The 57,211-nt window shown below is 37.9% G+C and overlaps 2 protein-coding genes and 1 pseudogene across 2 annotated transcripts; 1 reads left to right on the top strand and 2 right to left on the bottom strand.

The window, feature by feature from the left end:
- Nucleotides 1–13,176: 13,176 nt before the first annotated feature.
- LOC118840193 (olfactory receptor 14C36-like) lies at nt 13,177–14,118 on the bottom strand. The gene has a single exon (XM_036747690.1). It carries the CDS (start codon nt 14,113–14,115, stop codon nt 13,177–13,179), a length of 939 nt encoding a protein of 312 aa, XP_036603585.1. The 5' UTR covers nt 14,116–14,118.
- Nucleotides 14,119–21,665: 7,547 nt separating this feature from the next.
- On the top strand, nt 21,666–33,755 carry LOC118836211 (annotated as a pseudogene).
- Nucleotides 33,756–38,912: 5,157 nt separating this feature from the next.
- LOC118839928 (olfactory receptor 14C36-like) lies at nt 38,913–39,851 on the bottom strand. The gene has a single exon (XM_036747426.1). It carries the CDS (start codon nt 39,849–39,851, stop codon nt 38,913–38,915), a length of 939 nt encoding a protein of 312 aa, XP_036603321.1.
- Nucleotides 39,852–57,211: the final 17,360 nt, after the last annotated feature.

Raw genomic sequence — 57,211 nt, 5'->3', positions numbered from 1 at the left:
TTGCAGAGCAGATTCTGCTGAAGAAAGGAGGGTAAGGAAGAAAAAGGAAAGGGAAGGAAAGGGAAGGGAAGGGAAGGGAAGGGAAGGGAAAGGAAGGGAAGGGAAGGGCCAGATCACTCTATGAACACTTACTTATTCTTTTCCCATGTAAATTAACAGAGATCCTTGTTCTTAGCTTCTCTGATGACTCCTGGTGCTCCAAATTCGTAAACTCCTCCTACTCACTGGAGGCACAATGACTCAGGAATTTCTTAGGAGAGGAAGGACATATTAAGAGCTCCTATGCTATCTCAGCACAATCAAGATAATCTGATTTGGCTGGAAGTCAGTTCTTGGAACACTGCCTATTATAGTCCTGGCACTGCCTTCAGAGACATTATCCCTGGTGTCCAGACTTAAGAAAACCCAGAAATAATTTCAATGAGGCAATTGTCTCTGGATGGAAAGAAACATAACAAAGTCAAATCATGAGACTTAGCTTTAGGTGTCTAGAAATAGAAATGTATGTTACTGTCCAGTCTTTTCAGTCATGTCCAACTCTTCATGACACCATTTTGTGTTTTCCTGGTAAAGACATTGGAGTGATCTGTCATTTCCTTCTCCAGCTGATTTTACAGATAAGGGAATGGAGGCAAATAGGATAAAGTGACTTCCCTAAAATCACATAGCCAATAAGAGGTGGAGGCTAAATTTGAACTCAGGAATATGAATCTTCCTGATTTCAGGCCCAACACTCAATGCACTGCATGACTTAGGTGCCCATTAATGCATGTCAGCAGATATTAATGATAATGATTCTGAATCCTACTAATCTCTTAATTATATTTAAAAAGACTAAAAATAAAATTGATTTTTCATTTATTCAGGAGGGAAATATGAGTTATCTAAGGTCTTTATAATCATATGAACAAAAAATGTGTAATTGGTTATCTCAGTTGTCATGAACATACTATGACTAATATCATGGGTGTAATCTGTATATTGGTAGATCAGCTTCATGTACAGAATCACTTTATTTCAAATATTTCATCAATACATTTCAAATTTCATAGCAAATTTAGGTTTGAATAACCATCTTAAAATAATTCTGTCTTTAAAAGTAGCTAATAAAATCAGCAAATAAAATGACCACATTTGATGGAGTATATAATACCATGATCCACCACCTCCTTACTAGGAGAAAGATCATGCACCAGCATGATTCATCTGGAAACGCTATTGTCCATTTCATTTAATGTAAGTTGTCTTCGTTGTTAGGTTTTTCTGTATATTTACATCATGATCCTTCCTTCATTCTTTGACTGGTTGCTGCTGTTCTACTCTCTTAATTGGGCCACTGAATATCATGCTAGGAGGACTGAACCAATTCTGCTTGAACTCTCTAGATGGTATGCCCTATCATCACCCTGGCCATGCTGTAGGGCTCTTTGCTTAACCTCCCTCCCTACTGTGTGCTATAGAAACTTATCAGAGGTTTAGAACCCTCTAGATGATAAGAAACGAGTCAGAAATTTCTGGACAAGCTACACTTTTGCTTCTTTCTAGGCTTCACTCCAAATTTTCCTGTGGGATTTTCTGTACAATGTCCCAGAAACTTCCTCAGCACTGTGCCTAGACTCTGGAAGACCTGAGTTCAAATTTGACTGCATGACGCTAGACAAGCCACTTATGCTCTTTTTCCTTTAGGTACTTCAGCTGTAAAATGGTATGAATAATAGCCCCCACCTCTCAGGATGTTGCTGAGAATCAAAAGAGATGATATTTGTAAAACACTTAGCCTACTGTCTGGCAGTAAAAGCAGCAATAGAAATGTTTATTCCCTTCCCCCTCTTAATGCTTCACACTAAGTGTCTGATGGAGTAAAGAAAGTATTCAAGGAGGCCTAGCACCTCTGGTGAGAGAGCTGCTGAGCCCTTCTCAGGGATGTTCATCCACCTTGGTGTCTATCTAGCACTAAACTCTCAGCTATGGCTCTAAGAAGCTGTAGCATGTACAGCAGCCACAGCCCAATAAACCTTCTTGGCAAATGAGGTAAATCAGTTTGAGGGCAAGAGATAAGCTCAACAATCAGTGCCCATTAGACAGAAGGGGGAGGGTGTCTACCCAAAGTATTCGAAGACTTCTCCCAGCAAAACAGGTACATGAGAACAATGTTCCAAAGGCTATGAAGGCAGCTGAAGCAGGCACAGTGAAGGGCTTAGAGCTTGGTCATACATCAAAGACACCAAGACCATTCATTGCATCCTGGGATGTCACTGTCATTTTGATTTTTGTCTTTCCACTGGACTTCAGTGACTCTTGGAGTGTGAAAGTGCTAACTTTGTGCAACTCAGCCTCCCAAATCCAATCAATGCAGAAGTCAAGACATGACCGATGATTTCATTGGTGCTCTTCAAAAATGAAGGGCAACGAGCAACAAGTATCTGGCACATAGTAAATACTTAACAAATCTTTTGACATGATTTGAATATAACTTTGCTTTGAAAATATGATGAAATTCAATAGAGATAAATGTAAAGCCTCCATTTGGGTGTAAAAAAAATAAACCAGATATGGGAGGTGTGGATAGATAGCAATTGTTCTGAAAAAGCCCTGAGGATTTTAGTCAACTGCTAGCTCAATATATATATAAACAGTGTGATGCAGCAGCCAAAAAAGGTGTATCAAGAAGAGAATACCTTCCAGGACTACAAAGGTGAGGGTCCCATTGTACACAGCCATCATCAGACCTTATCTGGATTTTGTGCTCAGCTTTGGGCATCATGTTTTAATGAGGATGATAAACTGGAGAAGGTTCAGAGAAGGGACACCAGGATTGAGGAGGGCTCAAGTTATCCTATGAGAATCAGTTGAAAGGCCTGTGCATGTGGAGTCCAGAGTCATGAGGACTCAGGAGTGGGGAATAGGTACATGAATACTGTCTTCAGGTATATACAAGACTGCCATGTGGAAGAGAGATTAGACTGTGAACTGGGAGGAATGTGTAAATATCATAAAGATCCATATTTAGGCTGGATATCTGGAAGAAATTCCAGACTGCTTTATCTTACAAAAAGGGAAAGGGCTCTCTTCAGAGATGATTGTTTCTCCTTACATGAAAATTTTTGACCCAAGGTTCCTGTTCAGTTGCTGAGTTGTGTCCAATTCTTTGTGATCCCATGGACCAGTCCCTTCTATCCTCCACTATCTCTCAAAGTCTGTATGTGGACACGAAGCCTTCAGGGTCCTAAGGTGAGTTGTTAAGACCAGAGCCAAAACAGGAGCTTGAGTTCTGGTTGCTCAGATGACGTTTGATAATGGCTAAAGAGTGTATCAAAAGAGTGAACAGAGCTTTTGCTTGGAGCTCTTGATCTTGGAGGTGTGTTGATGTGGAGACTCTGGGCAGCTGTAGTTAAGAGCCCTCCAGCTTGTAAATCTGAATGTTGGGACTTTGTTAAACCCTGGTAACTATGCTTTGAGATTTGAATCAGACAAGGTCTGTCTGTTGATGTTTGTAATTTGTTTGTATTTGATCTGAAGTTCAGGGTGCTGGATTTTTCCCCTGAACTAAGTGAAGGGTATTTGTATGTTGGATTGAAATAAGATTGTTAACCCCCTTAACACTACATTTCTTAGTAAAGCAGATGAAAAGAACCTGTGATTGCAGCCTTCCTGTTCTTGGGATTGTGTTGGTTTTTCACCCCCACAGCAGCTGCTAGCCAGATTGTTGCAACAGCATATCAATGGATTCATCACATTCTTCGCTCCTTGTAATACAATATTGCATTGCCCGTTTACTGAGGTGGTGTGGTAAGGACAGGTCAGTGACATCCACTCCAACCAGAGGTTTACCCTCCCCTCTTTATACTCACTTGGCTCTCAGAGAGAATGGATTAGGTTTCGATCACTAGAAAAAAATTACCCAGCACTCACCTGAATAAGGGTACATTCTGGCCCTGGTAGTCAGTTTTCTCCCTTCTTGAAGTCCCTACAAATTTCATTGGCATAGTTGTCCTGGGTCTCCACACTCCACTTTAGAGAACTCCAGCTCTGATGAGCCCCCAAATTATTATGGTTAATGAAATGTGCAAAATAAACAAAATAATTTTTAATAACTCCTGACACCTATTGGCTGTTACCTTACTTACACAGGATATGTTTTATGAGGTATGGAGACATCAGAATATACCCAAAGTAAAACAACCACTTGAAAGAGACAGGAGAGTTCCAGATTCTGGTAGCCTCATATGGTGAAGAGCCCTAGAAAATGCTATCCTTGTATCCAGCCTGCCCCACCTGCCCTGCATTTTCATCAAAGAGCTTCAGTGCTCAAACATGTATTACTCATTGTTAAATGTCCTGAGTCACTTGAAAGTACAAAGTATTCTTTTGACTGAATACATTGTCTCAGATGATAAATTTAATGATACCATAAATAGTATAAACACTATCTAGAATGATACAATATTTCTAACATTGCTTATCATAGTACCTGCACAGACACAACATGTAAATGTATGTACTTATTCCCTTCCCCTTCCCTCCAAATACACTCTAATATGTGCAGCAATGATGCCTGGGTAAGAACGTTGTGCATCTTTACACGATATGTATAAGACAAATGGAGAGTGATTACTATTGTTATGCTAGCCACCTGCCGAAGCGTGCTGCACAGACACCATTTATGGTAATATTCCAGTACTCTACTTAAACATTCTGTGTGCTTGACCAAAATTCTTAATAATTCACAAAGTAAGCCATTCTTTCTTCAAATTTGTTTTTAAAATGAATAGTCTCACTTCATCTAATTGTCACTGTAGTTGGACACTAGATATCCTGATCTTATCACTTCAGTTTTCTTCTGTTCAGAGCCATCATGCAACGAAAAATAAGTTGCCTACCACCCCACTCCCAACTCTACCCTTATCTCATATGGAATGGCATCCAAGGGAACAGAATGTCCTGAGACTCCATCCCCCTTTCTCTTAAACCCACTATTTCCCTAAAGAAATCATTCAAGGTTAAAGATCCAGGATTGGAGACAATTGGCAGGCACACATTTCTTGGCCATTAATTCTCCATGATAACATTTTTAGTTGAGTAGTAATCAATTCCTGGTAGAGGAGCTACATTTTTGTTATGTTAAGGACATGCGTACACACATATACATACATATACATATGCATATATTTGTAATCACATATATGTATATTTGATTTTTTTTCTCATTTTCTGTTCTGAATTCTGTTCCACATTCCTCATCCTTCCTCACACATTAAAAATTCGACAAAAATAGAATACACATATTAGTTATCACTAAAAAAACAGAAAGAGAGAGAGAGAGAAGGAAGGAAGGAAGGAAGGAAGGAAGGAAGGAAGGAAGGAAAGAAAGAAGGAAAGAAGGAAGGAGGGAAGGAAGGAAGGGGTGAAGGAGGAAGTAAAAGACAAGATAATCTGCTTTAATATCTATCCTGGGTCCCTTGCCTCTCTATCTGAATGAAGATTGACGGCTTCATCATGAGTGTGTTGGATCTGTGGTTTATTATTTTGTTCATTAGAATTACTAAGTTTTTCAAAGTTCATTATATTTAAAATATTGTTCTTAGTATAAATTATTATTTTGTTTCTGCTTACTTCATGTTGCATCATTTTATACATATCTTTCCAAGTTCTTCTTAAATTTTCCATTTTATTTCATGTTTACAGACCACAATTGGCTTAGCCATTCCCCAATTGAAGCTCATCCCCTCAGTTTCCAATTTTTTGCAACCACGAAATAAAATTTATAAATATATTCATACGTATGGATTCCTTCCCTCTTTCTTTAATCTCTTTGGAATAAGTTGTATCACTTGGTAAAGGAGTATTATTCACAATTCAATTCCCTTTAGCCATTGTTCCAAATTGCTTTGCATAATGGTTGGACCAGTTCAAAACTCCACCAATAATGGTCCTTCGGTTTTGCTACAGAGGGACTATATTTTATTTTTAAAAAATCTGTTTTGCAAATGAATGCTCATGAAGGTGAATTTGAGAGAAATATTAATCAATCAATGAGATGCAAAAAGGAAGAAAAGCACCAATTGAATGTAAAGTAATACATGACAAATCTCAGCTACCAGTTTTTCAGTGTTAAAGCATCAAGATACCAGAACATAGGAACAAAAGTTCCTGCAAGTCCAGCATAAAACTACTTTCCAAATGCGTGTCATATGTAAGAACTTAAACCTGAATCTCTTCACACTATTGGTACCTCAATTGGGCAAATGAGATTTTCCGCTCTATATGAGGTTATAATTGGCAGTGAAGTACTAACTATTGGGCAAAACTTTTAGGACTCCTGCTTCCTATATGTCCGTATTGCCAAGTGGTGTCTGATTTTACATGCAGTATTTTAATATTTCAAAGAATGAACGTGAAAGACTGAGTTTTGTTTAAAAATTTATATCTACTAACCCATTTGTTCTAGTTTCACTCAGGGAAGTGGTAAGATCTATGGTTTGGCAGGAATAGAGAGTGTTCCAATACCAGAAACTTGGCAGCCAGGTAAGTGAGTGGGAAACAGGATAATTTTAGAGATTGAAATAGGGTAATAATATGAAATTCACAAATATTTAAAGGAGATCAGAGAGATGGAAACTCTCTGGGTTTGAAGATATAAGGCATCACTTTCAGGTGACAAATGACCAGATTTACTTGGTTTCTCTTAACCCCTTTGTTCACATTTCAAAATTTGTGTTCAGCTTTTGAAAAGTTTGAAACCTCTGTGCTCAGCATTTGAAGTAGTAAGCTTTGATAATACAGCTAGAGAAAAGAACGATTTTCCTTTGAACATTAATGCTCCTTAGTGTTGCTGGCACCAGGCCTGTCTACCATGGGTGACTGAAGAAAATGTATTTTTACTAGAGGGACTGCTTGGTTCAGTGATGGGATCTTTTTTACTGTGTATAGAGAATTACATTGGCTTTGGAATCAGCAGACATGATTTCACATTTGAGTTAAACCACTTCCAAAGGTACAATCTTGGAAGAAATAATTTTCCTCTCTGTGCATTTTTTCTCACCCCTAAAATGAAATTACTGGACTGAATGGTCACTACTATCCATTCTAGTTCTACATCAATGAAAAAAAACCTACACACCCACCCAGTCACTTGTATATGAATATCTGTATCTCCACTAAACTGAAATGCTTGGCTTCTTTTCTGCTGTTCAGTAGACTGAGTCACTTTTCATTCTAACCAGGCTTCCACTTAGATTTCCTTTTCCTAAGATGTGACTTCCCTTTTTCATGAGAGAATGAAAATAGGGAAATATTTGAAAATAAGGGATATGTAGGAGACTATGGAAAGAAAGAAAAAGAGAGAAAGAAAGAAAGAAGGAAGGAAGGAAGGAAGGAAAGAAGGAAGGAATGAAGAGGAAAACAAATAAAAGGGCAAAATTGAAGTGGAGGAAGCATTAGATTCAAATTAATTTTTATCATACCTGAAAAAAGCAACAATTCTCCTTGCTGTTAGCTTCTCCAGTCTGAACCGGTCAGAAAATTGTAAAGTTTCCATTTTCGTCTAGCTATCATAATTCTGTTTTCCTTGATTGGGAAGTATGTTTTCCCTCAAATTTCCCAAATATATTTGTCGATGAAGTTGTAGACCATGTTTGATAGATTGGCTCCTTAGGCCAATTTAATCCTTGCTGCAAATTCCTTGCATTTCCTTGGGGACAGTTTCACTGCTCTTTAGCCAAATACAGAGAGGCAGAGATCATTGCACTGACGCAATTATCTCTGGGTAGCAAAAGTACAGGTGCCAAATAAAGTTCCCGCCAAAAGCAATGAGATGGTGTTCAAGAAATATTAGTTAATGTGCATGTGTGAGAGTACTTATTATGGCTGTAGGATTCATTATCTCTCAGGTACCCTCAAAAGAACCTAATAATCCTCCTTCACCCAGTCTTGAAAATACAGAAGAGGGGACCTACGGGGGGTGGAGCCAAGATGATGGCTAGAAAGCAGGGACTTATGTGAGCTCCCCACCACATTCCTCCAAAAAACTATAAAAAATGGCTCTGAACAAATTCTAGAACTGCAGAACCCACAAAATAGCAGAGAGAAGCAGCGATCCAGCCCAGGACAGCCTGGATGGTCGCTGGATGAGGTCTATCACGCACGGAGTGGAGGGGAGCAGAGCTCAGCGTGGGAGGCAGCAGGAGCAGCCAGACCAGAAGCCAGGGAGAACAGGCCCCAGCACCCTGAATCAGTGAGCTGTGGCAGTTTGCAGACTTCTCCACCCACAAACACCAAAGACAACAGAGAAGGTTAGTGGGAAAATCTGCAGGGGACAGAGTTTGAGGTTCGGCCACCCCCCCAGGGGCAGCGGAGGTGGGGCAGCTACAGAACTACGGCTGCAATTTCTTCCAGCCTCAGGCCCACCTGGTAGGAGGAATTAAGTGGCAGATCAGAGCAGGAATGAAGAGCCTGCTGAAGATTTGCCTCAGGTCCAGGTTGGTGGCTCTTGAGGAAGGAGGAGTGCTGGGATGAATGAGCTGGCTATGTAGAAATAGCTCTGAAATCAATGGTGCATCCCCTCAAACTTGGAAGAAAGTACTGTTTGCTCTACAAGCAGTCATACCCCGATGAAAAACTCAAGGGTCAAGTAAGTTGGCTGGGAACATGGCCAGGCAGCAAAAAAACACCCAGATTCAGTCTCAGACTTTGGAATCTTTCTTTGGTGACAAAGAAGACCAAAATATACAGCCTGAAGAAGTCAACAAAGTGCAAGAGCCTACATCAAAAGCCTCCAAGAAAAACATGAACTGGTCTCAGGCTATAGAACAGCTCAAAAAGGATTAGGAAAAGCAAGTTGGAGAAGTACAGGAAAAATTGGGAAGAGAAATGCAAGAAGAAGGATGCAAGAAAACCATGAAAAACAAGTCAATGACTTGCTAAAGGAGAACCAAAAAAATACAGAAAAGAATACTGAAGGAAACAACACCTTAAAAAAAAGACTAACTCAAATGGCAAAAGAGCTCCAAAAAGCCAATGAGGAGAAGAATGCCTTGAAAGGCAGAATTAGCAAAATGGAAATGGAGGTACAAAAAACCAATGAAGAAAATACTACCTTAAAAATGAGATTGGAGCAAGTGGAAGCTAGTGACTTGATGAGAAATTAAGATGTTATAAAACAGAACCAAAGGAATGAAAAAGTAGAAGACAATGTGTAATATCTCATTAGAAAAAAATACTGACCTGGAAAATAGATCCAGGGGAGATAATTTTTAAAATTATTGGACTACCTGAAATCCATGATCAAAAGAAGAGCCTAGATATCATCTTTCAAGAAATTATCAAGGAGAACTTCCCTGATATTCTAGAACCAGATGGTAAAATAGAAATTGATGGAATCCACCGATAACCTCCTCAAATAGATCCCAAAAAGAAAACTCCTAGGAATATTGTCGCCAAATTCGAGAGCTCCCAGATCAAGGAGAAAACCTTGTAAGCAGACAGAAAGAAACAATTTGAGTATTATGGAAACCCAATCAGAATAATACAAGATATAGCAGCTTCTACATTAAGAGATCAAAGGGCTTAGAATACGATATTCTGGAGGTCAGAGGAGCTAGGATTAAAACCAAGAATCACCTACCCAACAAAACTGAGTATCATGCTCCAAGGGAAAATATGGATTTTCAATAAAATGGAGGACTTTCAAGCTTTCTCAGTGAAAAGACCAGAACTGAATAGAAAATTTGACTTTCAAACACAAAAATCAAGAGAAGTATGAAAAGGTAAACAAGAAAAAGAACAAGAAAAAGAAATCACAATGGACTTACTACAGTTGAACTGTATAGAAAGATGATGTGTATGACTCATGAGACCTCAGTATGTATGTATATATGAGTGTGTATGTATGTATATATATATATATATGTGTGTATGAATATATATATGTATATATATATATATATATATATATATATATATATATATATATATGGAGAGAGGGGGGGTACAGAGTAAGTTGAATATGAAGGAATGATATGTAAAAAAAATCAAATTAAGGGATGAGAGAGGAATATATTGAGAGAGGGAGAAAGGAAGAGATAGAATGGGGTAAATTACCTCACATAAAAGTGGCAAGAAAAAGCAGTTCTGTAGAAAGCAAAGGGGGTGCATTTGAGGGGGAATGAGTGAATCTTGCTCTCATCAGATTTGACCTGAGGAGGGAATACCATGCACAGTCAATTGGGTATCTTACCCCACAGGGAAGAAGGAGGAAGAAGATGAAAAAGTGGGATGATAGAAAGGAGGGCAGATATGGGGAGGAGATAATTAAAAGCAAACACTTTCAAAAACGGACAGGGTCAAGGGAGAAAATTCAATAAAGGGGGATAGGTTAGGAAGGAGCAAAATATAGTCAGTCTTTCAAAACATGAGTATTGTGGAAGGGTTTTACATAGTGATATGTATGTGGCCTGTGTTGAATTTCTTAGGGAGGGTTGGTGGGGAAGGAAGAGGGGAGAGAATTTGGAACTCAAAGTTTTAAAAACAGATGTTTAAAAACAAAAAAAATGTTTTTGCATGCAACTGGGAAATAAGATACACAGGCAATGGGGCATAGAAATTTATCTTGCCCTACAAGAAAGGAAGGAAAATGGGGATGGGAGAGGAGTGGGGTCACAGAAGGCAGGGCTGACTGGGAAATGGGCCAACCAAAATATACACCATCTTGTAGTGGGTGGGAGGGTGGAAATGGGGAGAAAATTTATAATTCAAACTCTTGTGAAAATCAATGGTGAAAACTAAATATATTAAATAAATTAAATTAAAACAAACAATTTTTACCAAATAATGAATTGTTATCCCAAAATCCTAACTCTTTACATATGTCAAACACAATATTACTACATGTATTTGCTTCTGTGAATTGTATGTCTACTTTGTTCCATTGATCTACCTTTCTATTTTTTGGCCAGTACTAAACAGTTTTGATAATTACTGCCCTATAATACAGATTAAGTTTTGGTACTGCTAAACTTTGTTGCTTTATATATTTTTTCATTGCTTCCTTTGATATTCTTGAGTTTTTGCTCTTCCCAATGAATTTTGTTATTATATTTTTGTATTTCAGTAAAATATTTTGATAATTTGGAGTGGCATTGAATATATAAATTAGTTAAGGTATAATTGTCATTTTTAGTAGATTGGCCCTGCCTACCCATGATCAGTTCAGATTTTTCCTGCTTCCTTTTCTCTATTTGCATTCCCAGTGTGTGGCTCAGTGTTTTGCTTATTGTAATTGATTAAGAAGTAATTTTTTTCACTCATTCAAGCACTCCTTCTTGCATCTTATTCCTTTTGATTTTGACATATTTTTTCTTCTGCATTTGCTTCTGGTGTTTCAAATCTGTCTTTCTCTTTTCAAAAAACACACTACTAACATTTGTCCAAAATACCTATTGTGCCTTTTTTTATTTTTTCTCTGTATCCACCACTTATTATTCTAATATCTGTCATTATTTCTTTTTAAACTTTTAACTGTTTTATTGTTCTGCTGAGTATTTTGATGTTTTTCCACTGGTTGTTTCACATCTAGTCCTGAATAGCAAGTGGGAGCTGCACTATGAAAGACAATAATTTCTGCCTATTGTAGTTTTCATTTAATCCTAGAGACAACAGGGAGTTATTCCAGCTTTCTGAGTAGGAGAGTGACATGGCAAGGCATGTTCTTTACATATAGTAATTTTTTTAGATTTTCTACTTTTCTATTTTTTTATTTAATTTATTTAGGTGACTTCCGGGGGCGGAGTAAAGATGGCGGCTGGAAAGCAGGCACTTGTGTGAGCTCCCCACCAGGTCCCTCCAAAAACCTATAAAAAATGGCTCTGAACAAATTCTAGACCTGCAGAACCCATAAAATAGCAGAGGGAAGCAGGGATCCTGCCCAGTACAGCCTGTATGGTTGCTGGATGAGGTCTATCGCTCACAGAGTGGAGGTGAGGGGAGGTTAGCATAGGCCACAGCAGGACCAACCAGACAGGGAGCCAGGTGGAACAGGCCCTAGTGCCCTGAATCAGTGAGCTACGGCAGTTACCAGACTTCTCAACAGACACCAAAGACACATATAGTAATTTGACAGCTGTGTGATGAATGGAGGATGGATTCTTGAGGAGGGAAGCCTTGAGTCCTGAAAACCAATTAAGAAAGCATTAAAATAATACGGAAGTTTTGGTGAGAGTGTGAACTATTTAAATGGCCATTGAACGGAGAGAAGTTAAAAAAAATGTTTCTCTTTACAAAGAACATAGAGGTTATGTCTAAATGTGGATCTCTGTGTCATGTAGCTTGCTGCCAAGAAAAAAAAAAGCATAACTAATTTAGCAAGTTAGGTTTTTTTTAATTATTCATTTTTTAATTTATGGAGTAAAACAAGCATTTCTAGAACACAGGATATTTTTGAAAAGATGATTACACATGAAACTAAAACTCTATTATGTACAACTTCTTATTCCTTTTAAATGTATAATAAAATTATCATTTTTTCCCTTTTTTCTGCCCCCCACCCTACACATGGCTACCATTATACACAAATAAGTATATACACAAGACTTCCCATCTTTTTCTAATATTATTCAGTTTATCATTTCTTATAGCACAGTAGTATTCCATAATAATCATATACCAAAATTTTCTCTTACTTAAAAAAAAAAAAAGATATGTTATTAACCTCCAGGGATACCCCTAGAACCAATGCATTGAGATGAATTCTGCATAGCTCTAAGGGATCAACACCACCTGTGTGAATTAGAATGGGAAAAAGAACCCTCTTAACAATATGTGGTATACATTCCTTATTTATGTGTCTCAAGCAGTCCTTCCAAAAGCCACCTAAGAGCTAGGACGGTTATATTATTTTGAATTCTTGAATACTGAAAATGAATATGATAAAATTGCTACTGATATTGATAACATCAAAGTCAGTTTTAGGGACTTTGGACTCATTTACCAGCAGTGATTCATCTGCAACTATCGAAATACAAGTAGCAACCCACAACTAATAAATAAATAAATGAATATATATGTGTATATATATATATATATATATATATACATGTATGTGCATGTATGTATATATATGAGATTTTTCACTTATGAATGAACTAGTTGCAACAACATGATGAAAGAATTACAGATTATGACTCATTCCTTTAAAAAAAGCTTTCTCTTCATTACTATTCTTAAAGCCTCTTTGATCTGCTTATTCCGTAAACTGTATATAATAGGATTTAGAAAAGGAGGAATTATGGAATAGAATATAGAAAAGATTATATCCTTAATGGAACCAGAATCTGAAGGTGGTTGTAGGTACACATAAGAGACTGAAATAAGGAACAAAGAAACCACAATGATATGAGGGACACAAGTAGAGAAGGCTTTTCTTTGGTCTTCTTTCACTGGAAATCTGAGCACAGTGGAAAATATGCTAATGTAAGACGCAGTGATGAAGGTAAAGCAGACAATGCCAATCACTAGACCAGAGACAAGTAAGGATAATATATTGCTGAATGTCTCCGAGCAAGAGATCTTGAGCAGAGAGGGCATATCACAAAAGAACTGCTGGATCATATTGGACTGGCAGAAAGACAATCGAAATGTGTAACCAGTATGAAACCCTGCATACAAAAGGCCAGTGAAGAAGCAGGTTAAAGTCATCTGCATACAGACTCTGGGATTCATGACCACTGGATAGAGAAGTGGTTGGCATATGGCAACATAACGATCACGGGCCATGACAGTGAGCAAAGTTAACTCAACATATGCTATGAAAATCAGCAAGAATATCTGAGCTGCACATCCAGGAACTGAGATAGCTCTGTTGTTCACCAGGGAGTTAACAGATGCCTGGGGAAGAGTTATTGATATGAAGCAGGCATCCACAATGGACAGATTCCTAAGGAAAAAGTACATGGGGGTGTGGAGTCTCCTGTCAAAGGTGGTGACAATGACAATGAGGAGATTCCCCATCAAGCCTGCTGAGTAAATGAGAAAGAAAAGCAAAGAAAATAAGATCTGCAGCTCACGGGTGTCAGAAAACCCTAGGAGTAGAAATGCAGTCATGGTGGTGGTAAAGTTAGACATTTTCAGATTCTTTCACCCAGTGAGTGACCTAGGAAGCCAAGGAAAAATCAATCAGCCCCTCATTCCACAATTTTTCAGTGCACAGTATTTGCAAAGGCTGAAAGAAATTATTCCATTTTTTATTATTACTGCATAAGACCTTGACAGGCTGCATGGCCCCTCTCATGTAATGGTTATTGACCTTGGGCTAGTTCAGTTACCTCTCAAAAAAAAACTCTCTAAGATTTTAATGGGAGATGAAGATCTGCACTGGTAAAGGAAGCATTTGCACCTGGGAAATCCATTTACTAAATAATTTAATGGTTAAGGAAATAATGTAATGTTACCATTGACTCCACATTGACTTCCTTTTTTCTATGATGTACCAACTGTCTTTGAGTGAATACATCAATACAGGCAATCCGACCTAGGCTAGAACCCATCAATACAAATAACGATCTTTCATTTTTTAAACTCCTCTAAAATGTGGTCTTAGTCTTTCTTTCTATTCCTTTCCCGTGATTATCTCATCTTTACTAATAGCTGTGACAGCTTAGAAGAAAAAGTCAGAAATTTGAAAAGACATAGTTTCAAAAATGGTTGCTTGATTGGCTGGTTGTCCTTAGTTCTCAAAGACAGCCAAATGACATCAGTAGGTTAGAGTCAAGTTTCAATGTGTCCAACGGTGGCTGAGCAGAACAATATGCACTCATACTGTTCCAGCAAAGGTTGAGCACAAATAAACATTTGTAGTGGGTTTTCTAAATTTGTGCATCTTGTGTTTCTTTTGAGCAACTTAAGTTCTACTTTGCTTATAGATGATAGCCCCTTCTATGGTTAAGGCATGCCATACTGAGCAGTCCTCAACTATTGTCTTCCATGTCACGCAATCAATTCCAAAGTTCTTGAGAGAGACCTTGGCAGTGTTCTTCTATTGCTTTTTCTGACCAGATGTCAGCACTTGCCCTGTGTGAGTTCTCCATAAAACAGTCTTAGACTTCTTCATCTCATCTTTATTAAAAGCTGTTAACAGCTTAGAAGAAAAAGTCAGAAATGTAAAAGGACATAGTTTCAAAAATACTGGCTGGTTTTGTTGGCAGTGGAGATAGGGACTATAATCTTTTCTCCTACCACCGCCCTCAACACACTTCCCCACTGATTGAAAGAAGAAAGTGCAGGTGAATGGGGGAAATATACAACAATATATTTTCCCTATCCAGGCCCAGAAGCATGGTGAAGTCTGCTGACCTGTCCTGTTATTCTCTCTGCTCCTCTGAATAGTCTCCCTTCATCTAATTGTCACTGTAGCTGGTAACTGGTTTTCCTGATCTTACCACTTCAATTTTCTTCCATTCACAGGCATCAGACGATGAAACATAAGTGGCCTGCCACCCCTCAGGTCTATACTTGTCTCACGTGGAATGGCATACAAGGGACCAGAAAGTCCTGATATTCTGTCCCCCTTTCTCTTATGCTTACTACTTCCCTAAAGAAATCTTTCAAGGTAAAAATCTGGGTTTGGGGGATAGCTGGTAGGCAGATATTTCTTGGTCATTAATTCCTCATGATAACATTTTTAGAGGAATAGTAATCAGGTCCTGGCAGAGGACCTACATTTTTGTTATATTAAAAAGTATGGAGGAGGTGTGGAGTAGTGGGTGGGTGTAATCACACCCACAGACACACCCACCCATGCACACACATATATGTACCCTATATATGTGTTTATATATATCATTTTTCATTTTCAGTTCTGAAATCTCTTTCACTTTCCTCATTTTCCCCCAGCCATTGAAAAGGTGACCAAAATACTATACATACATATATTCAGGAATAACAAATGAACACATTACGTATCACTAAAAGATAGAAAGAGAGAGAGAGGAAAGACAGAAAGAAAAAAAAGAAAGAAAGAAAGAAAAAGAAAGGAAGAAAGTAAGGAAGGTAGGAAGGAAAGAAGGAAGGAAGAAAGGAAGGAAGGAAGGAAGGAAGGAAGGAAGGAAGGAAGGAAGGAAGGAAGGAAGGAAGGAAAGAAGGAAGGAAAGAGGGAAGAAAAGAAAATCTGCTTTAATATGAATCCTAAGTCCATCAGCTCTCTATCTGAATACAGATTGCATGTTTCATCATTACTCCTTTAGAACTGTGGTTTGCCATTGTGTTGATTAGAATTACTATGTCTTTCAAGCTATTTAAATTTACAACATTGTTATTATTATATAATTGTTCTCGTGTTTCTACTTACTTGACTTTGTATCATTTTACACAGATGTTCCCAGTTTTTTTCTGAAATTATCCACTTCATTTCTTAAATTGCAATAGTACTCCATCCTCTTTGTGGACCATAATTTGTTTAGCCATTTGCCAATTGAAGCTCATCCACTCAGTTTCCAATTCTTTGTCACCACAAAAAGAGTTTCTATAAATATATTTACACATATAGGTCCTTTCCCTCTTTCTTCAATCTCTTTGAAATAAGTGATAACCATGGGTAAAAGGGTGTTATTCACAATTCAGTTGCTCGTTTGGCATTGCTCCAAATTGCTTTCAATAAGAGATGGACCAGTTCAAAGCCAAACTAACAGTGGTCCTTTAGTTATCATTTTACAAATGAATGATCATAAGGGTGATCAATGAGGGAAGTAGTAATCAATCAATGTGATATAAAAAGGAAGAAAGGCACAAACTAAAAATAAAATTATGAATAAGAGACCCCAGGTACAAGTTTTCCAGGTTGATAGCATCAAAATGCTACAACACAGAGACAAAACTTCCTGCAACCCCAGCATAAAACTACTTTCCAAACACCTGTGATACGAGAGAACTTAAAACAGAGTTTCTTCTAACTGTTGGTACCTGGATTGGTCAAAAAAGGTTTCACCACTGTATCTGTTACTATCATTGGGGGTAATATACTTATTGGGGAAAACCATGGGGACTCCTGCTTCCTATATGACCATATTGCCAAATGGTGTTCAATTTTACATATATTTTATTAATATTTCAGAAGATTGAACATGAAAGACTGGGTTTTGTTTAAAACATTTATATGTATTAATCCATTTGTTCTAGTTCCACTCATGGAAGTGGTGAGACCTAGGGCTGGGCAGGTAGCCAGATAAATGAGTGGGAAAGGGTATAATTTTAGAGATAAAAACAGTGTGCAAAAATATGAAATTCACAAAATTATAAAGGAGGTTAGAGAGATGGAAGCTCTCTGGGTTTGATGATATAAGATACCACTTTCAGGTGACAAATGATCAGATTTACATGATTTCTTTTAACCGCTGTGTTTGCAATATCCAAATTTGTATTCAACATTTTTGAAAAATTTGAAACCTCTCCATTCAACATCTAAGGCAGTATACTTTGGATACTACAGACAAGTGTCATATTTTTTTTTCCTTTCACTTACCGGTGGTTAGCATTGCTGGCATGAGTCATGTCTGCCATGGGTGACTGCACAATTTTTTTTTTAACCAGGGTAACTACTTGGTTCAGTGACGGAAGTTTCTTTTGTTTTGTTTTTCTTTTTTTTTTTTTTTTTTACTATGTGTGGGGAAATACACTGGCTTTAGAAACAGCAGACCTGGCTTCATATGTAAGTTAAGCTTTCTTCCCAAAGTGCAGCCTTGAAAGAAACATTTTTCCTCTGTGTGCACTTTTTCTCATCCCTAAAATCAAATGACTTTGCTCGGTGATCTCTACTTTCTATTCCATTCCTGTACTTATGAAACAAACCTACACCCCCACACAATCACTTGTGTATCCACTTCCCCTCTGTACCTCCACTGACCTTAGATTCTTGCCTGGTTTTTGCTGTTCTACAGGCTGGGTCGCTTTTCATTCTAATCAGGATTCCAGTTAAATTTCCCTTTCCTAAGATGGGATTTCACTTTTCCAGAAAAGAATAAAAGTAGGGAAATGTTTGAAAAGAAGGGATATTTAGAAGGATTGGGAAAGAAAGAGGCAGACAGGAAGGAGGGAAGGAAGGAAGGAAGGAAGGAAGGAAGGAAGGAAGGAAGGAAGGAAGGAAGGAAAGAAGGAAAGAAGGAAAGAAAGGAGGGAGGGAAGGAAGGAGGGAGGGAGGGAGAAAGGGAAGAAGGAAGGAAGGAACAAATGAATGAAGGAGTGAAGGAATGAAAGGAAAAACAAGAAGGGTACAAGGGTGGGGGAAATACTTCTATTCAAATTCACTATCTTACCTGAACAAGACAACAATTCTTGCTGTTAGCTTCTCCAATCTAAACTGCTCAAAAATGATATCACTGAATTCCTATGCCAAAGAAAAGACATCCAGAATTCCCCCAACTCAGGATGGACTGACAGAAAATTAAAGTTTCCATTCTCATCTGACCGTTATAATTCCATTCTCCTTGCTTGGAAAGCATGTTTTCCCTCAATTTTCCCCATTAAATTAGTAGATGAAGTTGGACAGAACGTTTGATGGGATGGCCCCAAAGACCAATTTCACCTTTTGCTACAAATTCCTTGAATCTCCTTGGGGACATTTTCCCTACTCTTCAGCTAAATACAGACAGGTAAAGATCATTTCACTGAGGTAATTATCTCTGGGTAGCAAAAGACAAGGTACCAAATAAAGTCCTCTCAGGAGCACTGGGATGGAGTTGAAGAAATATTAATTAATGTGCATGTGTGTGAATCTGTGTTATGGCTATAGAATTCATTATTTCTCAGGTTCCCTCAAAAAAAGAAGCCCCTTTCACCCATTCTTGAAAAGGCAGAAGAGAAGAGATCTGTGTCCTGAGGACATGTTTGGCATGTTAACTCAGTTAATACAGATATACTGTGCCTATGGCTATGGCTTTGACTGACATATAGTTAAGAGATCTTTACAAAGTGAAAAATGTTATAAAATATATTTTACTTTTCATATCACATTCAGTTCCAAAGAACCCCTCATCATATTTTTACCTTTCTTTACAAGAGATAAGCTAGTTAAGAAAATGTACCCATAAAGTAATGACATCTGACATATTAGAAAACATTTGAAACCCACAGCTCCCCATCCTTCTACTGAGAGGAAAGTGGTGTGCTCTACCCTGTTCACTTTGTGTTCTCTGGTCTCTTACTCTCACCCCCTTTGACATTTGTCATTTGATCTTAGAGTAAAATATATTTCTTTACATTAACGTAACAGTTGTTCTCCTGTTTTGTTATTGTTATGACAAAAAGGTGGCTATGAATATTCTCATGTCTATGTTACCTTCATTTCTGTAATTGATGTGTTTGAAGTATATGCCCATTAATGTTACTCAGTACTAAAAGTTGCACATAATCCAGTGAGTTTTCTTGAAAATTCTCTGTTGATTTCCAAAAGGTTGTTTATATTTGTAGATTCACCAAAGGTGAATAAATGTGTCTGTCTATGCCCAGCCTTCTTAATTTTGACTCATATCATCTTTTATCAACCTTCAGGGATTTAATATCCCATCTGTGATCCTCATACTGTATGTGACCCCGGGTAATTCACTTAAACTCTCAGTGCCCTTGGAAGCTCTTTAAGAATATAAGTGGGGGAGAGGGGTGAGCCAAGATGGCAGCTGGAAAGCAGGGACTTGTGTGAGCTCCCTGCCAGGTCCCTCAAAAAACCTATACAAAATGGCTCTGAACAAATTCTAGAACTGCAGAACCCACAAGATAGCAGAGGGAAGCAGGGTTCCAGCCCAGGACAGCCTGGATGGTTGCTGGGTGAGGTCTATTGCACAAGACGCTGGGAGCAGAGGGGAGCAGAGCCCAGGGTGAGCCGTGTGGACCAACCAGCCCAGGAGCCGGGTGGAACAGGCCCTAGTGCCCTGAATCAGTGAGCTGTGGCAGTCACCAGACTTCTCAACCCACAAACACGAAAGATGACAGAGAAGGTTAGTGGGAAAAGCTGCAGGGAGTGAAAGGAGTTTGCGGTTTGGTCACCATCCATGGGGCAGAGGAGGTGGTGCAGCTACAGAACTATAGCTGCAGTTGATTCTGGCCCCAGGCACCCTGGTGGGAGAAATTAAGTGGCGGCTCAGAGCAGGAGTGCAGAGCCTGCTTAAGATCTGAATCAGGTCCAGGTAGGCAGTTCTTGGGGAAGGAGGAGTGCTGGTGGGGCACAGCTGGCTGTATAGAAATACCTCCGAAAACAACAGCACATCCCCTCAAGCTTGGAACGAAGTACTCTTTATTCTACAAGCAGTCATACCCCGACGAAAAACTCAAGGGTCAAGTGAGTTGGCTGGGAACATGGCCAGGCAGTGAAAACGGACTCAGATTCAGTCTCAGACTTTGGAATCTTTCTTTGGTGTCAAAGAAGTGCAAAACATACCACCAGAAAAAGTCAACAAAGTCAAAGAACCTACATCAAAAGCCTCTAAGAAATACATGAACTTGTCTCAGGCCAAGGAAGAGCTCAAAAAGGGTTTGGAAAAGCAAGTTAGAGAAGTAGAGAAAAATTTGGGAAGAGAAATGAGAATGATGTGAGAAAACCATGAAAAACAAGTCAATGACTTCCTAAAGTAGACCCCCAAAATACAGAAAAAAATACTGAAGAAAATAACACCTTAAAAAATAGACTGTCAAATGGAAAAAAAAATGTTTTTGCATGCAGCTAGAAAATAAGATACACAGGCAATGGGGCATAGAAATTTATCTTGCCCTTCAGGAAAGGAAGGGAAAGGGGGATGGGAGGGGAGTGGGGCAAGAGAAGGGAGGGCTGACTGGAGAACGGGGCAATCAGAATATATGCCATCTTGGAGCGAGGGGAGGGTAGAAATGCAGAGAAAATTCATAATTCAAACTCTTGTTAAAATCAATGCTGAAAACAAAATATATTAAATAAATTAAATAAATAAATTTTAAAAATATGTAAGTGGGGGCAGCTAGGTGGCACAATGAGTAGAGCATTGTCCCTGGATTGAAGAGGACCTGAGTTCAAAAGTAGCCTCAGACACTTGACACGTGTACTAGCTGTTTGACTTTGGCAAGTCAGTTAACCCCAATTGCCCCCCTCCAAAAAATGTAAGTGGTACCTGTCAGATTGGCTACCATGACAAAACAGGAAAATCCTAAATTCCAGAGATGATGTGGAAAAATTGGAACACTGCCACATTGTTGGTGGAGTTGTGAATTGATCCACCCATTCTGGAGAGCAATTTGGAACTATGCCCAAAGGGTTGTGAAAAATGTGTGTACACTTTGACCTAGCCATACCACTTCTAGGGCTGTATCTCAAAGAGATCTCACAGGTTGGAACTTGACTGGTATGTACAAAAATATTTATAACAGCTCTTTTTGTGGTAGCAAAGAATTGGAAATCAAGGGGATGCCCATCAATCGGGGAATGGCAAAACAAGTTGTGGTATATACATGTCATGGAATACTGTTGTACTATAAGAAATTGGGAACATAGGGACTTCATAATAACCTGGAAGGACCTGCATGATATGATGCTGAGTGAGTGGAGCAGAGCCAAGAGAACACTGGACAGAACCACAGACATATTGATTCTCTGATGACTACCTTGGATAGACTTGGCTATTCTCAGACATACAAGGTTCAAGGACAGTTCCAAAGGACCCATGGTGGAAGGTACTGTATACATCCAGAGAAAGAATTACAGAGTGTGAATGCAGATTGAAGCCAACTAGTTGCTCTCTCTTTTTCTTCCTCTTCTTTTTTGGGTTTGTTTCTTCTTTCTCATGATTCATAACATTGGTCATAATTCTTCTTTACAACTTGACTATTGTGTAAATAAGTTTAACACAAAGATATATGTAGAACGTATCTCAGATTCCATGCCATCTGCGGGGGGAAAGGGAGGGGAAGAAAACTCAACAACTTCTGGAACTGAATGTGGTAAACCAAAACTAAAAAATCTAAAAATGTTTTTAAAAGAATTTAAGTGGTAGAGAAGGGGCTGATAAAATACAGTGGGGTTAGGGACCCCTGTATTTCCTTGAACTGGAGTGCCTTTAACCAGTGAAATTGTAGGTCCGTTCGTAATACCTATCCTTATCATTAACAACTTTGCCAATTTTAGAGTGTATTGTAATACTTGATGTTATGTGCTTTATTTAGTTTTTATGTAACTATTGATGGGTGACATGAAATGCATCTCATAACCTCTGATTTCAAGTAAATGGTAAGTAAAACATATTAGGAATACTATGTTCCTTTCTAGGTTGTTGCTATTCATTCTTTGCCATAGAGTGATGTCTTGATTTGCTAGCTTTCTCTCAACCTCCAACTCTCTACTCTTCAAAAAAAGGAAAAAGTCAAATCTTTGTAACAAATAAATATGCTCAAGGAAAGCAAAAATTCTGCATGATCAAAAATGTATGTCACTTCTGCACCTTGGGTCCATCACTTCTCTGTCAGAAGTGAGTAGCATGAAATATCCATCACTGGTCCTCTGAAGAAGCAATTGGTCATTGCACTGATGAGAATTCTTAAGTTTTTCAAAATTGTTTTAACCATAAAGTTGTTGTTACTATATGAATTGCTCTCCAGACCCGCTCATTTTCTCTACATTAGCTTATATACGTCTTCTCCAGTCTCTCTATAACTGTTCCATTGTCATTTTTCATGGTGCACTAATATTCCATTGCATTCATATACCTTAGACAGATATATACTTTAGGCAGACTTATGCCTTAGATAGACACCTATGAACTGATGGGCACTACCTTGGTTTCCATTCCATTACAGTCTACCACAAATATTTATGTATTTGGCTTCTATGTAAAATGGGCCCTCTTTTTTATCCTTTTGAGATATGGGCCTAGAACTGGTATTGTTGGTTCAAAGTCACCTTTTGGGCATGGCACCAAAATGGTTTCTAGAATAGCTGAACTAACTCACAGCATAACCAACAGGGTGGTCATGTTCCTGCCTTCCCACAGTCCCTCCAGCATTTGTCAATCTCCGTTTTTGGCGACTTTGACAATCTGAAGGTCAAAAGGTAGTACCTTAGAGTTATCTATAAGTTTCATTTCTTTAATATTGATTTAGAATTTTTATATGGCTGTGGTTTGCTTATATATCTTCCTTTGAGCAAATCTATACATTCCTTAATGAGTACATTTATGATATAGGTTAACATCTGATAATACAAGGAATCCTTAGTAGTTATTTTATTCACTTTTCATCCTAAATACATCATTTTTATTATCTCCAAGTGAACTTTAATATTTGTTTACATATTTCTTTAAAGTAAAATTTTAAAATAGTCATTCATACTACAGAAATCTCTAGGTTAGTTTAGGTAGGGTTGACATGTTTATTGCATTGATATAGATCTGCTATAATTTTTTTTCTGTTGGATTATATTTTTATTTGTTTTACTAATCATTTCCCACTTACATTTTAACATACTTTATTTCATGAAATATTTCACAATTACATGTAAAAACACTTTTAACATTTTTTAAAATTTTTATTCAAAATCACTCCCACCACTTTCCCACCCCTTGGGGAAGGGCAATACGATATCAAATATACATGTGAAGTCATTCAATTTATTTCCATATTAACAATATTGCAAAATAAAAGACACATACACAAAACAAGAAAAATAAAGAAAGGGAAGAAATATGCTTCAATCTGCATTCAGAATTCATCAGTTCTCTCTCTGGAGGTGGATAGCATTTTTCATAATGGGTCCTTTGAATTGTCTTGGATCATTGACTTGATTGGAGGAGCTAAATGTTTTACAGTTGATCAACATTACTACATTGCTCTTACTGTGTACAGAGTTCTCCTGGTTCTACTCACTTTGCATATGAACTTTTTGCAGTTCATATAAGTCTTGCCGGTTTTTCTGAAACCATCCTGTTGGTAATTTCTTACACCATAAAAATATTCCATCATAATCATAAAACACAATTTGTTCAGCTATTCCCCAATTGATGGGAATCCCCTCAATTTCTAATTTTTTTGCCAACACACACACAAAACCTGATATAAATATGGTTGTATAAATAGGTAATTTTACCTTTTCCTTGATCTATTTGGGATATAGGCCTAATAGTTGTATTGCTGGATCAAAGGGTGTAAGCAATGTTATAGGCCTTTTGGCATAGTTCCAAATTGTTCTCTAGAATAGTTGTATCAGTTCACAAATACATCAACAATGCATTCTTGGAGGGTTAATTTATGGCTTTTTTGATTTCTTTTTCTTAGATAGAGTTATTTAAATACAATATTTCCTCTTCTGTTAATCTGGGCAATTTATATTTTTGTTAATATGCATCCATTTCATTTAGAGTAATGGTTTTACTGGAATATAACTGGGCAAAGTGACACCTTCCAATTGCTTTAATTTCTTTTTTGTTGGTGTTGCATTCACCCTTTTCATTTATGATACGGATAACTTGGTTTTCTTTCTTTTTTTAATGAAAAATCAACTCTACATAAAAGGCATCCTGAAAAGAGGTATGAATATGCAATCTGCAGGTGTTTGGAATTGATATTGGAACAAAACTTAATCCATTTCATGATTCTCTTAAATATATGGATAACAGAAAACCTGCCAGTTGTATTTGGGATTGTGGAAAAGCCTTTGGCTGAGTAGAGTGCTAGTGTGCTGACAAGCTCCAAAGACATTTTTGTATACATCTTGCTGATTCATGTGAGAGTATTTATCCTGGCTCTATTTGCATCTGTCCTTATTCTTTTCTCCCAATACAATGAAGGACAATTCATCCACATGCTCCTGTTTACAGATTTCATTATACTGATTTCACTAAGCCTCCTAGAAGAGATCTGCAACTTCTTAAAAGAGCATTACCATCCACACAGGATACAGCAAATGGATGAAAAATATCTATTGCTCAGATTATACCATTCATTTTGATGGACAACATATATAGCTTATTTAACAGTATGTTTATATCTTGTATGGACAATATGTAGACAATGAATCAGATTTAGAGTTCAACAGAACAGTGGACTGGATGATCTTCAAAAAGTTGTAAAAGGCCTTTAATACACCAGAGCCACATGGGAGCAGAGCCAAGATGGCAGCTGGCAAGCAAGGACTTGTGTAAGCTCCCCCTGCCCCGGGTCCTTCCAAACACCTATAAAAATAAAATGACTCTGAACAAATTCTAGAGCTGCAGAACCCAGGAAGTAGCAGAGGGAAGCAGGGCTCCAGGCCAGGACAGCCTGGATGGTCGCTGGGTAAGGTATATCACATGGAGCTGGGAGCAGAGGGGAGCATAGCCCAGTGTGGTCTGTGCTTGGACCAACCAGAATGGGAGCCAGGCAGAACAAGCGCTAGCTCCTTGAATCAGTGAGCTGTGGCAGTTACCAGATTTCTCAACCCACAAACAGCAAAGACAACAGCGAAGTTTAGTGGGAAAAGTTATGGGGAGTGAAAGAAGTTTGCAGTTAGGCCACCACCCCGGGGCAGCAAAGGTGGAGCAGCTCTGAGGGCAGAACTGCCGCTGCAGTTGCTTCTGGCCCCAGGCCCACCTGGTAGGATGAATTCAGTGGCAGATCAGAGCAGGAATGCAGAGCCTGGTTAAGATATGAGCCTCTGTCAAGCTTGGCCAATCTTGGGGGAGGAGGAGTACTGGTGTGACAGACCTTGCTTTGTAGAAATAGTTATGAAAACAACAGCACAACTGCTCAAGCTTGAGACAAAGTACTCTCTATTCTACAAGCAGTCATACCCCAACAAAAAACTCAAGGGTCAAGTATCAGCTGGGAACATGGCCAGGCAGAGAAAATGAACTCAGATTCAGACTCAGACTCAGACTTTGGAATCTTTCTTTGGTGACAAAGAAGACCAAAATATATGGCCAGAAGAAGTCAACAAAGTCAAAGAGCCTACGTCAAAAGCTTCCAAGAAAAACATGAACTGGCCTCAGGCCATGGAAGAGCTCAAAAAGGATTTGGAAAAGCAAGTTAGAAAAGTAGAGGAAAAATTGGGAAGAGAAATGAGAATGATATGAGAAAACCATGAAAAACAAGTCAATGACTTGCTGAAGTAGACCCAAAAAATACAGAAAAAAATACTGAAGAAAATAACACCTTAAAAATAGACTAACTCAAATGGCAAAAGAGCTCCAAAAAGCCAATGAGGACAAGAATGCTTTGAAAGTTAGAATTAGCCAAATGGAAAAGGAGGTCCAAAAGACCACTGCAAAAAAATACAACCTTAAAAATTAGATTGGAGCAAGTGGAAGCTAGTGACTTTATGAGAATTCAAGATATTATAAAACAGAACCAAAGGAATGAAAAAATGGAAGACAATGTGAAATATCTCATTGGAAAAAGCACTGACCTGGAGAATAGATCCAGGAGAGATAATTTAAAAATTATTGGAGTACCTGAAAGCCATGATCCAAAAAAGAGTCTAGATATCATCTTTCAAGAAATTATCAAGGAGAACTGCCCTGATATTCTAGAGCCACAGGGCAAAATAGAAATTGAAAGAATCCACCGATAACCTCCTCAAATAGATCCCCAAAATAAAACTCCTAGGAATATTGTCACCAAATTCCAGAGCTCCCAGATCAAGGAGAAAAGACTACAAGCAGCCAGAAAGAAATAATTTGAATATTGTGGAAACACCATCAGAATAATCCAAGATCTAGCAGCTTCAACATTGAGAGGTCGAAGTGCTTGGAATATGATATTCTGAAGGTCAATGGAGCTAGGATTAAAACCAAGAATCACCTACCCAGAAAAACCGAGTATCATGCTCCAAGGTCAAATATGGATTTTCAATAAAATAGAGGACTTTCAAGCTTTCTCAGTGAAAAGACCAGACCTGAATAGAAAATTTGACTTTCAAACACAAGAATCAAGAGAAGCATGAAAAGGTAATTAAGAAAAAGAATAAGAAAAAGAAATTGCAAGGGATTTAATAAAGTTGAACTGTTTTGTTTACATTCCTACATGGAAAGATGATGTGTATGATTCATGAGACCTCAGTATTAGGGTAGCTTAAGGGAATATGTATATATATATATATATATATATATATATATATATATATATATATATATATATATATATATATATATATATATATATGTGTGTGTGTGTGTATACACATATATATATATGCGTGTGTGTATGTATATATATGTATATGTGAGTGTGTATGTATGTATATATATACATATTATATATATATATATTATATACATATATATACATACAGAGAGACAGAGAGAGACAGAGAGAGACAGAGAGAGAGAGAGAGAGAGAGAGAGGGAGGGAGGGCACAGAGTGAATTGAAGATGAAGGGAATATATCTAAAAGAAATAAAATTAAATTAAGGGATGAGAGAGGAATATATTGAGAGAGGGAGAGCTAGAATGGGGTAAATTATCTCACATAAAAGTGGCAAGAAAAAGCAGTTCTGTAGGAAGAGAAGAGAAGGCAGGTAAGGGGGAATGAGTGAATTTCGCTCTCATCAGATTTGACCTGAGAAGGGAATATCATACATACTCAGTTGGGTATCTTACCCCACAGGAAAAAAAGGAGGAAGAAGATAAAAAAGGGGGGGTGATAGAAGGGAGGGCAGATGGGGGTGGAGGTAATAAAAAACAAACACTTTCAAAAGGGGACAGGATCAAGGGAGAAAATTCAATAAAGGGGGATAGGTTAGGGAGGAGCAAAATATAATGATTCTTTCACAACATGAGTATTGTGGAAGGGTTTTACATAATGATACGCATGTGACCCTATGTTGAATTGCTTGATTTCTTAGGGAGGGTGGGTGGGAAGGGAAGAGGGGAGAGAATTTGGAACTCAAAATTTTAAAAACAAATGTTCAAAAACAATAAAAATGAGTTCTTGCATGCAGCTAGAAAATAAGATACACAGGCAATGGGGCGTAGAAATTTATCTTGCCCTACAAGAAAGGAAGGGAAAAGGGGATGGGAGGGGAGTGGGATGACAGAAGGGAGGGCTGACTGGGGAACAGGGCAACCAGAATATACGCCATCTTGGAGTGGGGGGGAGCAAAGAAATGGGGAGAAAATTTGTAATTCAAACTCTTGTGAAAATCGATGCTGAAAACTAAATATATTAAATAAAAAACAAAAACAAAAACAAATAGTGAGTTGTTATCCCTGAATCTAGAGTCTTTGGTTTCATTGAACAGTCAATTTATATAATCATTGACTACTGTGTCTTGTGTATCTAACCTATTTCACTGATCTACCCCTGTGCTGCTTGGACAGTACCAAGTAGTTTTGATGATTGCTGCTTTATAAAAAAAAAAATTAAGATCCAGTATGACTAGGCATTTCTTTTCATTAGTTCCTTTCATATTCTGGGATTTTTGCACTTCCAGAAGAATTTTGATAATATTTTTTCTAGCCCAATAAAATAATTTTTGTTGATTTGTTTGGTATGGTCCTAAATAAGTAAATTATTTTAGGGTGGAGTTGTCATTTTTATTATATTGGCTCAGCCTACCCACAAGAAACTCTTGTTTTTCCAATTATTTAGGTCTGACTTCATTTGTGTGAAAAGTGTTTCGTAATTGTGTTTATATAGTTCATGGTTTTGTTTTGGCAGGTAGAATACCAAATATTTTACAATGTCAATGGTAATATAAAATGGAATTTCTCTTTCTATCTCTTGCTCTTGGGCTTTTTTAGTAATATTTAGAAATGGCTATGATTTATGTGGGTTTATTTTATATCCTGCAAATTTGCTAAAGATTATAATTATTTCAAGTAGTTTTTTTTTTACTTGATTCTCTAGGATGCTCTAAGTGTATCATCATATCATCAGCAAAGTGTGACAATTTAATTTCCTCTTAGCCTGTTCTAATTCCTTCAATTTCTTTTTCTTTTCTCATTGCTAACATTGCTGACATATCTAGTACCATATTGAATAACAGTGGTAACAGTAGACATCATTGTTTTACCCCTGATCTTATTGGACGTGCATCCAGCTGTTTCAACAATTTGGCTAGCAGTTGTTGTGGGTGTGAAAGACCAACACAAGTCCAACAACCAGAATGCTGCCAAAGCCCAGGTTCTTTTGATCTGCATTACTAAGGAAAGCAACCTTAAGGGGTTAACAAGCTTACTTTAATTCAGCATATGAATACCTTTCACTTAGTTCAGGGGAAGAAGCCAGCACTCTGAACTTCGGAGCAAATACAAACAAATTACAAACATTGACAGACCGATCAAACACAATTCATAGTTACCAACATCTAAGTTCAGCCCGGGAGCTCAGAACAAGGGTTGGCCCAGAGTCATGCATGCCAGCACGGCTGTGGGTAAGAGCTCCAAAAGATAGAAAGCCAACCCCTGATTTTATATCTTTTTCAGGGTCAAGGGTGAGTCACACATGTGACTCACCCATGTGACCTGAAATCGTCACAAAGAGGTGACTTAAACCCACGTGGTCTAAAAGCCTCTGTTGCCCCAAACATGTCACTCAAACCCATGTAAACTAGGCCCTCCCCTGAGGGAAGGAGGTCACCAAGGACTCCCAATCTAATCAAGGAAACAAAGGCCAAACACTTTAAGGGCACTTGGTTGAACTGAGTCCTAAGAGCCCATTTTGATTGCCAACCCTGATCTTAATGGACATAAATACAGCTTATCCCCCTTACATATAACGCTTGCTGATTGTTTTAGGTGGATGCTTCTTATCATTTTAAGGAAGACTCCATTTATTCATATGCTTTCTAGTGTTTTTAATAGGAACGGTGCTGTATTTTGTCAAAAGTATTTTTCTTCATCTACTGAGATAATCATAGGGTTTCTGTTAGATTAATTGTTAATATGATCAGTTATGGTAATAGTTTTACTAATATTGAACCAGCCCTGCATTCCTGGTATGAATCCTACCTGATTAAAGTGTATTATTCTCATGATAAGTGGCTCTAATCTGTTTCATAATATTTTATTTAAAATTTTTTGCATCTATATCCGTTAGGGTAATTGGTCTATAATGTTCGTTCTCTGTTTTGGCTCTTCATGGTTTAGGTATCAGTATCATATTTGTATTGCAAAATGAATTTGGTAGGACTCCTTCTTTGCCAATTTTCCCAAATAATACGATATTAAAATTAATTGTTCTTTAAATGGTTCATAGATTTCACTTGCAAATCTATCTGGCCCTGGACATTATTTCGTAGAGCCATCATCGATGGCTTGTTCATTTTTTTTTTTTCTGACATGGGGTTATTTAAGTATTTTGCTTCCTCTTCTGTTTATCTGTGTAATTTACATTTTTGTAAGCATTCATTTTGCTAAGATTGACAAATTTATAGACATACAATTAGGCATAATAATTTGTAATTATTGTTTTAATTTCCCCTTCATTGGAGGTGATTTCACCCTTTTCAATTTTGATACTGGTACTTTGGTTTTCTTTTTTTTAAGCACATGAACCAAAGCTTTACCTATTTTCGTTTTCTTTTTCTTTTTCCATAATTCCAGCTCTCAGTTTTATTTATTAGTTCAATAGTTTTCTTAATTTAAATTTGAATATTTCTTCTCTAGTTTTCAGTGTTTCTAATTTGGTATTTAATTGGGGATTTGTAATTTGTTCTTTTTCTAGCTTTTGCAGTTGCATTCCCACTTCATTGATCTCCTCTTTCTCTATTTTATTCATATAAGCATTCAGAGATATAAAAATTTCCCTAAGAAGCACTTTTGCTGCATCCCATATGTTTTGGTATGTTGTCTCATTATTGTCATTTTCTTGATTGAAGTTATTGATTCTTCCTATCATTTTTTGTTTGACCCACTCATCCTTTAGGATTGGATTATGTAGTTTCCAATTACTTTTTAGTCTAGCTTTTCAAGGCTCTTTATTACATATGATTTTTGTTGCATGATTATCTGAAAATGATGCATTTAATATATCTGCCTTTCTGGACTGGATTATAAGGTTTTTATACCCTAGAACATGGTCAGTTTTTGTGTATGTGCCATCTACCACTAAGAAAAAGGTAAATTCCTATCTATCCCCATTCGATTTTCTCCAGACGTCTACCATATCTATCTTTTCTAAAATTTTATTCGTCTCTTTAACTTTTTTTCTTGTTAATTTTGAGGATATATTTGTCAAGTTCAGAGAGGGGGAGGTTCTTTTAACTCCTATAAATCATGTAAGAAGAGTGTAGTTTCAGATTAAGCACCGAAGGCAATGTTGGATAACCAAAGGTGACCAAACTGAGGAAAATAGTATGTTTTTCTAAATCAGTGGAGCTCAAAATATTTAGTGACCAGGTTCCTACTAAAAGTGTGTAGAATTTTAAATAATTTAAAGAATAAAGGACTAACAACAAAAAAGAAATAAGCTCTTATGGAAAATAAAAAAAAGAAGAAAGTGGTGTGTTCCACCCTCTTCACTTTGTTCTCTTACTCTCATCTACTTTGGCATTTGGCATTTAATATTAGAGTTAAATATAATTTATTACACTAATGTTACTGTTGTTCACCCATTTTATTTTTGATATGATAAAAAGAGCTGCTATGAATATTTTCCTATCTATGGTACCTTCATTTCTGTAATTGATGTGTTTGAGGTATATGCCCCTTAATATCTCTCAGCATTAAAAGTTACACACAGTCTATTAGTCTTTCTTGAAAATTCTCAATTGATGAAATAGGGCTAGAGGTCTGCTTCTGCTTTAATCAACTCAGTCATGTTTTCCATGCTCCAGCTCTCTGAGTTTATTTGAATGCAGACCATGGCTACCTGAAGGATCATCTGATCCAAGGGAATAAAGCCTACCTCCTGACCCAAAAAGACTACAATAACTTGTTGCAGGGTGTAACTCTGGAAGACCTGAAAATTCACAGTCAGACTACAGATTATGGCAACTTTATGAATGAAGAAATTCTCCCACTTACAGATTCTACCACTGACAACAAAATGAGGGGGAAAATTACGTGAGGGTTTTGAGCATTTCAGAAACAACCTATATGACACGCAGGTATTTGATTAATAATGTGATTCCACCAATCAATGGTTTGCTACAAAAGAAATCTCTCAAGGAAATTCTTAAGTGTCACCTCGTGGGCAGTTTTATGGAAATGGAAGCTGTGAACATTGTAGAGACACTCTCAGATCTACTAGATGCTGTTCTGGTTGAAACAGCTTTGGCTCCTTTCTTTCAAGACTGCAGGGCTGAAAATATCCTTAATGAAGTGAATATTGAAATAATGCATAATAAACTCTACAAGTCATATCTCGAGGCTTTCTACAAATTCTGCAAAGAACATGCTGATATCACAGCAGAAATAATGTGCCCTATTCTTGAGTTTGAGGCTTACAAATGTGCTTTTATCATCATACTTAATTCCTTTGGCATGGAGTTGAGCAAAGAAGACACTGTAGCCAACCTGTGATAAACTGTATCCAGAAGGATTGTACCAGCTGACACAAGAAGAAGACTGTGAGCAGATGAAGAATGTGGCTGAAAACTATACACAGTACTAAGCCCTTCTTCAAAGATCTTGGTGATGTCCCTGAAGCAAAGTTGTTGGAAGATGTATTTTATGAACATGAGGCAAAACTGAATGGACTGACATTTAACAGGCAGTTCCAACATGGAGTGTTTTATGCTTACATAAAACTGAAGGAACGAGAAATGAGAAAAATGCGGATTGCTGAGTGTATTTCACAGAGACACCAAACAAATATTAACAGTTATATTCCTATTTTATTATTCAGTGGTAAAAGCAAGGTTAGAAAATCAAGAAAGACCAGTCTGCTCTTGTGGAAGATGATAAAGGATATTTTGTTATATACTGTGGCATACAAAAAAATAAACAAAGCTTCATCTACAAAAAAGAAAATTCTCAATTGATTTCTAAAAGTTTGGTTAGATTTGTAGCCCCACTAAAGGTGGATATGTGTTTATCTACCTTCCTTTCCAATACTGACTTTTGTCATCTTTTATCAACCTTAATTGATTTCATTTTTATCTATAATCCATATGTTGATATGTGTTACCCTGTGTAAATCATTTAACTCCCAAAACTCTAGAAAGTGAGCAGTTGGGTGTGTTCAAGAAAAGCTATTATCTCTGTTGTGAGGACAGCCAAGCCCTTCACAGGGCTGCTTTCTATCTTTGCTGTCTACCTGATCTTCCTAACTCTCACCAGTGGCTCCAAGAAGCTGTTGCATACACAGTGGCCACATCCTGCTAAAACATTTAAGCAGATGAGCTAAACAAAGTTGAGAGTTACTGAGAGGTCTGAGACTTGTCAATGAGTTAGGAAGGTGTGTACCCCAAGCATGTGGTAGAATTGGCAGATGAGAATAGTGTGCTTGAATGGCCAACACAGCAGCTCAAGCAGATGCTATTTGTTCACTTAGTTCATGGTAGATATTGAATATTCCAATGTCATGCACTGTATTTTGAGCCATCACCAGTCATCTTGACTCTGACCTGACACCACACTGTGATGACTTTGGAAGAGAGAGTGAGGCCAATGATTTCATGCTACTCTGCCACATTTAAATTCAATTTACTCACAAATCAAAAGACATGACCTATACCATTTTACCATTTTTATGTCTTTCAGAGTTCTCTGGCAAGTGATGAAGCAGCAGGTGTGGATACACTGGGAACTGTAGTCACAACCTTGCACGCAGGCAGCCCAGGCCATAGGGTCATCTTCCCACTTGAAGCAGCAGTGGCATTTAGCAGCTCCCTGGCTGTCTGAGAAGCCTTTTAAGGATCACACTGCACACCTCCTGGTGTGATGGAAGGGCTAGAAAAGGTGCCCTAAAATTGTCTGCTTATCCAATCCTGGCCTGATTACTACAGCAGGAAAGGATCCTACCCCACAGTTGGGAATTCAGCAGGTATCCCACTCAAATGGAGGCCCTAAGTGAAGCAAGGCTGGCAGATGAAGGCCAGGTTAGGAAAATCAAAGCTGAACATACACTTCTAAAATCAATGCAGTGCAGGGGAACACCATGAAGCTGGAGTAGGTTTTCAAACCTAATCTTGTCAACAAGCTTGTATGCTTACCAAAAGGAGTGAATGATAGTAACATGACAATGTGATTACCACTTGCAGGAAAATGCCACACCACCATCATCAGGGCCTATGCTCCCACCATGAATAACCCTGATGAAGACAAATACAAATTTTATGAAGACCTGGAGACCCTAATCATTAATGTGTCAAAAGAAGACAAGATTATAATTCTGGGTGAGTCTAACACTAGATAAATTTCAGTCTAGCAGACATGGCAGGGACTTGTTGGGAGGAATGGAGTTGGAAACAGCAACTGCAATGGCCATTCCCTCCTGAAGATTTGTGCATCTCACGACTAATACTGTCGTCTTCCATTTTCGTAAAACCTTTTTGGATGCACCCTCACACAAAATCAGCATTTAATAGACTATGTGATTGTAAGAAGAGACAGAAAGGATTTGAGATTGATGAAGGCAATGTGTGGCATAAAGTGCTGTACTGATCATAGATTTATCTTCTCCAAGCTAAGTTTTGAAATTCAAGAAAAGCAGTGTCCCTAACACAAAATGACTTCAAGAAGAATCAATGTCAACAGATTAGACTACTTCTCTGATCAGCTTCAGTTTGTTTATAAGTTGGAAAGAATCTTGAGTCAATATACAATTGAAAATAATGGAGCAGAAAAGAGGAAAACTGCTTTCAGAGATTTGATGTGTAGCACTGCATTTCCTCATGTAGGTCAAACAACTTCCAAACATCAAGACTGGCTTAATGAAAATGACAGGGAAATTTAGAAGCTGCTAAAAGAAAAGGAGAACTGCCTATAATCTACCAGCAGCACATTTCTCATTCTCCAGGAAGTTCCATCAAAAGGAAAGTACAAGTGAAGCTTAGAGAGATGCAAGATTCTTGACTCAGTAAGAAGGCAGGTAAAATTCAGTTTTATGCTAATAGTAAGAATCCAAATTCCCTTTATGATGCCCTGAATGCTATTCATGGGCCTGAGCCCTATGTGTATGTCAACTACTCAGTGAATGATGGAGCCATATGGATTAGTGATAAGTACATGATCCTAGAAACATGGACTTAACACTTCCATAGGGTTCTCAATAGACCCTCATCCATCAATACTGAAGCCATTCACTGTTTACCCCAGGTTGAAATCAATCCCTCCCTAGTTGAAGTTCCAAGTGAAGAAGATGTATTGAATGCCTTTAGGCAATTTTTCTGTGGCAAAGGACCTGATGCTGATTCAATTACAGCTGAGATTTGCAAAGGGGAGGGTCCATTGCTCATAAAAATGCTGAATGAAATTTTCCAGGTTATATGGCAAGATGACCTACCAGGATGTCAAGGACACCTTCATTGTCTGTCTCCATAAAGCTAAAAGAAACAGATTGTCCTCTGACAATCAAAGTGGGGTCATTCTCTTAGTCATTTCTGACAAGATACTTACTGGAATCATCCTTAATATGCTGTTCCTTTGACTGGAAGATGGTCATCTGCATGAGAACAAGTGTGGCTTCAGAAAGAGTAAAGAAGTAGTTGATATGTTGTTTGCTGGCCAGTAACTCCAGGAGAAATACCAGAAGCATAACAGAGGCTTGTATACAATGTCTACAGATCAGACCAAGTCCTTTGATACTCTCAATCAGTAGGGATTATGGGAAATTATGGCAAAACTATGCTTCTGGAGAAGTTCATCAGCATTGTATGCCAATCTCATGATGGCATGCTTACCCAGGTTCTGGATAGATGAACAATGGTATCATCCTTTCTCAGTCACCAATTTGGTGAAACAAGGCTATACCCCTGATCTCCTGCTTTTTAGCATGATGTTTTCAGCCATATTGTCAAATGCCTTCACTGAGGACAGATACAGCATTAAGTTCAGCTATGTAACTGACGATAAATTCTTCAACTTGAAAAGGCTGCAAACTGAGACTAGAGTGGATGGAGTGCTGACACATGTTTTGTTTTGTTTTTTTGTGTGTGTGTGTGCCAATGATGTGCACTCAATGCCACTTTTGAAGCTGAGATATAACAAAGTATGCATCACTTTTCTGCTGCTTGCACGAATTATGGTCTAACAATTAACAGAAGAAAACACAGGTGCTGGACTCCTAGAAGTCAAGATGGTGGTATGAGCAGTAAATCACTATAACTGTCCCATGTTCACCTCCATCAACCATAAAATGGTAACCCAAAACAAATCCTGGAACAATGGAGCCAGCAGAAAGATGGAGTGGAGTAGTCTTTTATTTTAAGAGACCTGGAGGATTGGCAAGAAAGGTCCATCTCATTCAGTGAAAAGGGAAGTGCCATCTAGGAAAGGAAGCATCCCTGCAAGCCAGCACCAAGTCCTACCTCAGCAAGGCAGCTGGACATCTTGAGCCTCAATGTGGCGGAGCAGACAAAAGCCAGCTGCAGGACCTCCCACTTGCCTTAGCATTAAAAGAAAAACCAGCAGACTCCATCTCCCTGAACCACCGCATGCTTTAGCGCAGCCTGGGGAAAACCGGCAGACTCTAGCACCCAGATTTCCTTACACTGCAGCACAGCCCAAGGCAAACAGGCACCCTCTAGCAGCCAGATCTCAATGGGCTTCATTGTAGCCCAAGAGAAATACAGAAATGACCACAATGGGCCCCAGCACACACCAGACCCCACCACTAGGATCCCATCTCAGCACAAGGTAACCTGTCAGACCCATTCAGCCTACAGCAGCACTAGCCACCCCCTCAACATAACACCAGACACAAGGGTCCCTCTTAGGTTTCAGGGCAACATCAGCACATCACCAAGTAAATAGCCAGAGTCTGCAGCCACTGCAACATGAAGCCTGAGACAGAGGCCCTGCCAACCTGGCAGCATTGATCAAATTAAAAAATAAATAGAAAGGATAAAAAGTGAGCAAACAACAACAACAAAAAATAATAATCTGACCAGAGGGAGTTATTATGATGACAGAGAAGACCAAGACACAAATTTGGAAGAGGACAACAATATCAAAACACCTATGGACAAAACACCAAAGCAAAGTGGGAGGCATTTTCAAGACCAGAAAAAAAGAACTTATGGAAGTGCTTAAAAAGGAGCTTAAAATCATAAAAAAGAAGTAGAAGAAAAAGAGGGAAAAAATGAGAGAAGCAAGAGAATTATGAAAAAATAGTCAATAGCTTGGAAAACTCCTTTAAAAGTAGAATTGGACAAATGCAAAATTTGTCAAGATTCCACTGAAATACACTGAAAAAATACCTTAAAGAGTGCAATTAGCCAAATGGAAAATAAAGTACACAAACTATTTGAGGAACACAATAGCTTAAGATTAGAATTTGGCAAGTGGAAGCTGAAGCCTCTAAGAAACAAAAGAATCAAATAAGATCAAAAGAATAAAAACAATGGAAGAAAATGTGAACTACCTCATGGGAAAAACAGTGAACCTGAAAAATAGATCAAGAAGGGAAAATATCAGAATCATCTGAGCCTCCCATCTACCCTGTAGCTAAACTTTATTTTATGTTTTATTTACTCCACTTAGAGTATAATTTCCTCATGTGAATGAACTGTTTCCCACTTTCTATTTGTATTCCCAGGGTTTGGCTCAGCGTTTTTCTTATTGTAAGTGCTTAAAAATATGTTTGTTCATTCATTCAGTCACCCCTTCTGACAAATTATTCTTTTTGAGTCTATATACATAATTTCTCTTCTGTATTTGCTTCTCATATTCCAAATCAGTTACTCACTTTTTCAAATCCTCTACTAACATTTCCTTTAAACATTCTATTGTTTGCCTTTTTAATTTTGTCTCTGAAACTACAACTGGTTATTCTAAAATTTATCCCTATTTCTTTTTAAAATGTTTAATTATTTTCTTGCTCATTTGTTCATGTAGCGGTTCTTTGACTTGTTATTTCACATCTAGTCTTGAGTGGTGGATGGGATCTACACTGTAAAGAACATTGATTTCTATATGTTTTAGTTTGCAATTAATCCCAGAGCCAACAGGAAGCTATTAGAGCTTTCTGAGTAGGAGAGTGATATGGTTAAGCATGTTCAATTTGTATGTATAGATATATACGTATATATATATATATATATATATGTGTGTGTGTGTGTGTGTGTGTGTGTGTGTGTATACATGCATGTGCATATACGTATACATATATATGTATATGTATATATATATATATGTATATATATTTGACAGTTCATTAAAGAACAGAGTATGGATCCTAGAGGAGGGAATCCCTGAGTCCTAAAAACAAATGAGAAAATTAACACAACCCCGAAGTTATGGGGAGATTGTGAACTAAGTAAAAGATAATGTGAATGGAGAGAAGGATAAAAGAATAAAATACTCATATACAAAGAAAAACATAGAGGATATATCCACCAGTGGATCTCTATTCCATGAAGCAAGTTTTTTAAAAAGCTAATATATCCAGAATAATATTTAAAAAATAAATCCCACTGACTTTCAGGGATTGCCCTTGAACACTTACATTGCGATGAATTCTGCCTCATTATATGGGACCAGAATTATCTCTGTGAATTTGAATTGGAAAAAGAACACTCTGAATCATATAGGGTATACATTCCTGACTTATATGTCATAAGCAGTGCTGCTAAAGACCTCAGGTGAAAGAACTTACATTATTTTGAATTTTTAATATACCTATAAATGGGAAGAAAGTGCTACTGATATTGATTGTACTAAAGTCAAATCTAGGGGCTTTTTACTCACCGAGACTAGTGATTTATTTGTACCCATCAACATACAAATGGCAACATATAAACCCACAAAATCACAAAGAAAAATAAGTATCTTAATGGGATTCATCATTTACATATGAATTGGGTTCAACAACATTGGGAAATAATTGCAGTTTATAAATTATTCCTTTAAAGAAAGCTTTCTCTTAATTATTATTCTTAAAGCCTCTTTTATCTGCTTATTCCGTAGACTATATATAATAGGGTTCAGAAAGGGAGCTACTATACAATAGAATATGGAAAGGATTATATCTTTAGTGGATCCAGAATCTGAAGGTGGTTGTAGATGAACATAAGAGGATGAAATAAGGAACAAGGAAACCACAATGATGTGGGGAATACAAGTAGAGAAGGCTTTTCTTTGGTCTTCTTTCACTGGAAATTTGAGCACAGTGGAAAATATGTTAATATAAGATGCCGTGATGAAGACAAAGCAGCCACCCCCAATCGCCAAAGCAGAAGCAAGCAAAGATAACATATTGCTGAATGTCTCTGAGCAAGAGATCTTGAGTAGAGAGGGGATATCACAGAAGAACTGATGAATGACATTAGATTGGCAGAAAGACAATCGAAATGTGTAACCAGTATGGAACCCTGCAAACAAAAGCCCAGTGAATAAGCATGTTACAGTCATGTGCACACAGACTTGGGGACTCATGATCACTGGATAGAGAAGTGGGTGGCATATGGCAACATAACGATCACAGGCCATCACAGTGAGCAAAGTAAACTCAACATATGAAATAAATACCATGAGGAATACCTGAGTTGCACATCCAGTAACTGAGATAGCTCTGTTGTTCACCAGGCAGTTAACAGAAGCTTGGGGAATTGTTATTGATATGAAGCAGGCATCCACAATGGACAAATTCCTAAGGAAAAAGTACATGGGGGTATGAAGTCTCCTGTCAAAGGTGGTGACAATGACAATGAGGAGATTCCCCATCAAGCCTGCTGAGTAAATGAGAAAGAAAAGCAAAGAATATAGAATCTGCAGCTCACGGGTGTCAGAAAACCCCATAAGAAGAAATTCAGTCACAGTGGTGGTAAAGTTAGACATTTTCAGACTCCAAGGAGTGACCTAGGGAGCCAAAGAGAAATGAAACCATTGGTCAGTCATCAATTATTAAAGACACATTGTGTATAAGGATTAGAAGATCTTATTTCCTGTTAATTACTGTATGAGGCATGGCACCTGTCATGTACTTGCTATGTGACTCTGGACAAGTCAGGTTACCACTCAAGGAAAGACTGCCTAAGAGTTACATGAGAGGTGCAGAACTGCTCTGGTAAAGGAAATTTCTGTACCTGGGAATTCCATCTATTAAAATGTTTTGCTTAAGAAAGCAATGTAATGTTCCCAATAACCTTAGATTGACTTCCTTTTTTCTGTAATGTATTGATTATCTGTGAGTGAATACATCAGTACAGATCATTTGACCTAGACTGAAAGCCACCAATGAAAATGATGATCTTTAATTTTTAAAGTCCTCTGAGATGTAGTCTTAGCCTATCTTTGTATTCCTTTACTATGGCCTTCTCATCTTTATGAATAGCCATAAACAGTAAAGAAGAGAAAGTCAGAAATTTAAAAAGACATCGTTTCAAACATATTCATGGCTTTTGCTGGCAGTGGAGACAGGGGCTATAATATGTTCTCTTATCGCTACCCTCAAAACACTTTCCCACTAATAGAAAGGAGAAATTGCAGGTGAATGGGAGATGTATACAACAATATATTTTCCCGATCCAGGCCCAGGAGGATGGTGAAGTCTGCTAACCTGCCCTGCTATTCTCTCTGCTCCTCTGAATAGTCTCACTTCATATAATTGTCACCATAGCTGGTCACTGGCTCTCCTGATCTTATCACTTCAAATTTCTTCCATTCAGAAGCATCAGGAAAGGAAAATGAATGACCTATCATCCCCAGCTCTATGCTTGTCTCATATGGAATGGTATCTAAGGGAGTACACATCCCGATACTCCTCCCCTGTTCTTTTACGTCGACTACTTCCCTAAAGAAATCTTTCATGATTAAAGATCCAGGATTTGGGGAAATGTGTAGGTATGTCTTTCTTGGATATTAATTTTCCATGATAACATCTTTAAAGGAATAACAAGCAGGTCTGACATAGGAGGTACATTTTGGTTATGTTGAATACATAACTACATACATATATACATGTATACATACATATGTATATGCGATCACATCTCTATGTCTGTATCTTTTTTATTGTCATTTTAAAATTCTGTCCCATTTTACTCCTCCACTCCCACCCACTGAGGAAACAAAAAGGAAACCTATTACACACATGCATAGTGAAATAAAACAAATGACCACATTAGCTATCTAAGAAAAAGAAAAAAGAAAGAAAGGAAGAAGGAATCCACAGAGGAAGAGAGAGAGGAAAGAAGGGACAGAAAACACACAAATGGAAGGAGCTAAAAAAGGAAGGAAGGAAGCAGGGGTGGAAGGAAATAGGGAGAGAGGAGAGGAAGGAAGGAAGGAAAGGAAAGAAGGAAGGAAGGAGGAAAAAAGGATGGAAGAAGGTAAAGAAAAGAAAATATACTTTAATCTATACCACATGTCCACTACTTCTCTACCTGGAGACAAATGTTTCCTGCTTCATCCCAGGTCCTTTGGAGTTTGGCTTGTCATTATGTTAATTAGAATTACTGCCTTTTAAAGCTGACTGTCATTACAATCTTATTATATCAGTTATTCTCTTGTTTCTGCTAAATTCATTTTGTATCATTTTACAGAGATCTTCCCAAATTCTTCTGAAATTTTCCCTTTCATTTCACAGTTGCAGAACATAAATTGTTTATCCATTATCCAATGGAAGTTCATTCCATTGGTTTCCAATTCTTTGCAACCACAAAAAGAATTTCATTAAATATATTTATGTATATGGGTCCTTTTCCCCTTTCTTCACTCTCTTTGGAATAAAAGTTATAATGTGGTCAAAGTTTATTGTTCACAATTTAATTATTTGTAAGGCATTTCTCCAAATGGTTTTTCATAGTAGTTGGACCAGTTCAGAGCTCCACCAAAAATGGCCCCTCTGTTTCCCCAAAGAAGAACTTTATTTTTAAAAAATCTGTATTTACAGATGAATGCTCATGCATGCTATAGTGACAGAAATTTTAATCTATCAATGTGATATAAAGAGGAAGAAAGGGAACAAATAATTGTAAAATGATATATGAGAGATGTCAAGTACATGTATTCCAGGGTTATAACATCAAGGTACCAAAACACAGAGACGAAAGTTCCAGCAAGCCCAGCACAGAACTATTTTCCAAATACCTCTCATGTGAGAGAAGCAAAAGTTGGCTCTCTTCGAATTGCTGGCACCTGGATTGAGTAAAGGAGGTTTTCAGCCCTATACCTATGGGTGTCATTGGTAATAATGTACAAAGAAGCTATTGGAAAATCTGTGGGGACTCCTGCTTCCCATATGACCGCATTGCCAATTGGAGCTTTCTTTTATATGAAATTTATTAATAATTTGAAAAAATGTACAAGAAAGACTGGGATTTACTTTACAATTTTTTATGTACTAACCTATTTTGCAGTGCCAATAAGTTATGTGACAAGCCCTATGACTGGGCAGTGTCAGGGTGTGATCCAATATCAGCAGCCTGGCAGCCATGTAAATGGGTGGAAAAGATGAGGTAATTTTAAAGATAGAAATAGAATTTAAAAATATGAAAGTCACCAGTATTTGAAGTAGGTTAGAGAGATGGATGTTTTCTAAGTTTGAAGGTAGAAGACATCACCTTCAAGGGACAAAGGCAAAGGTTCTAGATTTCTCTTAACTCCTCTTGTTTGGATTCCAAGTTTGGTATTCATCTTGTTCCAAAATTTGGACATCTCTCTGCTCAACATTTTCTTGCACTTTAAATTGTGTACTTTGAAAATGTTGGCACCCCACTTTCACTTACTGCTCTTTATTCTTGCTGGCATAAATAATATCTGCCAGGGGTGACTGGACAAAATATTGTACCGGAGTGAATACATGGTTCAATGATGGAGACTTTCTTTGCTATATGTAGGGAATGACACTGGCTTTGGAATTAGGACTGAATTCACATATGAGTTAAGACTCTTTCAAAGGTGTAACCTTGAACTTGTCGTTTTTTCTAGCTGTGCTTTTTCAATTTCATCTCAAAAATTCAGTAGTTGGAATGGATGACCTCTACTACCCATTCCAGTTCTACATCTATGATAGAAACTTACACACACTCTCAGTCACCTGCATATGAACTGCCCCTCTGAACTAAGATGCATGTGCATCTGCAGAGGCAGTGGGGATCTGCATCCTCACTAAACTGAGATGTTTTACTTTTTTTGATTGTTCTACAGACTGGATCACATTTAATTCTAACCATTGTTCAACTTATACTTCCTTTTCCTAAAATATGATTTCCCTTTACCAAGAAGGAGTGAAAGTAGGGAAATGTTTGAAAAGAATGTATAGAGGGATAGGGGAAGGAAGGAAGGAAGGAAGGAAGGAAGGAAGGAAGGAAGGAAGGAAGGAAGAAAGAAAGAAAGAAAGAAAGAAAGAAAGAAAGAAAGAAAGGAAGAAAGAAAGAAAGAAGAAAAAAAGAAAGAAAGAAAGAAAGAAGAAAAAAAGAAAGGAAGAAAGATATGAGTAAACAATAGAAAGAAAGAAATAGAAAGAGTGAAAAAGAAAGGAGGGAGGAAGGAAGAAATGATAAAGAAAGGAATGAAGAGAAAAAAGAAATTAACAAGCATGGGAGGAAGAAGGAAAGCAAGAAAAGAGAAAGAAACAAAGAAGGAAGTGAGAGTGGTGAGGGAGAAAGAAACAAAAAAAAGATAGAAAAGAAAGAAAGAAAAAAGGAAGGAAAGAAATAAGGGAGGAGAAAAAAATTAAAAGGAATAATAGGAAAAAGCATTCCATTGAAACTCATCACATCTTACCTGAATAAAGCAACAAGTCTCCATGCTGTGATCTTCTCCAAACTGAACTGTTCAAGGATGATATCACTGAATTCCTATGCCAGAATTCCCCTACCTCATGTTGGACTGGCAGAAAATTATAAAGTTTCAATTGTGGTCTGGCCACCATAATTATTTTCTCCTTAGCTGGAAACAGGTTTTCCTTCACTTTCCCAATTATATTTGTAGCTAAAGTTGGAGAGCATGTTTGATAGGATGTCCCCATAGGCCAATTTCATTTTTGCTAAAAATTTCTTGCATCTCCTTTGGGGATACTGTCCCTACTCTTTAGCCAAATACAGAGAGGCAAAGATCATTGCACTGAGGCAATTGCCTCTGGGTAGCTAAAGACAAAGTGCCAAATAAAGTCCTCTCAGGAGCACTGCATTAGAGTTGAAGAAATATTAATTAATTTCCATATGTGTGAACACATATTATGGCTGTAGGATTCATTATCTATCAGGTTGCCTCAAAAGGGTAGAATAAGACTACTTAATTCATCCTTGAAAAGGGGAAACAGGAGAGATCTAAGTGTCCTGAGGATTTGTTTAGCTTGGTAGCTCAGTTGATACAAATATACTGTGGCTATAGTTATGGCTTTGATGGGCATATAGGCAAGAGAGCTTCACAGATTTTCTGTAAATGTTTTAAAATATATTTTACTTTTTACATCACATTCATTTCCAAAGAATACTCATGACATTTTTGGTTTCTTTACAAGAGAAATACCAGTTAAGGAAACCTACCCATAAAGTAATGATATCTGACAGATTAGAAAACATTTGAAACCCCCAGCTCCCCATCCTTCTACAGAGAGAAAAGTTGTGCGTTCCATGCTGTTTGCTTTGTGCTCTCTGGTCTCTTACTCTCATCTTCTTCGAAAATTGTCATTTTATCATAGAGTAAAATATATTTTCTTACATGAATTTAACAGCTGTTGGCCCACTTTATTTTAAATGTGATAAAAAGGGTTACTATGAATAATCTCATTTCTATATTACTTTCACTTCTGTAATTGATGCATTTGAGGTTTATGTCCCATAGTATCACTCAGCATTAAAAGTTACACCCAATCTAGTGACTTTTCTTGACAATTTTAAATTGAGTTCCAAAAATTTGGTTATATTTGTAGCCCCACTAAAGGTGGACAAATGTATCTTTCTACCCCATATCTAATATTGAATTTTTTCATCCTTTACCAGCCTTAAGTGATTTCATGTTCTATTTGTAATCCCTATGGTGGCATGTATGATCCTGGGCAAGTCAGTTAACTTTTAATACTCTAGAAAATGGTGTGTAGGGTGTGTTCAGGGTAAACTATTGTTGCTAGTGTTAGGGCTGCTGAGCAGTTTTCAGGGCTGCTTTCTACTTTTGGCATCCAACTGATCCACCTAACTCTCACCTGTGGCTCCAAGAATCTGTGGCATGCACAGTAGCCATATCCTGGCAAACCATTTCAGGAGATGGGCTAAATCAGGCTGAGAGTAAATGAGGGGTCTCACACTGCTTGGTGAGTTAGGAAGATGTGTACCCCAAGCATGTGTTAAAACGGCTGGATGAAAACAATTTCTTCAAATGGCCAAGAAGGCAGCTGAAGTAGGTGCTATGGAGCACTTAGAACTTGGTTAGACATGGAAGATGCGAAGGTCCTCCACTGTCTCTTGATCCATCAGCAGTCACTTTTAATTTCTCTCTGCCACTACACTGTGGTGATGTTGTTTTGGAGAGATTTGGGTTTTTTAATATTTTTAATAAAATATTTTATTCCCATGACTTTCTTTGGCCTTGAAAATTAATTTAAAAATGGAAAACAAAAGAAAATAATGCTCTATAATTGAAAAATTTTCAGACTGTTCCTGGATGTATCAAAAAATAAAACAACACCAGGGGCAGAGTCAAGATGGTCGCTGGAAAGCAAGGACTTGCATAAGCTACCCCCCACCAAGTCCCTCCAAAAACCTATAAAAATGGCTCTGAACAAATTCTAGAACTGCAGAACCCACAAAATAATAGAGAGAAGCAGTGCTACAGCCCAGGACAGCATGCATAGTGGCTGGGTGAGGTCTATCCTGCACTGAGCTGGGAGTAGAGGGGACAGAGCCCAGCAAGTGCAGCAGCAGGACCAACCAGACCAGGAGCTGGGCAGAACAGGCCCTAGTGCCCTGAATCAATGAGCTGTGGTAGTTACCAAACTTCTCAATCCACAAACACTAAGAACAACGGAGAAGGTTAGTGGGAAAAGCTGCGGGGAGTGAAATGAGTTCCTGGTTCAGCCACTGCCCTGGAGGCAGCAGAGGTGGTGCAGCTACAGAAATACAGTTGCAGTTGCTTCAGGCCCTAGGCCCACCTGGTGGGAGGAATTAAATGGTGGATCAGAGCAGGAGTGCAGAGCCTGCTTAAGATCTGAGTCAGGTTCCAGGTTGGCAGGTCTTGGGGAAGGAGGAGTGCTGGTGTGGCAGAGCTTGCTGTATAGAAATAGCTCTGAAAACTGCCCTGATATTCTAGAGACAGATGGTAAAATAGAAATTGAAAGACTCCACCAATCCCCTCCTCAAATAGATCCCCAAAAGAAAACCCCTAGGAATATTATAGCCAAATTCCAGAGCTCCCAGATCAAGGAGAAAATACTGCAAGCAGTCAGAAAGAAACAATTTAAGTATTGTGGAAACACTGTCAGAATAACGCAAGATCTAGCAGCTTCTACCTTAAGGGATCAAAGGGCTTGGAATATGATATTGCAGAAGTCAATGGAGCTAGGATTAAAACTAAGAATCACCTACCCAGCAAAACTGAGTATCATGCTCCAAGGCAAAATATGGATTTTCAATAAAATAGAGGACTTTCAAGCTTTCTCAGTTAAAAGACCAGAGTTGAATAGAAAATTTGACTTTCAAACACAAGAATCAAGAGAAGCATGAAAAGGTAAACAAGAAAAAGAAATCACAAGGGACTTACTAAAGTTGAACTCTTTTGTTTACATTCCTACATGGAAAGATGTTGTATATGATTCATGAGACCTCAGTATTAGGGTAGCTGAAGGGAATATGCATATATTTATACATATATATATATATATGCATAAGGGATGAGAGAAGAATATATTGAGAGAGGGAGAAAGGGAGAGATAGAATGGGGTAAACTATGTCACATAAATGTGGCAAGAAAAAGTGGTTCTGTAGGAAGGGAAGAAAGGGCAGTTGAGGGGGAATGAGTGAATCTTGCTCTCATCAGATTTGACCTGAGGAGGGAATACCATACACACTCAATTGTGTATCTTACCCCACAGGAAAGAAGGAGGAAGAAGATGAAAAAGTGGGATGATAGAAAGGAGGGCAGATATGGGGAGGAGGTAATTAAAAGCAAACACTTTCAAAAACGGACAGGGTCAAGGGAGAAAATTCAATAACGGGGGATAGGTTAGGGAGGAGCAAAATATAGTTAGTCTTTGACAACATGAGTATTGTGGAAGGATTTTACATAATGATACGCATGTGACCCTATGTTGAATTGCTCGACTTCTTAGGGAGGGTGGGTGGGAAGGGAAGAGGGGAGAGAATTTGGAAATCAAAGTTTTGAAAACAGATGTTCAAAAACAACAAAAATAAAGTTTTTGCATGCAACTAGGACATAAGATACACAGGCAATGGGGCATAGAAATTTATCTTGCCCTACAAGAAAGGAAGGGTAAAGGGGATGAGAGGGGAGTAGGGTGACAGAAGGGAGGGCTGACTGGGGAATGGGGCACCCAGAATATATGCCATCTTGGAGTGGGCAGGAGGGTAGATATGGGGAGAAAATTTGTAATTCAAACTCTTGTGAAAATCAATGCTGAAAACTAAATATATTAAATAAATTTAAATAAGAAGATGATTTCCAAAAAAAAAAGATATAGGACAAGTACCGGGGATAACAAGATTTAGTTTCATATAAGACTCTCTAGGTAAGGCAAGGACAATTTGGTGAGGAGGTTGACTGCCAAATGCCATGGATATGTCTGATTCATTGGTTAAAATTTTTAATATGAACACATATTTTTTGGAAGTAGTAAATAGCTTCTCCACCTTATACCATGATCATGATAGCTATTGATTCTCTTTACATGTGGAAAGATTGAGTTTCTGACTAGATCGGATAGTTTTAAAGAAGTTCGGGATATTTATTACTACTCCATGTTACCCTCTTGCTCCACATAGATGTTCCCTTTTAGTAAATTGGTGATGGCTAATTCCCTGGAGAGTGCCTTTGGTTAGAATCTCACGTAATCTTTATCTCATTGTCAACTGGATCCCATAAGACTACCCCGGTTGGGAAAACTGGAGCTCCTTGAATTTGACTTCCAGAGACTTGCCACTCTCCTAGGTATTTTCTATTTACCCTTTTGGTTTTGCTGTGGGTTTCGTCTCTGTGCTTTAGGATGTTTCCTTTCTGTGGGAAGTCTATTCCATTCCTGCTGTGAGTGAAGACAGCTCTGAGTGATAAATCCATAAATATTCCAATCAGTGGAAACTGAAATGTACCTGTGCAAGAAGAACTAACTCCCAGGACCTCTGAGAAATAGGAGGGGCCATGGGCTAGTAAGTTTGAAGAAAGGCCTCTTGTATAATGCTGTTGCCTTGCATCAACATTTGCACCTCACTCCGTAGACATGGATATGATATTTCACAAATACTAACTAGTATCCAATCATTCTGGAGGGCACTTTGGAACTATCCCCAAAGGGCTACAAAAATGTCCATGACCTTTGACCCAGAAATACTGCTTCTAAGTCTGTATCTCAAAGAGATCACAAAAATGGCAAAAGTGGGCCACATGTACAAAAATATTTGTAGCAGCTCTTTTTGTGGTGGTCAAGAACTGGAAATTGATGGGACGTCCATCAATTGGGGAATGGCTGAACAAGTTGTGGTATATGAATATAATGGAATACTATTTTGCTATAAGAAATGATGAAGAGGTGGACTTCAGAAAAACCTGGAAAGATATATGAACTGATGCTGAATGAAGTGAGGAGAAACAGGAGAGCATTATATACAGTAACAGCCACAGTCTGAGATGACTGATTTTGATAGACTTAGCTCTTCTCAGCAATGCAAAGACCTAAAACAATTCCAAAGGACTCCTCATGGAAAATGCCACCCACATCCAGAGAAAGAACTATGGAGTCAGAATGCAGAGCAAAGCAGATTATTTTCTTTTTTTTTGTTTTGTTTTTCTTTCTCATGGCTCCTCCTATTCATTCTAATTCTTCTATATAGCATGACTGATGTGAAAAATCTGTAGTAGGAATGTATATAGAGAGCCAAATCAGGTTGCATGCCATCTTGGGGATGGGGGAGAAGAAGGAGGGGGGAAATTTAAAACTTATGAAAGTGAATATCGAAAACTAAAAATAAATAAATTAACTAAAAAAACAACACAAAGATTTTCCCTTTTTGTTGAGTAGAGTGGCTAAAAAAGTGACTAAGATTTTCTACAGAGGTCAATTTTTAATTTAGCAGAAGTATTCTCATACAATTTTCAAGGATTTTTAAGTGATCACTAAGAAAGGCAGTAATTCAAATGGTTTCTATTGCCCTACTCTGACTGGAGATTTATTAGTTCACTGGACACACATACAGATCTAGACCAAATAACTGAACAACAAATGTATCAAACGAGGGAAGCTTATTAATGCCAAATGAATCCATTTATACATAGGTTCACACCAATATTTGAGCAAGAATTGTATTAAGTTCATCTACAACCTGCCAACACAAGGAAACCACTTTACATACTGAAATGTTTCACACATTTTGAACTCTACTTTGAAACTGACTGAATTTCAGATGAAAAAGGAAAATTTTAATATCCAGAATCATGAAAATTTCCTTTTTTACTTTCTCCCTAAAAACCAAACAAACTCTTTCAGAGTACACAAACTGCACTTTTATAATTTATTTTTTTGGAGAATTCTAGGGGGCAGAGCCAAGATTGCCACAAGAAAACAGTGTCTTACCAAAGGTCTCTCACAAGTTCTGCCAGATTCCTATTAAAAAAGGGCAAATTTGAGAGAGTTAGAAACCAGGAGCAGTCGGAGTGAGGCAAATTTCTGAGCCAGGAGAATCTGAAAGACTGATGGTATGAATCTGTAGGCTTAGAGGTGGCTTCAGCTGCTCCAGACAGCACCAGAGCGAGACAGGCTGGGAAAAAGCTGGGTGCCCCAAACTGGCAGAGATCCCCAGGCCTCACAACACAGGATGGCAGTCTGTGAAAGTGACGAGAGGCAGCAGCACAACCCCACCAGCCATGAGACATCAACTCCTGGGGCTTGCAGCACAAAGGTATGAAACCTTCTTCTTGAACTTCTGGGAGACATAATGGCCAAGTAAATGGCTCTAATCCCTACACCCTACCCAGAGAATTCCTTGGCAAAAAACCGTGGAATAGAGGAGACAGAATGGGGCTTCAGTGGCCAAACAGTGGGAGTTCCTGAGTCCCAGAGGGCAGAACCAGCAGGGGCCAACACCAGGAGCCCAGAAGTACTCTTGCTCCCCCAGGGGAAGGGCCAGACACCAGCACAGACAATAAACAGCTGAGACCACTGCTGAACAGAAACAGTGCTGGAGAGCAACCCCAGGGGAACAGGAGATTTGGGGCAGGCAGATCCCTTCACCCGCACCTCAGGAAACTGAAGGCTATGATATACAAAGCCAGTTAACCAGACTCACAATCCCAAGAATAAGAAAGCTGGGACAGAGAGCCCTGAGCCCCCAAATCAGAAATTCATTGTAAAGCCAGGAAAATGCTAAGCAACATGAAGAAGAACACAAAAAAAACCGAGAACAATTGATTCTTTTTTTATGGATACAGCATGATCAAAATACCAATTTGGAAGAGGATGGCAATGACAATATACCCACATCTGATACCTCAAAAGTGAATGTGAACTGCTCTCACGCCCGAAAAGCATCACTGGAAGAGCTAAAGGAGGATTTTAAAAACCAAATTAGGGAGGTAAAGGAAAAAATGGAAAAAAAGAACACTGATGAAATGCATTCCTTAAAAAATAAGATTGGTGAAATGGCTATGGAGATTCAGAATTTAAATAGAGAAAATGACACCCTGAGAGGTAACAGCAACCAATTGGAAAAAGAAACTCAGAAACCAAATGAAGACAGCAACTCATTAAAAATTAGAATTGAGCAAGTGGAAGCTAAAGACTCTATGAGGCATCAAGAATTAGTCAAACAAAATGTAAAGAAATAAAAAATAGAAAAAATGTGACATATCTGATTGGAAAAATAACTGACCTGGAAAATAGATCCAGGAGAGACAATTTAAAAATTATTGCTCTACCAGAAATCCACTATGAAAAAAGAGCCTTGACAGTATCTTCAAAGAAATTATCAAAGATAACTGCCCAAAGGTCCTAGAACCACAGGGTATAATTGTCGTTGAAAAAATCCACTGATCACTCCCTGAAAGAGATCCCAAATTGGAAACACCAAGAAATATTATAACTAAATTTCAGAATTACAAAGTCAAGGAGAAAATACTACAAGCAGCCAAAAAGAAACAATTCAAATATTGTGGAACTCCAGTCAAGATCATGGAGGATCTCTCAGCTTCTACATTAAAAGACAGGAGAAATTGGAATACGATATTCAGAAGGGCAAAGAAGCTGGGACTACAACCGAGGATCAACTACCCAGCAAGACTGAGCATAATATTTTGGGCAAGGAGAAGGATACTCAATGAAATAAGGGAATTCCAGACCTTCCTGATGAAAAGGTCAGAACTCAATGGAAAATATGATCTTCAAATACAAAACTGAAGAAAGACATAAAAAGGTAAACTGGGGGAAAAATGCCCACGAACCTTATTAATAAATAAGAGCAAATTAGTGACATCTTTCCATAGGATTATATCATCCCATGTATGATGTATAGATATATAGATAGATAGATATAGATAGAAGTATACACACACACGTCCATCTTGAGAATAGTACAGCTATTATGGCAATTGAAAGGGATACACATAGATTGTGAATGTCTGTATGAAATAACAGATATAAGGATAAAAAACATAATTAAGAGAGTAAAGGGAGGGTTGTGGGAGAAGAGGTAAGGAGGTAATAGAAAAGGGTAAATTACATCAAATGAAGATGCACAAAAACACAATACAGTAGAGGGAAAGAAGGGAGGGAGAAGAGCAGTATTTGAGCTTTATTATTGGCGGATCTGGTTCAAAAAGGGAATAACATACCCTGATAAGTATGGAAAACTAACTTGTCCTACAGGCAGTAGGAGGGGAAAGGGGGAAAAATTGGAGGGGGTGGAGAGAGAGGAGGGAAGAAGTAGCAAGTGGAAAACAGTAAGATAAGGGAGGAGAATCAAGAGGGAGGGTTAACTGAGGAAGGCAGCAGTCAAAACAACACTTTGTTGAGGAGTGGAAGGGGAAAGGGAGAAATAAATGCATAAACAGGGGGGAAATAGGAAGGAGAAAAAGACACAGAAAGAAATCATAACTGTGAATGTGAATGGGATGAACTCTCACATAAAACAGAAGCAGATAGCAGAATGGATTAAAAACAATAATCCTACAATATGTTGTTTACAAGAAACACATTTGAAACAGGGGGGTTCCCCCCAGGGTAAAGGTAAAAGGCTGGAGTAAAATATATTGCACTTCAGCTAAGTAAAAAAAGCAGGCGTAGCAATCCTAATCTCAGACAAAGCAAAAATAAAGATAGATTTAATTAAAAGAGATAAGGAAGGGGCACTATATCCTGCTAAAAGGCACCTTAAACAATGAAGCAATATCATTGTTTAATATATATGCACCAAGTGGCATGGCATGCAAATTCTTAGAGGAGAGGTTAAGGGAGTTACAGGAAGAAATAGACAGCAAAACTGTAATAATGGGAGAACTCAATTTCCCCCTCTGAGAATTGGATAAATCTGACCTCAAAATTAATAAGAAAGAAGTTAAGGAGGTGAAAGGAATTTTAGAAAAGGCAGATATGATAGACCTCTGGAGGAAACTGAATGGGGATAAAAAGGAATATATTTTTTTCAGAGTGGTACATGGCACATACTCAAAAATTCACCATGTCCTAGGGTATAAAAACTTCACAATCAAGTGCAGAAAGGCATAAGTAGTCAAAGCATATTTTTCAGATCATGATGCAATAAAAATTATTTGTAATAAAGAACCGGGGAAAAATAAGGTAAAAATTAATTCGAAACTAAATAATCTAATTCTAAAGAATGAGCAAGCCAAAGTACAAATCAGAGAAATAATTAATAACTCCATTCAAGAGAATGACAATAATGAGACAACATACCAAAACTTGTGGGATGCAGCAAAAGCAGTTTGTAGGGGAACACAATTGGTCAAATTGAAAAAAAAAGTCCGCTGAAGATAATAACTCCTTAAAAAGCAGAATTGGTCAAATGGAAAAGGAGGTACAAAATCTAACTGAAATAAACAATGTATTAAAAATTAAAATTGGGCAAGTGGAAGCTATTGACTCTATGAGACATCAAGAATCACTTAAACTAAATTAAAACAATGAAAACAGTAGAAGAAAATGTATAATACCTCATTGGAAAAAGAATTGGTCTAGAAAATAGATCCAGGAGAGATAATTGAAGAATTATTGGTCTACCTGAAAGTCATGATAAAAAAAAATAAACTTGGACAGCATTTTTCAAGAAATTATCAAGGAAAACTGCCCTGAAGTCCTAGAACATAAAAGTAAAACAATCATTGAATGAATACACCAATAACTGCCTGCAAGAGATCCCCAAATGAAAACTTCAAAGAATATAATAGCCAAATTCCAGAATTATCAGGTCAAGGAGATAATACTGAAAGCAGCCAGAAAGAAGAATTTAAATATCATGGAACACAATCAGCATTAGGCAAGATCTGGCAGCTTCTACACAGAAGCATTGGAGAGTTTGGAATAGGATATTCCAAAAGACAAAGGAGCTTGGATTGCAACCAAGAATCAACTACCCAGCAAAATTGAGCATAATCTTTTAGGGGAGGAGATGGACATTAAATGAAATAGGGGGCTTCCAAACCTTCCCAATGAAAAATCCAGAGGTAAAAATAAAATCTGATATTCAAATACAAGACTCAAGAGAAGCATAAAAAGGTAAACAGGAAAGAAAAAAAAACATGTTATTCAATGAAGTGAAACTGTTTGCATCTCTATAGAGGAAGACAATACTTGTAGTTCTTCAGAAAGATATCTTTACTATGACATTTAGAAAGGGTATACATGGGGAGGTGGAGCCAAGATGGTGGCTGGAAAGCAGGGACTTGTGTGAGCTCCCTGCCAAGTCCCTCCAAAAACCTATAAAAAATGGCTGTGAACAAATTCTAGAACTGCAGAACACACAAAACAGTAGAGGGAAGCAGGGCTCTAGCCCAGGACAGCCCGGATGGTCGCTGGGTGAGGTCTATCACGCATGGAGCTGGGAGCGAAGGGGAGCAGAGCGCAACGTGGGCGGCATGGGCCAACCAGACCAGAAGCTGGGTGGAACAGGCCCTAGCACCCTGAATCAGCGAGCTATGGCAGTTACCAGACTTCTCAACCCACAAACACCAAAGACAACAGAGAAGAACTGCAGAACCCATGAAATAACAGAAGGAAGCAGGGCTCCAGCCTAGGACAAACTGGATGGTTGCTGGGTGAGGTCTATTGTCCACAGTGCTGGAAGCAGAGGGGAGTGGAGGAGCAGAGGGGAGTGGAGCCCAGCGTGGGCAGTGGAAGGACCAACCAGATTGGCAGCCAGGTGGAACAGGCCCTAGTGACCTAAATCATTGAGCTGTGGCAGTTACCAGACTTCTCAACCCAAAAATACCAAAGACAACAGAGAAGGTTAGTGGGAAAAGCTGCGGGGACAGAGTGAAAGGATGCATGAGCTCCCCACCAGGTCCCTCCAATAACCTATAAAAATGGCTCTGAACAAATTCTAGAACTTCAGAAACAACAAAATAGCAGAGGGAAGCAGGGATCCAGCCCAGGACAGCCTGGATGGTCGCTGGATGAGGTCTATCATGCACAGATCTGGGAGCTGAGTGGAGCAGAGCCTAGTGTGGGTAGCTGCAGGACAAATGACCCAGGAGCCAGGTGGAACAGACCCTTGTGCCCTGAATCAGTGAGCTGTGACAATTACCAGACTACCAGATAAGTTAGAAGCTTTCCTAGTAAGATCAGGGATGAAACAAGGTATCCATTGTCACCACTGTCATTCAATATTGTATTGGAAATGTTAGCTTCTGCAATAAGAGAAGAAAAAGAAATTGAAGGAACTAGAATAGGCAAAAAAACTATCACTCTTTGAAGATGACATGATGGAATACTTAGAGAATCCTCGAGAATCAAGTAAAAAGCACCTTGAAAAAATTAACAACTTTAGCAAAGTTGCAAGATATAAAATGAACCCACACAAATCACCAGCATTTCTATATATTACTAATAAAGCCCAATACCAAGAGATGGAAAGAGAAATTCCATTTAAAGTTACTGCAGAAATTATAAAATATTCGAGAGTCCACCTGTCAGAACAAACCAAGGAACTGTATGAGCACAATTACAAAACACTTTTCACGCAAATAAATTCAAATCTAAATAGTTCAAAAATATCAGTTGCTGAAGGGCAGACTGAGATGATATGTAATAAAATTAACAATTCTATCTAAATTAATTTACTTATTTAGTGCCATAGTAATCAAAGTAGCAAAAAATTATAGGGCTGGAAAAAATAACAACAAAATTCATCTGGAAGAATAAAGGTCCAGGATGTCAAGGGAATTAATGAAAAGAAAGGCAAGAGAAAGTGGCCTATCTGTACCACATCTAAAGCTGTATTATATAAAGCAGAAATCATCAAAATTACTTAGTACTGGCTAAGAAATAGACTGCTGGATGAGTGGAATAGGTTAAGTGCACAAGACACATTAGTCAATGGCTATAATAGTTTACAGTTTGATAAATCCAAAGGCCTCAGCTTCTGGGATAAGAACTCACTATTTCACAAATCTTCTGAGAAAACCTGAAAATAATATGGCAGAAACTAGGCATAAACCAACATCTTACACCATGTATGAAAATAAAGTTAAAATGGGTCCACAATTAAAATATAAAAGCTGATACCATAAGCAAATTAGGAGAGCAAGGAATAGTTTACCTGTCAGATCTATGGAGAAGGGAAGAATTTATGACCAAACAAGAGATAGAGAACATTATGAAATAAAAAATGGATAATTTTGATTACATTAAATTGAAAAGGATTTGCAAGAACAAAGAAAATGCAACCAAGATTAGAAGGGAAGCAGAGAGCTGGGAAAGAATTTTTAGAGTCAATGTCTCTGATAAAGACCCCAATTCTAAAATATATAGAGAACTGACTCAAAATTATAAGAAAGCAAGGCATTCTCCAGTTCATATATGGTCAAAGGGCATGAACAGGCAACTTTAAAATAAAGAAATTAAAGCTGTCTATAGTTATATAAAATGCTCCAAATCCCTATTGAGTAGAGAAATAAAAATTAAAACAATTCTGAGGTACCACATCACACTTATAAAATTGGCTAACATAACAAAACAGGAAAAGGCCAAATGTTGCAGAAGATGGAGAAAAATTGGAACACTAATGCATTGTTGGTGAAGTTAAGAATAGATCCAACCAACCTAGAGAACAATTTGGAAATATGCTCAAAGGGCTATTAAACAGTGTATACCCTTTCACCCAGAATTACCACTTCTAGGTCTGTGTCCCAAAGAGATCATAAAAATAGGAAAAGGACCCACATGTACAAAAGTATTTATAACAGCTCTTTCTGTGGTGGCCAAGAATTGGAAACTGAGGGGATGACCATCAATTGGGGAATGACTGAACAAGTTGCATAATGAATGTAATGGAGTACTATCATTCCATAAGCAATGATGAGCAGGAGGACTTCAGAAAAACCTGCAAAGACTTACATGAACTGATGTTAAGTGAGGTGAGCAGAACCAGGAGAACGTTGTACACAGTAATAGTTAACAATTTCCAATGACCAACTTTGATAGACTTAGCTCTTCTCAGCCATGCTAGGTTCTAAGACCATTCAAAAAGAGTTATGATGGAAAATGCTATGCATATCCAGAGAAAGAACTATGGAGTCTGAACACAGATTGAAGAATACTATTTTCTCTTTTTTTGTTGTTTCTTCTTTCTCAATGTTTTTTCCCCTTTCATTCTAATTCTTCTTTACAACATGACTAATGTTGATGTATGTTTAATATGATTGTCTGTTATGGCTTATATCAGAATGCAAGCTGTCTTGGGGAGGGGGAGGGGAGGAAGGGCAAGAAAATTTAGAACTTAAAATTTTGTAGATGGGAAGTATGAAAATGTCAAATAAATAAATAAATAAATGATCAGTTAGATACATGAATAAACCGGAGG

Source organism: Trichosurus vulpecula, chromosome 2, assembly GCF_011100635.1.
Source record: "Trichosurus vulpecula isolate mTriVul1 chromosome 2, mTriVul1.pri, whole genome shotgun sequence".
Taxonomy (NCBI): domain Eukaryota; kingdom Metazoa; phylum Chordata; class Mammalia; order Diprotodontia; family Phalangeridae; genus Trichosurus; species Trichosurus vulpecula.
Note: the sequence above shows the minus strand (reverse complement) of the source record. Positions and strands in the feature narration are given on the sequence as shown.

Excerpts from the sequence above, each read along its gene's own strand:
- LOC118840193 (XM_036747690.1), bottom strand. The coding sequence starts at position 14,115 with ATGTCTAACTTTACCACCACCATGACTGCATTTCTACTCCTAGGGTTT.
- LOC118839928 (XM_036747426.1), bottom strand. The coding sequence starts at position 39,851 with ATGTCTAACTTTACCACCACTGTGACTGAATTTCTTCTTATGGGGTTT.